This window comes from Athene cunicularia, assembly GCF_003259725.1.
Source record: "Athene cunicularia isolate RWA chromosome 9 unlocalized genomic scaffold, athCun1 chr9_part1, whole genome shotgun sequence".
In the NCBI taxonomy this organism is placed as follows: Eukaryota; Metazoa; Chordata; class Aves; order Strigiformes; family Strigidae; genus Athene; species Athene cunicularia.
In genome coordinates this window covers 13,971,172-14,034,881 of record NW_020799110.1, presented here as the reverse complement: position 1 = coordinate 14,034,881, position 63,710 = coordinate 13,971,172, and the positions used below count along the sequence as shown (strand labels likewise).

Here is a 63,710-nt window from a genome sequence, read left to right as displayed (position 1 = left end):
GATGGCCGCTCCACGGCCGGGCCTCGAGTTCCCCTCGTACCCCCGCGGCGCCAAGCCTCAGCGCCCCGGCCAGGGGCACCCCCGAGGCGGCCTGGGCTCCGGTGGTGAGACCCAGCCCTGGGTGGAGGCCTGGGCTTGTACCAGGGTCTTCCCCACCGCTTAAATCAGTTTCCCAGATGAGTTCTCAGCTGTTGCGCTGAAGTGCGTGAAAGGGGTGTCCGTGCTGCCTTGAAAGCTGGAAAACACAAGGTGCGTCCCAATAGGCTTCTGTGAGTTCTTGGGGGCTTTTTGCCGGCAGGACGCCGTGGAAGCGAAGGGCAGAGAAGGAACCAGGGGAGTTCAGCAGATCTGTCCGTCCGCCCTCAGACAGGATCACCTCTAGTTCTGTCATTTCAGAGAGGTGCATGCCTCACCTGTCCATACGGACCACCGGCGTTGGAGCGTTCACCTGGCACTGCCACTGCTTGCTGACATTAAAAGTTCTCCCTCGTGCCCACTTCGAATCTTTCTTGCAGCCAGTTAACTCTATCCACACTGGACATGGAGAATATTATTTTCTCCATTTATGAGTTCAAAATCTGTCGTCATGACTCCTCTCAGTCTTCTTTTCTTTAGATTAAACAACTCAAAGTCCATCTTCCATGTTTTCTGACTCCTTTGTCATTCTCTGTGCCGTCCTGTGGACTGTCACCAGTGGGTTCACAGCTTCTTTTCTGTAATATGCCCCGAACTGGGTATTGTGCTGAGCTGAAGAGATTTGGGGTGTTTTTTAGGTCTGGCTTCTGTTTATACAGTGGGATTTTTCAAAGAAAATGAGTTGCACAAGGATCACATAATCCATACATGTATTTTTCAGGACTGAGAAGTAGGGCTGAGGTGAGGCACGTTTTGTGTCTTGCTTGCTTGCTTTTAGATTTATTTATTTCCAATTTTAAGGGACTATATTTTAAATCGTACCTTTGATTTTGTATTTTAACTTTTCCAGTTATTTTTATGTTTGTTTTTTTTTTTTAGGTAAATTATACAAGGAACTATAATATGTAATTCTTACTTTGAACAGTAGAGGGCATCATATAACTGAAGCTTCTACGTTAGGGCGCTTTAGAGGTGTTTTCTCCAGAAGAAAGTGAACGTGCTTGAGAAAATGAACAAATTCCACCATCCTCATTGCTTCTGGATTACCAGATTTTGCTGGAATATTATGACAGGTTGCCAAACTATGGAAATGATGAATGTTTTACACCTTTAATCTGTTTTTTTGTTTGTGTTTTCAGTTGTGAAGATATAAATCTCCCTTATAAGGGTATTCTGTAGGAGCAGAAATTGTCAATGGGAGCTGGACTAAGCCAAGTGAATAGATTGGAAGAACTTTGATTCTTCCCTGGAGACCCAAGTTTGATGAGATACTCTGTATGCAGCTCATCTCTCTTCTCTGTGAAAGGGCAGCCAAAGACCTACTGCACCCTAGTCTTCTACAGACACTAGAAAGAGCAAGGCTGACATTAGGGGAAGCAGCAAAAGCTGACCAGGCAGAAAATGCATGTGTGGCACTCCTGTTTTCCACCCCTGGTGCCTCCCAAAATAATGAATCATTTCCCAAAATCATCAGCCTGCTTTGGAAAAGGTACCTTTGCAGCTGTTTCCTGTCTTTTATAGCTTCTAGATAGCAATGCTCAGTTTTTCCATATAATCAGGTTTATCAGAATGGACTTTGCTGCATTATTTCTTTTTAATTTTTAATTGAAAATTGTGACTCTCATGTAATAACTGGAGTTCTTGTTGCTGGGTCTCAGAAGAACAACCTAAAAAGTTGAGAGTCTCAAAGCTAGCTTCAGAGTTGCAGTAGGGGGAAGGAAGGGGTAACACTGAAGCTGAGGTATGGAGAGCACCTTGTTCTCCCTTGATCTTGTCACAGCAAATCACCCTTAGCACAACTTAGTACAGTTACATCCTTTTCTGTCCAGCCTCTGTTATGGTTTCCTTTGAAAGTGTGCTAGGTGTCAAGACCAAACAACTTGGCTCCAAAGCAATCTGCTCATCACCAGCATTTTACATACATACCTGTCCCTGTGCTGTGCATACGTGCACACTTGGTTTTCACGTCTGTGCCTGACTCACATTATTAGCAATGGACAACTTTTATTGTATTAATGGACCTAGCTACCTCATTTTCTCTTCTTTGTTCCCTGCATCTCTCCCATTTCCGTTTTTCTGAACCTGCTCACTACAGGATAGGCAGTGATCTTTCCTGGTGCTTGAGATGTCTGGGATTTGTACAAGTCCATGCCACGTGTAAGTAAAATGCTAATGAATAGGAACTAACTTGTCACCTCTTGATTTGTTTCAGTCACCCTAGAAATAATTTTTTAGTTTCCTTAACATATTTGCTGGAAGAACAGGTTTGCCTTTCCTGACCTCATTCCTGAAATATTTGTTGTGTTAACTTCTAAAAAAGTAACAAAGGACAAGGAAATAGTAATGAGAATGAAAATTAATCACAAGACTAATAAACAAATGCAGCCTGACAGTATCAAATAAAGGTGATAAACCCCTCAGTGCTGTTTTTTATGCCAGCTTCCTTTCAGCCCAAATTTTAAGGTCAGAGACATTTGTATCCAGCTCACTGATATCAGTGAGGAACTTCAGTTTCTCCCAGAAGTGAGTAAATAAACTCAGTGATGTTTCCCAAAGCTGTGATGGTGAGGTCAGAAGACATTCTGTGATGATATTCTTAATAATGAATAAAAATACTCATCGCACATCCTACGTGGCTGGATCCTGACATGCAGTCAGTGCACAAATCCACCAGCACAAATTGGGGCCCCTGTTTACAATGCCAGAGCTTGAATTTTTCTCTAAGGCATATGTGGGGAATCACAGCTGGACACTTAGTTCAGGCTTGTTGCTAAGAGTGTTAACAACAGCAATGCCTATTTTCCTTCTCATTTGGACACACTCCTGGTCTCCAGTGATTGTGTAGTCTCTTGAAGAAAAACTATTCTCCTCTTTCCCTCCCCTGAAAGTTACATGCCAACAGTGCTTGCTCGCACCTATCCAAGTTATGACCCAGAATCATATTGTGTAAAACACTTGTGAGATCGAACTTTTTCTTTCTTGCAGTGTCTTTGAGTGAATTTTGCATGTACCCTTGCAGTCTCAAAACTCACAGAATGAAGGGAGGAGGGATGAATGTTACCTGCTAACGCCACAGAGAGGGAGGAGCTCCGTTCTTCAAACATCAGCGAATTTATAAGGAAGGTGTGTACTTAGAGCACTTCCTCAATGTGGAAGTTCAGGCACACAACGCTGAAGACCTATCCTGAGGGTGCTCTAGAACATCTCCACAGGATCATTTCATGGGGGAAAATCCTGCTAAGAACCATTATGCACAGCTTAACCAGGGAGAAGAGAATGAGATGGTGAGTCTTATCTCTGTCTAGGTCTTTCTCAACTAGAAGCAGTAGATGGCACATATTCTGCAATAAAATGCTACAGTCTGTAACTTAGTTATGGATGGTGAGGGTGTTCCCATAGCAGAAACATACAGTTAGAAAGGAATGTAATTTTTTTTTAGCAGAAAGACAATAAAGCTGTATGTGTCCACTGTATTTAATTGGTTATCCCCTCCAACAAAGGATGGCTCAACAGATTATTGATGTGGCATTATAAATCTAGATGGAGGTGGTCTTATATGAGCTTGAGGGATGGGCCAGAGTGGTGTTCCTAACTTTTTGACAGCAGAATGTCTAGGATCACCTCCAGTAAGATGAGGATTGTGAACCTTGGCTTTCTCTGGAACATAAAACCACGTTATGTTTGCATAAATTATTTTCAAATGCAGTCTGTTGAATTGGCAAGCCTATTCCAGCTTGAGCGCCTGTATAAAGATGAATTTTAAAATACAGATCTACCATATTTCTTTCCAGAGTTTCCCAGGGAGGAGTATGCATTCTGTAACATGTGGAAATAAGTCCTACGTTTACATGAAATATCTGATCTACATGGTACTTCTCTTAAATAGTAAGCACGATTGTAGTACATTCAGTGCTTCTTAGCTTCTTTGGCATTACTGTGTGTTAGAGATCAGCTAGTCATCATATATGCATTCTGTCCGTCTTAACAGATTCTGCTGGAGATGTCAGACCCATGATGCAGCTGTGCAGCCACAATTGTCATGCATGTCTGGTAGATGAAGTGCTTCTCAAAATTCCTGTGCTACAGAGCCACTGTAGCTCTGCTATGAGTGTGTGTAGGATTTCTGGGTGTACAACAGCCTCAGCAAAGCTTGTGAGACACAGTCACTTACAAGCTGACGTGACTGTTCACTTCCAGGAATCTTGGAGAAATCTTCAAAATCTACTCACTGAGAATTCTGGTTTAGTGAAAAAGATACTAGATCGTGAAAAAACACAGACATTTGTTATCCTGAGATACAAATGTAGATTTTCAGACAGCTCTCTGCTATCCAGGGTACGGGAGATGTTATATTTTGCGTAATGTAAACCTGGGCAATCTGAGATGTGCTGGAGAATGTAGCACAGAGTCATCTGACAGCATGAACTGAGCGCTGCAGAAGCGCAAGGCACTGGCTCTGAGGGTGGGGACTAATTAGCTCAGTGCAATGCAGAACCCAACTGGCTCTGCCACCAAGTTACTAAACCTGCTCACAGCACCCCGCTCCTGGCTCTAGCCCTGGTGCTGATGTGCCACTGCTCCCCAGCTCCAAACGGCTGCTGATTTTGTGTCTGTGCTCCACCCTGCCGCTGTCCTTCTAGGACTATAAACACCCTGTCATTCTCACCCCACTGCTGGCACTGTCACTAGCAATGCCAGAACTGAGCCTGAGTTAATTAGGTTTAAGTGGACTGTTTGGTGCTGTGCAGAGCCATGCTATTGCACCTTGCAGGTCCAATTCCAGCTGTGCACTACGGGGACACCCAAGCTGTGCTCACATGGAGCCAGCTATCCCAGTGATGTTGTTGTTTCTCACCAATATCATACTAAGCACATGTACTGTTAGTCCAGTGCTTGGGGATCTGCACTCTGAATCTGAGGTTTTCCATGCACAGTTGGTGTGTGTGCACTGCGTTGAGTCAATCTGCACTGTGAATCCAGGGTGTCTAGCAGTTGCCATTCTCTCTGTGCCTGAAATGAGCATGAGTAGTGCTCATTCACCTGGGATTCCCAAATGAAAATCAAAGAAAAAAGTTTGATAGTTGAGTAGTAGGTGCAATTGAAACCATAATCAAATTGTATTAGATTTAGCAGGTATGTGTCTTTGTTACATATATGTAAGAGAGAGAGAAAAAAGTTGAGTATGAGAGGAAGATATCTGTGAAGGTGTCTGAGATACTGTAAGAGGACAAGTTAAAAAACAATGTGTCTAGAAAGAGAGAACAGCTAGTGTGCATATTTATGTGAAAGAGAAAAAGAAAGTAATATGTACGTGAGGTAAGTTGTGAAGAAAGAGACAAAGGTTGTCTTTAAGCGGAGGAGAGAAGGAAAGTACATGGGGTAAAAGATTATGCACAGACATTCTTTCTTTGTTTAAATTGTATATTTTAAATTATTGGACATGCAATGCTTTCCTGTGTTGAACAAGCTGTACATTTTGCTGAGGAAAGTTGGGGAGCTCTATTGAGAAGAAATACTTTTAAGTTTTCTTCAGTGTTTCCATTTCTTGGTACAGCTGAGATGCTAGATAGTATTGTATTTAAGAGTAATCACTCTGATTAGGAAATCTACCCTGTATGTCCTTGTGTACATCTTTGGGATTACTTTATGTGTCTGGAGCACATTTGCTTGAGCAAGAGTTCACTCTGCTGGTACCAAGCTAAAACTTAGCAATGGGTATTCAGAGCATGAGATACTGCCTCTCACTCTTTATAACCATTGGTAGCACTGGAAAGATCTCGGTAGTGTGAGAGTCCTCTGGACACAGCAGCTTGCCTGAGAGAGGGCTAATAGGTGTGGTGACAGGAAAGGATTTATTTTTGGAATTAGCTGCTTGTTATTTGTTTTTCCTTCCCTTCAGAAAGATCTGCTTGAAGGTGTTTTTAGAAGTAATTGTTGGTGGAACAGGAAGAGGGAGGAAAAAATGCAGCTTTATATCCTCTGCCAATTTGATGCTCCTCTCTGTACAGCTTGGGAATAATCATTCCTTTGCACAAACCCTAAAGTGCATAGCGTAAGTCTTGCACTGCAAAAGACAGTGATAGACTTTGACAGGCTGCTGCTTCAGGAGGGATTTGCCAGAAGCCTGCCTTAAGCAGGTGTTCCCTAGTTGTATATGTCTGAAGGAAGGGGACAACTGCAGTCAATCAGCTGGTGAACTCCAGTTTGCTGCTGCATATTGGCAGCTGTCTGCTTCCTTTAGGATGCCTAAATTCTGAAGGGAATCTTATCCAGGAATTTTATATTCTTTGAGTTTGAAAAATTTAACTCTTAAAATTAAGATAGAATCTGAAAGGCATAACCTTGTTCCTAATGGAACAATAGTGAATGTTGCTAGTGGCTTGAGAGGGAGCAGAAACAAACCTCTGATGAAACAGGTTCTGGTTGGTAAGAATGAGATTCAGTTATTAAATTCCTTGTGAATCTTAACCAGTCTTTCAAGTCTAATCCTATTATCTGTTGTTATAGCAACAGATTGTTCGTAATAGAGTACTTGCTGATTGGGTTGCCCGAAATATGATAGTTTGCAGCCACTGTTTAGCTGGTAGCTACAGACCTTGTTTTCTCCAAAGAAAAGGGTGGCTGAACTTGTTTGACTTTAGCATTTAAATTCTGCTGTGCAGATGACCTGGCATTTACAAGCAATTTTTCTTTTAAACATAAGTAACAAAGACTTGCTGGACACTAGAGTGGTAAGCCCTTGAATGCTGGCTTTGTATGATTGTAAAAGCAACTAAGAATCTTTCTTGGAATAAGCACATTTTCTGCCAACTGAGCAGGTCTGGCAGCTTTTTCTGTCTAATAATCCATAGCCCCTCCCCAGACCCTTCACTCACAAATTAAACCATTTTGGTTTAGTCACTTTTCTGACTGTTGGGAGTCTCAAGAGAAAGGGAATGTTACCAGATGAGGAAACAAAGTTTTACAATACATTACAATTTATTAAAAATTATCTACAGAGATTAGATGAGCCCTGCATACCAGCCTCTTTTGTAGATAACACTACCTCCTGTGAGATAATGAAAAGCCCTTTGGAGTCTTACAGATAGCTAATCTTAGCTTTGTTTTCCACCATCGCTTAGTCTGGTGCCCTCAAGAACCCATGTTATTTGGCTGTGTAATGTTATATTTGTCAGATGCACACACTGAGCCCCAAAAACCTGTTCTCACAGTAGAAAATTTGTCAAGGTGCAAATCTGTATTCATTAGACCCGTCTTCAAAGAAGCATGTCTGCATCAGCACAACCTCTTTGTGCAATGAAATACAACCCAGCAAAAGTTGTTCTTTAACAACATAAAACCAACCTGACAGACATGTTCCTACTGGTGACATCAACACCAGGATTTCTGCCAGCCCTGGAAGTATTGTTTGCTATAGTGGACATGCATTTGCTTGGAGATCTTTGTAGTATAGGCCTAGTGAATCCTGAATAAGCTTGAAGAATTTCCAAACCCTAATTACTGTAAGGCATTTACGTGGCTAGAGAAACCTGCTGAGAAACCTGCATCATGTGTGTTCCTGTTTCCCTCTTCTTCATGCACTTGTGGATACTCTGTTGTGGGTCTAATAATCACCTTTGTTTTTTGAGAAGATAATGGCTTTGAGAATTCTTCTAAAGAATTCCACTGTTGACTTATTTGACAAGTGAGAAGTGTTTGTACTAATACTTTTTTTCTTTCAACAAGAAGTTATTTACATACTAAATGTTTTTTTATGAATGCAGCATTCATTGCTATAGTCCTTCCAGCTGAAGGCTCAGGGTCAGGAAAAACACTTCAACCCAACAGAACATTTTATTCTGAAGTTAAGTATTGAAAAGTTCCAGCCCAGGGAATTTTGGCACAAGTTACGTTTGGACCTCAGCCTGCTTCCCTGCCTAGCTTTACTTCTGAATTTTGTGGCCCAGGTAACCTGCTCCAGACATTTCCAAACCATGGGAAATGCTTTGCTTTGGCTTTACATTCCTGCAGGGACATCCAGATTCAAAACAGCTGTTAACATCTGATATTTATTCCTTCCCAGCTTAGTCCTTATAGAGCTCCTGAACACCTACATTCTGAAATGTCACATTCATCAAGACACAAAACAGCGAACCTGAACCAACACCTGTGTTCATAGGGCAAAATGTGTTCTGGGTCAGAACAGCTCAAGGGTATCTATCTCAGGAAAGTCCCTTGTGAGAAGCAGCAGGATCCAGCAGACAGCACAGTGGATGTCTTAAGATCATGTCTTTTTTTCCAGCTTGAGCTGCTTTTCTTGTCTTCTTCTCTCCTAGTTTTCAAGGTGAGGAATACTGATGCATGCTTGGTTTTGGGAAGCAGTCTTGAGATCTAAGGAATCAAACCATTCTTTGAGAGGATACTATTCTGGAAAACAAAGGCCTAGAAACATATGCAGGCATAGGAAGACTCAGATACATATTTTGATCTATAGGTGCATGGTTTCCTAGGCAGAGAAAGACAGAGTTTGCTCTAGCTCTGTGGTTATGTTGTTGTATTAGGCTTGGGGAATCATTCAGTATTTCAGCAGAGAAGAACACTGCCAACAGAAGATGATCCCAAATGACTGCCAATCACATGCTGAATGCCCACCCTCTCCTTTCTTAACTGCATTAACTACAGCCTTATTGACTTCTCAGACTTTGGATGTAAGTCACAAAAGCTGGAAATTAAAGGAATGATTCACTGGCAGAGGCAAGATGCACATGTTAGCAATCTCATTCTTTCCCACCCTGATATTCACACCCATCCCAATTTGAAAATATTATTCCAGTTATTCCAGGTCCAGCCATTTACTGGAGGAAGTCTGAAGGCACGTTCTTTTAACAGTTCTTCCCTTGGGCATCTCTGTGTCCTTGGGAGTTCCTTTGCCTTGCTGACAAGCTGTAATGTCTGGATCCAAACATCTGGATTGTGCTAGTAAGCCATCGCTGTGAACAGTAAGTTCACATCATTCTATGTACTATTCTGTTGGTGCTGACACTAATTTTGTAATCTTTTTGTTAAGGATACAACTGGACAGAGGTGAATGGAGAGCCCTTTACCTGTTTATCAGATCATGTGAATATTAATAGCACATGACTGCTAACGCCAACTACCTTCTAGCAGCCTTCCCTATCTGCTATCCTCCATGAGCTTCCTTCTATCTGCTTCAGAGTTGCCTTATTCACTTGGGCTGCTCAGAGATTATATAAGCCTTTGAAAATGCTGAGTGTGTGTAGCTCAAGGTGGTATAACCAGGTCCTGTGCAATGCAGGCCACTTCCCTGTGTAGTTTACCATACTTTTTCCCCACAGTTGCCAATTTCTTCCCTTTAGAAACCCCGTGGAGATTACCTAGGAAGATAGAGTCTGTCTTCTGGAGAATGACATAGAGCAGGTAGGCTGAGGCAGCATTTGGAACCACTGGGTAGGGCCTGCGTTTCACATAACAAGCAAAGACACCAGCACAGAACCAGGAATTATGCATTACTCATCCTTCCAATTACATTTTCTTTTCTTCTCACCTTATGAATGGATCTTGCAATATCTGTGGCTGTGGATATCTGATCTTCAGAAGCAGATTGCACAAATGCTAGGAAGAAAGAAATTGAGGAATCTTAACCCTTATGTTAGCAAATTCTCCTGGTCACTCAGTGTAATTGCAGCCATGCAATCTCCCATCTTAGATCAAGGCTGGGTCTCCTCTATAAATTCACTGTATATGTTTCATTTCACCTTTACCAAGCCCCTCCTAGCACTACTGAGGGGGAATTTGGCTGTGGTACCAAGACCTGGCAGCTTTTAAACTGTAATGCTGACAGTCATCCCTTTGAAGTTTTGGGCAAGTCACCTTGCCTCACTGTAACAATTTCCCCAGCTTTAAAAATGGAATAATAATACCTACTCATACAACTACAGTGAGTACCTTCCTTTGGACCTCTGAACATCTAAAGCACGTGTTAGTTGTTCTTACTAATAGTTATTATTTTTGGATGTTAGGATGGCACATTGGCAAGGTCCAAAATCCCATAGGGAGCTATGAAGGAAGATGGTAACAGTCCTGCAAAGGCTGTGTCTGTGCTGAGTTGTGCAAGGCAGCTCCAGCTGGTGCAGCCACACAGTGTCATTTGGCACCATGCAGAGACACTATCTGAGTCTCTAAAGTGTAGGTGCATTAATGCAGACTCTGCTATGGCAGGACAGCAGTAGTGCTTCTGGTTCTGAGGGAGGCACTGTCCCAGCTGCTGCAGTGTCGGCACCACTCCATCCCCTAGCGCAGATGTACTCAAGTTCTTCAGCTGCCTCCAGAGACCTTAAAAAGCTGACCAGGCAAATCTGTGTTCCTGACCTGGGGCCTAAAGGTTAGGGTCTCTGTATTTTGATACCATTCCAACCCATGCACATGCATAACAGTGTCTCATGCTGAGTTTCACAACTACATAAATCTATTTTAGAGGTTTGGTCAGACTACAACAATCCAGATTTTGTGAAGGTGGATGAAAACTGTTGTGGAACATGCAAAATTTTTTTCTGGTCTTGTTTAGGACACATAAAGAAGCCACATACAAGTTCTGTGACTTGTTTATTCACAGTTCCATACCAAAAAGTACCTATGTGAGGGCAGTGGATGATAGGAAAGCGTAGTATTTCAGGTGTTTCTTTAAGAAAAATAGTAATGATTTTTCCTTTGTCTTTGCTGTACAGGAGATATTTGGCTACAAAACCCAAGGCTGGCGGAGGGTCTTCTGCACTGCTGGTTACATCTTGTCCTGTGGGGCTCTGCTGCTGCTCTTTTACTGGAAGCCAGAGTGGGATGTGTGGGCAAACTGCATCCGCTGCAGCTTGGAAGAAGCAGACGTTGTTCTGCTTAGAACAACAGTAGGTGCCTACTTTAATCTTTAAATTAGTCCCTAGTATGTAGTTAATTGGAAGATGATTTAATCGGAAAGAATCTAGTTAGCTGAAATGTCTTACATAGCTGATTTCCTGTAATAATATGCTTACCATCATTGATCTAAAGAACTCTCTAGTATTCCACAAATTATGTGTAAAATGATGATAGGAATGGAGGGCAACTGCTGATCAGACAATAAGCTGAAAGAAATTGGGGTGAAAAAAACAGTAATATCTGTGGTTTCAAGACTGGTATTTGCTCTCAAACCTTTCTCCTCCCTTCCATCATCCCTGTGCTTTTTACACTGCAAATCTGTGCTTCATATTCTAAAGCATCTGTTTGATTGGCAGTGTCCAGTACATGCTTTTTCCCTCACTTAGCTGTCCTGGGGAAGCTGCCCCTCTCTGCCAAAATTTACCCAGTGAGCCAAAACCAAAGTTTTGTCTAGCTCCATCCCCAGCAGTGTCCAACAGTGCATGGTGAGGGGTCAGTATAAGCAAGAGGACAAGCTTAGACTGCTTTCTTGTTTGTATGTTTCCATTTTCCATCAGCCCTTCCCCATGTCCAGTAAGCCTGCAATCCTGCAGTTAATGCTTTCAGGGTTGTTATGTTTTGATAGTAGTTTCCTAATACAGATTTCTATCTGTTGAGGACTGTACTGAACCTCTGCAACGTACACAAATCCTGATTTTATTTCATGGAAGCTACTGCAACACTAAAAGAAGCAAACTGAGACTTGGCTCTGAATCCCAGCTGAGCCTGAATTATCCAGGAGCTGGCAGGGTTGGTTTACTTTCAGAAGTTTGATTTGTTCTGCTTCAAAGATTCCTGAACAATGGTGTTTGCAAAACGTGCAATTGCAAAATGAATCACTCACTACTACTGTATTTGAGCTGCCTTCTTAAATGAGCAGATCAGCATGCAGTTAAAATCTTGGGGTTTGAAAATCACAAATCTGCCTGTTGAATATTCTATATTGAAACAATCTGCATCCTAATAGGCTGGGGGTATGTTGTTTTGTTTTGTTTTTTTTTTTAATAAAGAAGCCTATTAGGTTTAATCTCCCTTTTTAATTTTTAGTTCAGTTTGAATTTTTAATTACCTATTCTTGTGTTTCATTTTAAATGGATTTGCCATGCCAAACACTTTTCAGATAAACAAGTTTTCAAATGATCTTTTATGTAATTAAATAAGAATTGAATCATATTGTACATTCTTGTTATTAGGAAGCTCTCTCAAAGAATCCTCTGGGCATTTGACTATTTCAGATTTCCTTTGTGGTTCTTTGTATTAAAATGGCAGTTTTGTTTTTTCCCTACATTCTGATTATGTCAGTTCTCAAACATGATGGCTGTTGCTAATGAGGATACAAGTAATCCCATCAGCTTGATCCTTGGAATTCTCTTTTGCTTCACATAAAACCTTCATTCATAATTCATCATCATCTCTGCAATTGCAATATAAGAGCCTGTTAACTCACTTTTGTTATTGAATTTTGACTCACTTTAGTTCAAATAATGAGCACCTGTGTTATTCACTGCTTCCCATCTCAATCTGTATCACAACATCTACTAATTCTGAAATTTGAATTAAAGATAAATATCATAAAATAAATGTTACTCTACTAAAAATACCCATTTAAGAAGAAAAGTGCAGAAATAAATAATCATACAATCATAGAGTGGTTTGGGTTGGAAGGGACCTTAAAGATCATCTAGTTCCAACCCCCTGCCATGGGCAGGGACACCTTCCACTAGATCAGATCGCTCAAAGCCCCATCCAGCCTGGCCTTGAACGCTTCCAGAGAGGCAGCCCCAACTTCTCTGAGCAACCTGTTCCAAATATAAGATATTATTTATATGTATATAAATAATATATGTTTATAAATATAATGTATGTAACAAATATAAACATTATTAAAGTTCTTTTTTGAACACGAATTATTCAAAAGGACTCATATTTGGTACAGAATCTTTTTTTTCTGTTGTCATTTCCAAATGAAGTTTAATAGCTGTGCTTTCAGAACCTGGGTGGCTGAGGTAATCAGCTTTTTCCATCTGCCAAACTGCTTGCACATTGAATACGTAATATGTCAGTCTCATAGTTGGCTTTAATGCATGTGGTTCAGTGTTCAGGACTGAAACTTGACATGTGGGTACTTATTACTGTAGTTGCTCTAATCTCTAAGACCGTACTACCAACACTAGTTATTAGGCAGTTCTGATGTTGAACTTATTTTATAAAAAATGGCAAGATCATGAACTCAGTTTATGGGTCTAAGGTACCATAAGAGAGTCATGGTGCTAACACACTTGTTCCAATGAAGTGTTAACACAGGAATGACTGTGAAAAGGTATTGGCACTAAACATCCATTTTGCAATACAGAGCTATGTTCCTTTTGATCTTCCCTTTACAGTAAGGTCAGTGCATCTCAGATTGTCCTGTACTGTTTGCCTATCCTAGATCATGACCTGAGTGTTCACATTCCATTCCTTATCAGCCAATCATCAGACCTGTGGTCAGTGAATTATTTACATTTTGACAGGACCATGGTTCTGCTCCCATTCTGCTGATTTATCTATCAGTCACAGGAGCTTGGAGGCCCCTGTTCATTAGTTCTTTAGAAAAGCTGGAACAATGCTCTGGAAAGGTCTACTGTAATCATTCACTCCAAGGTGACAGTGGGTTTGATCTGATTCTGAGGGAAATTGTAACAGTGCTCTTTTATATTAATTTAGGATGAATTTCGGATTTATTCTCGTAAGAATGTGTCATGGATCTCTGTGTCTGCACTTATCAAAAGCAGATCGGATTATCCAGCCACTGCTGAGGAAGACTCAGTCTTCAGCAAAGCCATAATGAAGCCAAGTTTGCAAGTAAGTAAAGTATTCCATGCTGCAAATCTCAGCCACGCTTCGTGGACTGGAAGTGAGCTGTGAAACATATCCACTAAGAAACTTGCAGCTTGATGAACACAGTGAGCTGTGGAAAAACAAGCTAGAGATTTTGGAGAACTGTACTCACCTCTAAAAATCTTCTCTTACTCCGAGGTGAGTTATGAAAAAAGAATCCTCATTACTCCTGAGAAAAGACCCTTATTATAAGTAGGAAAGCTTCAAGACACTGGAGTTGGCAGTGAAGAATCAGAATTTGAAATCAAAACCTCATTCCTAGCATAGGAATCGAGGAATTTAGGGGTGGCTGTATGTCTGAAGGGAAGCCGTGAGGAACCAAGCATCACAGCTCCCACAATTAACATGAAAACATGGATGAGTGCATCTTGAGGGGGAATAGAACAGAAAAGTGCCTAGGCAGAGCTGCATCAGTATTTCCAGAAATGTTTCATCAAAGAGGGTCTGAAACACATTTTGCTTTATTGCCTTTGTATGCACTAACTTGTGCTTTAAAGTACATTTGCTGGAATCAGGTCTTGCACTGTTGACTATTCCTGCAGAAATGTATCCTGGTGTCTGCTGGTTCCATAGCTTTGAGATCCCAGTGAGACACCAGGGAGAAGGTAAAACATTAATTGATCCAAGCAATCACAAGGTCCCGTATGAGTTGAGTAAATATAATTGCCTCCATTTTAGGACAAGTACCAGACAGTTCAGTTATATGTCTTGCTTAGCATTACACATTAAATTGGTGTGAACAATAGGAATGCAATGGTACATTTGCTAATATCTGGCTCTTGATTATAGATACTAGATCATTGCACTGGACAACCCATAAAAGAGCTATTTTCACTTCCAGGAAATAGGTTTCTAACTTGTTAGTATCTATTTTTATACCTACAGCAATTTTAGGAGATATTTTCATTATAAACCTACCTGTAGCTGAGCAAAGCTGTTGCTATTACTGCTGTTCTGTGTGTTCATATATTAATGTACGTAAGGAAGTTTAGTGCCAGCTAGTTTAATCAACTGGCACAGTATGAAAGTGAAGACTGATTTGTAACATTCTTCAGAGGATTGAATTAGTAACATGAAAAAAGCCCAATATATCCTCAAATAATAGGCCCTTTGAACACCACTTTTGTATCAGTCAAAACATCTAGATAGAAAAGAACAGATTTCAAAGCAGCAAAGAGCAAACAGTTTAATCCTTCATAGAAATTTAAAAGCCCCTACTTATAAGCCAATTATAAAACCTTTTTGCCATTTAAGCTACCTAAGTCCACAGAGTAATGTCGTGCCCAAGAGCTGTCCAAAGACCTGTTCTGGCAGCAAGTTGAGTCACTCATCTCCCACTCCAGTTTTTAGCATTGCAAATGTTGCAGGTCCTATTGCATGAAATCCTAACTACAGACCTCTTGTTAAGTTAATGACTGTGGTTATAGCTCCATTTTGAGTCAGTGTATGAGTTGAGTATAGATTTCATTGGCCTATAATAATGCTTATTGCGCTCGGTAGGGAGAGTTCTCTAGAGCCGATTTCTTTATTACTTACATGTATAGGTGTATAGTCTTGCCTTCTTCCAGCTGATACGAAGCACCATTATCTCTAATAGACTTTGTTATTGTTGCGCAGGACAGGACAGACTCCTTTTGCAAGTTATAAATGGCAGCGTGTGTTCCTAATGGATAACTGCTCTGCAAGGGCTTAGAATTAGCAGTGACTCAGGAAGTATCCTGGGGTGGCCTTTCTTGTCTGTTAGCATATCTGTTAAGCTGAAGGTTTGCACCAGGCCTGCAAACTGCTCAAAGTCAGACAGAAGGTAAGGGAGTTGTTGACTGAATACAGGCTGTAACAACTGCGTGCATACCCTTCATTCTGTGAAATGAAAGTGAGGGCTGTATTCCTTACTTCACAAAATGGGGAGAGAAGAATGCTGCTTTGTACTTGCTTGACCTAAAGATCTGTTAAACTTACTGAAACCTGCACTGGGGTTGGGATTTCACTCTATAACATAACTAGAGAGTTAGTATATGCAATCCTATCTTCTCTCCCTCCCTGCCCAGCATATAATTTGCTTTATTTGTGCTTGACCCCAGTGAAGATGCTGAGCTGAGATCTGTGAGCAGACCTGGGAGTATTTTTGTTTGCTGTGTTGCATATAGTTGTCCCTGTTTTGTTTTGCAGGTAAAAAGTATCCAAGTACAAAAAATCCGCTATGTCTGGAATATCTATGCAAAACAGTTCCAGAAGGTTGGGTGAGTTCAGTGTGAGACTGGTTACACAAGTCTGAGGAAGTCAAGCTTCTTTGTGAATAATGTTCTAAGGAAAACACTTCCTTTATTTTTTAGAGCCCTAGAAGACCACCACACTTGCTCAGCTATACATGCCAAATTTGGTTCTGGTCTCACCTGCAATGAACAGAATGTCAGGTACGCATTTTAAAACACAAGTACTCAACATACGGATTTCAGAGAGATGTAAATGCACTGCTGTTAGTTCACTTTCCTTGAGGTTCTTGTGTATCCAGTAATGCACATAATTTTAGATAAAATGGCCAGGCATGAAAAGTTGAATGAAAAGGGCTAGAGAATGTTGCGTATTCCGTGTAAAAGTTTTTGAAATGTCTCAGTATTCACTGTTATTCCTCTCAATCAGGAAATAACTATGTTCTGTAGCTAACTCTAAGCAGTTTTTATTTAAGACAAAGTCTTCATGAGATGGTGCAGATAAGTTGTGTGTGTGCTTCTTCAGTGGAGCTCCATGTAGTTGTATTGAACTTCTAAATCAATTAGTTCTTGTATTTGAATTTATTCTCACAAACTACTGTATCATTAGACAATTTACAGAACAGGTATTCCTGAAACTGCTAAATAAAGAAATGATCTTCTGTTGATTTAATACTGAAAATTCAGCTCCTAACCTTAGGTCATGTTGACTCTTACATTCAAATCACCCTTAAGTTTATGCAAAATTATTTGTGTTTAGATCATTTAGTTTTAGGTGCAGAAATCCTTGTTTATGATGCTTCAAAGGAATTTTTGTGTGATGGAAACGTTTGCTTAAAAGGCTGTGTTACACCTCTTGTCTAAGTAGATTTTACTGGTAGTCATCTTTTCTGACATAAGCACTGTAGGGGCATTTAATTTTTATGTTTTCTTGGAGAAAGATCCTCACAGCCTTTAAACTGGGATTGATAAAAGCTCTTAGGACTATAGAAAGCTGCAGCTTCCTGAGTGAGGTACATTGTCATTGTTTTATCTGTAAGTGATGTATCTTTATCCCATACAGGAGAATCATATGTGGGCCAAACACTATTGATGTTCCAGTGATTCCTATATGGAAACTACTCATCAAAGAGGTTAAGCATTTCTGTTGCTTTTATTCTAGGCTACTTGGGGAGACAGAATGTGCATATAGAATATAATGGATTCTGTGTCTTAATTAGCTACCCAGTACTCACTCATCAAGCACGGTCCTTTTTCAAATCCTGCTTAAAGCTGTTCCATGAAATCTCCATAAATTCATTTATTCCCCATCCCCATTGCCTGTATGGCTGCTTGGCATTTGTCTGTATCAATGTCCTGGGAGCGCATTCAATTGGCCTTACAAGGAACAGTGAATGTTTACAAGCTGCACTGGAAATCAAACCTTCCCAGCAAAGGCTGTGTCTTAATCAGTAGAAATTAAGTGAACAGCAGTAGCTGGTTTATGCCTACAGATGCAGAGAGATCCAGTGAGCTCATGACTCTGGGCACAGCACCATGTAAAGCACTAGTATCTTTTTCAGACACTAACTGGCTGTATGTGGCCTAAACAGAGTGTTTGTGAAGATAACACCTATGGTATGTGAGCTCCATCCTCACGGCACAACCTCTCACCTTTGTTACATTTCTTGTAAAGAAGCAAGCAAAACAAGGCTTGGGCTTGAGCTATTCAGATCCCAAATAACATCCTATTGGTCCAGATTATTTAGCCCTTCTGTCAGATGGAGATGGTCCAATCTGATTAGATTGAAGCCACTGCTAACAAAATTAGAAAGGGGGTTGGGAGGCACAACACTTAATAGCTTTTATTCCAGCCTAATTCTAACAGGGTGGACTGGCTGGGTATACTGAAGCCATTTAAATGTGGCCAGCTCTTGAGTATTGCTCTCTCTCCAAACAGGTCTTAAATCCATTTTACGTGTTCCAGCTGTTCAGTGTGTGTCTGTGGTTTGCTGAAGATTACATGGAGTATGCCACTGCCATCATAGTCATGTCTCTCCTCTCAATTTTTTTGACTGTATATGATCTTAGACAGGTGAGACACCTCACCTTTTTCCACAAGGAGGATTTATTTCTAATGTCTGGGAGAGGCCAGGATGTTACAACATGCACATGTATAGTGCTGTGAGAGTTACTCAGAGGTTTAGTCTCGTGACACTGTGTAGTAGCAGGTGCTGTCCTCCTAGTCATTATAATCTCTGTGTGTTTCTCTACCCACATCCGCCCTTCCCCATTCCAGTGCTTCGCTTTGTAACCTTTTGTTACACCTTCTCCATAATTAGGGTGGAGAATTTCTTTCTCTGTATGATTGTATAGTTCCTGGCAGGGCCAGACCCCAGTTCATGAGGGCTCTCATAACCGCAAATAACAAAAGGGAATAATTGTTAGTGGATGAATTGCATCATGTAAGTAAGATGTAACACTTTTGTGTGTTCTCCTTTAATTTATAGCAATCGGTTAAACTGCACAGACTGGTTGAGTCTCATAACAACATCATGGTCACTGTCTGCAGAAATAAGGAAGGTGACTCCTGTACACTTCTTTCTTCAATGTGTTTAATTTCTATAGCAATGTATATCAAACTCAAGAATGTATGGTATCAAATTCCTTCTAGAGCAGTTTTGTCTTCTGTCTCTCAGTTCAATTAACTGGCTTCTGCAGATTGGGTTAATTTGACTTAGAATTATGTTGTGGCACATCAGTCATATTCATAACTCTTCGAGCACAGCCTTAGCAAAAATTTATTAGGAAAACTGTCATTTTTCTTAAAGCAGTGCTGACATCCAACCACATAGTCATGAAATGGCTGTGAGTCTACATAATTGCTCCATTCAAAGTCTGTTCATTGCTATGGTATTTCAAGCACAATCCAAAAAGACAGAGTGAAACTAAGAAATGTAGATCCAAGCTTCTTCAGTTAGGTCAGTGTATTGGAACAATAATCATTGGTTGTGCTCCTGGGGAGATAAGAAGGAATTCTGCAGTTTGAACTGATGCCTAGGCTTTTCTAAATTCTGGAGGTTGTATTCTTAGGTGCTGCTTATGGCCCTTTGCTTAACAGTCATTATAAAGACATAACAATATATTCAGCAGGTAGTTCCTTGTATTTTTTCCCCTTACCACAGAGAAATATTTGTAGTACAAAATTTGCATTACATGTCACCTACAGGTTTCCGAGAGCTGGAATCACACCATCTTGTTCCTGGAGATATGCTGGTTCTAAAAGAGGGCAAAACCCTTTTGCCTTGTGATGCCATCCTGATCAGCGGGCAGTGCATTGTAAATGAAAGCATGCTGACAGGTACAGCTTATCCCTCCTAGATTTACCGTCAAAACATTATGATAGCCCTGCGGCTTCAGCCAGTGACAGAATATAGTGTTATCATATATCACCCTTATTATGAGATAGTGCATAGCTAGCCTAGAAGGGCATTCTTTCAGGTGTTTGCTGTATTAAAGACTGAACTGTAGTTAGCTCCAGCTTATCTCAATAGACAAGATGGACTTTAGGAAGAGCAGTTCATCCTTTTCTTCCTTTCTGGGGTGTAAAATTTAGGAAGGGATCCTCTGATTAGAAAGGAAAGAGCTGACAGTGAAGAGGAGTGAACAGGACAGGAGAAGAAACAGTAGATATGGAGGAAAGCTGTTCCCACAGAGGGCCCACAGCCAGCTCAGGCTGTAGGGGTTTCTCTCAATCACTCTGAATGTCTCATCACTCCTCACTGCAACATCTCCAGCCTGCTGGAGTGTCTGTCTAGCCCTCCAGACAGTTAGCTCCATGTTCCTGTGATAGCAGTGGAGGACACACCAGGTGGGAGAGTTCACTGCAAAGCAGGATTTTTGGTGCAGATGTTCACAGTTCTATTTATTGTCTTTAAATTTGGTCTTGATCTGAATTGAACTGAAACCCAGTTCTGAAATTTCATGTAAGTGAGAAATTCCAGAAACCCCTTTATGTTAGAAAGCTTCAGCTGTCAGAAAATATTTCTCCTTCTTCACCTTAGTATCTGCTCTGACATAAATAGGATATTTGTCAGCTGTCAAGCATTGAGCTAAAGTGTCTCCTTTTTACTAGGAAGAGGAAATGGGGAATGTCATGTTTAATCTGCCCAAGGGAACAGTATAGTGACCTGCACGTGAAGTTCAAACTAGGTAATCAACTTGTGGCCATCCAGTGGAGTCATGCAAGTCTGTATATCTAGTCAGAGTTTGGAACCCTTGGACTGCTTTCAGTTCTCAGAGTTAAACTGTTGTACTGATGCAAAGGAGAGCTCTTCTGTTGCAGAGTCTGCTTGCAAGTCTTCAAACTCTTATTCACTCTGAAGATTTCACAATATAAAAGTAGCATTTCTCTAAACTGGTTTCTCTAGTAAATAACTTTAATTTATCATCTAGATGTGTAGATACTGTACTTATTTGAAAGTCAGCAGGCTGATTTTAAGGTGTACTGCAGTTTTCCTCATCTGAGCTAATCTTCCCTAGGGGAAAGTATTCCAGTAACAAAGACTCACTTACCCCAAGCTGATAACTTCAAGCCCTGGAGAATGCACTGTGCAGAGGATTACAAAAAACATGTCCTATTCTGTGGAACGGAGGTCATACAGACCAAGGCAGATGACAGAGGAGTAGTGAAAGCTGTGGTGCTGCGGACTGGTCAGTCAACACTTCAATTTGCTTTTCATTTCATGCTTTTTCTTACTGGAACAGTCGGACTTAATGTGCCTAGTCACATTAAGTTGAAGGCGTTAACCCAAATTCACAACAGTCTGATGAAGAATCGATATCCTGGACTGGGCTAAACTATGATATTATGCATTGTTTCTGTTTGCTTGTCATAGCTTTTACAAAAAGCACTAGCATATGATTACAAGGAGGAATTTTGCTTTGCTTCTAAGACATTGAAAAAATCCTCCTCCTTAAGACAAAAATAACTTCTGTGTTCCACAGAGTAGGTCACATACACTGAAATGAAAGGTCTGGGCCTTCTTTTCTTAAGTTACAGAAATTATGAGTCATTTTAAAGCCCTCCTTTTTTTTTTAAGAGAACTTCTGTAAATGTTTTCCCCTTGGAATGATTTTAGTTTTTCTTTCCAGGTTTCAGTACAGCCAAAGGGGATCTGGTGAGGTCCATTCTCTACCCTAAACCCATGAACTTCAAGCTGTACAGAGATGCCCTCCGGTTCTTGATGTGCCTCATAGCATTTGCAGCCATTGGAATGATATATGCAGTGTGTGTGTTTGCAATTAGTGGGGTGAGTTTGTAAATGCAGGAGAAATGGTCACACCTAGTTTCAAGAGACTTGACACTTGAGTGGCTTCATATACATTTATATATAAAAATATGGTCCTTGTCACTCTCCTTTTTGCCTTATCATATGAGGCCATTTTACAGTGTAATTGAATTTGTGACAGTACACAAGCTCTCATACATTCAATTCCAAGGTATTAAAACCCACTGTTTCCCAGCAGTCATTTCTTTGAGGTCTTAGCAAATCCTGTGCAAGCACTGCATGGCTTACCAGCAACCTTCTGTATGCTCACTGCCCCTGCTTGTATGTCGCCTGTGCTGTGCTTGTTGATACATGTAATTACCGATGCATATAATTAGCATAATGCTTTCTAGAGCTCTGAAAATGGGAGATTCCAAGACTTTAGCACTCTGCAAGTAGTTTTTACAGAGTTTTTGTGGCATTTTTTTGTACATTCCTAGAAAAATCACAAGTGAGTCGTGGGTTAAATGGGACATGGACTGATGTGTCATTGTGAAAAGAGAGCTTTCCAAAAATGTCAGTTTAGATCAAAGACCCATCTATCCCTGTTCACTGTCTGAGAGTAACTGGCATCAAATGCTTATGGAAACTGGTTAGGAAGTACTGAAAGTGTCGAACAATTTTTCCCTGGTATAGTCTTCTTGAAGAGAAAGGTTTAACTGTTCAGTAAGCTGTCTTTTGTATCTAGGTCATCTAGCTGTAATAGCCACTGAAAATCTCCCAGAGTGTTGTTTAATGTGTCTCTGAATTCATTTATTCCTTGGACTTGACAGCATCTGTGGCAATGATTCCCACAGTTTCATTATGTACTGCGTAAAAATGTTCTTAAAGCTGCTGTCTAAATCACTGAAGGCACTGTAGGTTTTTGTTTTAGAGAAGTAGCAAATAGCTGCTTTCTATTGGATGTTTCCTGTACTATTCATGATTTAGAGATCATTTGTCACCCTTTCAGCCACCTTTCTTTCATGTTACAAAGCCCTGAACAGTACAGGTGTAAACACAGATCCCTGAAATTTACTGATGTTACAAAGAACTCCGTTTTCTTCTGCCCTTTTTTCATATATCTGTAGTCATTTGGTGGTAGGGGTGGGGGTGGAAGGGAGATAACCTTCCCTTAGTTATCACTCAGTTTAATATCCTTGAGAGCTCTTGGGAAATAACTTTTGCAAAGCCAACTATCCTGTATCAGTTGAGTCACCCGCATCTCTACTGTTTTTTTCCCAGAGTTCTCCAGGAAGTTTATGGGGTATTAATTCCCTCTGTGAAGATTGTGTTATCTCTTATCTAATGTGCCATATACATCAAGGGTCGATTAATTCTGTATTACAATTTTAATCAAGTTTCTCAGTGTAGAACTAAGACTTACTGTGTCAGGAAGGAGTAAATGCCAGCTGTTCGCTAGGGGAAGGCAAGCCAGGAGTTGAGGGTGAGAAGAGCACAGGTAGTGCCCTCACCGACCAGGGCACAGTCACACGGTATCTGAACATGACAGGGAGAGCTGGGTGCTGGCAACAGCCCATCAGTAGTCCCAGGCAAGACAAAGTAGTAAATAATCCAGGCAGACCAGTCAGGAGCAGAAGGAGATGAGGACAAGAGACAAGGCTGCAACACATGTCTAAAGGTATCCATCCAGGAGGCAATGCTGGTGGCAGGTACACCTACAACATGGCTCAGACAGGGACTGAAGGCTCAGGCCTGAGCTTAAATGGAGCTCCTGAACCCATGAGCAGAGGGTGTGGGTGGACCCTGATTGCTTTAGAACTTCTTCAGAAACTCTGAAGAAATCATTTCATGCCTTGGTAATTATCTGCCAGTGTGAGTCCAAGTCCAAGTCCTGAATTGCAAGGTTGACTCTGCAATTCTGCTTTTGAATAATTTTTCTCCTTTGGGATTCTGCAACCAGTTGGCTCAGAAAATTAATTCCCCTTGAGATATCAAAGAAAGTGTGTTTAAGAATATATCCTGGTGTCTGCTTTGCAATTTTTCCCCTTTTTTTGTGTTTAACTTCCCCCTTATAATATGTAAAATACACGCTGATGTTATCACAACAGCTGAAACTGTCTTGTCAGACTGGTGTAAGATTCAGTCATATGATATACTAAATGCTTTCTCTTCTATGAGTGTGTTTATCTCATGGTGGTAAGTGCTTTATTCTATCATAGATACAAAATATTATCAAACTGTTGCCTTCTGTGGTCTGAAACAGTATCAATTAAGGGAGAATAAGAACATCAAAATGCTACATGATTTATGGTCAAAGTCCCTAGCTCAGAAGAAGTAATAATAGAACTCTGTGATGGTTTGTAGATCCTTCTGAAATGCAAATTGATTTTAATTTGCAGCGTCTCAGTTCTGGGACCCCAGTTTGAAATGCATTCAATCCTTTAGCAATGATATCAACTGCCAAGAATAACAGTGCCAACATTCCGCATACTGGCAGTCAGTTTTACAGCAACTTCTAAGCTCCCAAATTAGAGTGCTTTTAGAAACATAACTTTTACTTCCATGTCTCTTCCTGCAAGTAAAAGCAATTTCCTTTCACAGCTCCTAGAAAATAAGGTCAGAAGAAATCATTAGCTCATGCATTCTTCCCTCCTTTCCAGCACCATCCATGTCTCACCTGTCACCCTAACATGGAGTCCAGAGCTATGCCTGTAGGCAGTTGGATGAATGCCCATATAAATGGCAGATTCTTATGTGCTGTGTCATGGGAAACTGGGCTTGACTGAGGGTGTAATAACCTAGCTGGCATGTTTGAACTCATGTGCTTTGGAGGAGACTGTGAGCTCTACCTGGCAGGTTTGTGGCATAGAGAATGAAGAAAGGCCTGGAGGCTGCTCATTAGCAGTGGCGTATCCTTAAAGCCTTTGGTTAAATAAAAGCAATTAATTTATTAGGGAGATGAATACATGATGGACTGTGGGTAGAAAACAGCAGTGGAGGGGACGAGGGATGAAGAGGTCTATACTCAGATGATCCAAGGAGCACTCCTTGCCACCACCCTCTTGCTGATAACTAACTTTGTTTTTATGTCAGGAGGAGGCAGGAGAAGTGGTGAAGAAGGCTTTGGATGTTATCACTATTGCTGTCCCCCCAGCTCTGCCAGCTGCCTTGACAACAGGGATCATTTATACCCAGAGGAGGCTGAAGAAAAAGGGCATCTTCTGCATCAGCCCACAGAGGATCAACATGTGTGGACAGCTAAACCTCATCTGCTTTGACAAAGTAACTGCTATGTGATGGTTACTCTCTTACTACTCCTGGGAACCATGCTGGGGGTGGGAGAGTACGGGTTTTGATCAAGCATTTCCATTGTATTTAGAAACACACTGACCAGTCTTGCATACTTTTGTGTGTTGTCTGAACAGACACTGTTGTGAATTGTTGTTTTTCTTGGAATCTAGGAATTGGCTGGTAGCACTTTTGCTCTGTACTGTGCTGGCATTTTCTGGACAGTAACCTCTTAAAATAAGTCTTTCTTTTTATTCCTCTTGGAGCTCTCATGTGGGAAGTTAATTTAAATGTACATTTTAACTTAGACTGGCACCTTAACAGAAGATGGCCTGGATCTTTGGGGCTTGCTGCCCTCTGAAAGAAACTGGTAAGGCTCCTTGACACACCAGTGGCATTTAGATTTGGTGGGATAGTGACTGGAGTCTTCTCCTAGATGTACAAACTTGAAAGACAATGTCAAACGGCAGTTTGATTTTCTCCATGTTTAGATTTCCAATATTATTTCTATAGTCTCTGGAAAATGCGTTGTTTGCCTCATCCCAGGGGTCCTGCTCCACATAAAAAGATGCAGCCACTGTTGTCAGCATTTGGCACAGCATGCCCAGGCAGGGTAGTCTGCAGTAGACTTGATAGGTTAGAGCTCAAAGCTGCAGCAGTGCCCCAACCCTTTATTACAGGAAGTCACTATTACCCACGAGATTGTCACTCATTTCCTTCAGTGCCCATGTTTTTGCCCATTTACATTTCCAGCAATGTGCATGCATAAAGAAAACTTGTATCAGCCTCACAGCTCAAGAGTCCTTGCACAAATCTCAAGGAATGTATTTTATAATAATCTGTTCTGCTGTCCATCCCAGTGGACTCCTTAACTATGCAGAATACACCTATTCTGAGCATGTGTATCCCAGCCTTTAACAGGTGCATGAGAAATAGCTCATGGGGGAGGAAAAGTCCTGAGAAACATGCTTGTGGTCTGACCACAGGATAAGATTTTAATAGCCCCTGACTTAGGATTTTTTTCTCTGTTAGTCATACATTGTTTGGAGTTTTCTGATGGTAATTTTTATATTCTCTTTTGTGTTAGCTTCCAGGACATTCACAGCTTCCCTTCGGACTGCAGCCTCCCTTGGGGCCCAGTGTTCAGAGCAATGGTGGTTTGTCATTCACTAATTATTTGGGAGGGCAAGATCCAAGGAGACCCACTGGATGTGAAAATGTTTGAGGCCACTAACTGGGTAAAGCTGTGCTTTGTTGTTATGGAAATAGTGATAGGCAGTTTTGGTGTTCTTGCAAAGGAGAAATGTCCCAAGCCCTCCCACGCAAATAGCCACTTCCCACATAGAAGTAAAACAGCTAAAACCCAGAAGAGTTACCACACAATCAGGCTTTTGGAGAAATGTTCCTGGTTTTACCTTGAGCTTTCACCTAGAGGTACTTTGAGTACTTAGCTCATTTGACTGGAAGTCAAATCAAACAAACCCCACTGGGGTATCAATTCTGACTGTGGCTGCTGCCAGATAACAGGAAGTCCTGGATGTGATTTATACACAGATTAGGAATTACAGAGCATGTAAAAGACTTCTGCCAGTTTTGAACTAGATACAAGATTTTGACATTTGTTAGAGCTCTGTCAGTGTGGAGATATTTCTACCATATTCAGGTTTGAAATCCCATGCCCCTGTGAAAGGGGCAGTCTCTGTCCCACTACTCATAAATAGCCATCAGGGTTGCTGTTTACTTTCTGATGAGTTGAGGAGGGGAATGAGCATTTATGAAAATGAAAAGGCTGCAAATCTGAGGTGGATAAGAGGAAAACAGCCCTTAATTACTTGGTGGAAGGTATAGCTACAAGACATTGCTGATGCAGGATAAGAGATCCAGGGCAGTGGGTGACAGCATACAAAACACTTAACTGTTTTGTATCTGAAAAATATGTAAACCAACCAAGTTTCAAGGAATAAACTGTCCAGTAATGATGGGAGTTAGATGGTGTTTTTCCCCAGGGGGACCACCTTGCCATCTCAGCCTGAGTCAGACACCCATCAAAGTTGTAAATTAAACAGGAATAATCCTGTTAAATAATTCGTGTGAAACAGGAATAACTGTGTGCCCTTTGACACCATAAAATATTTTTGTTCCTCACAGTCATGTTGTGATGATTAAAAAGTGCAGCTGATCTGTGGAATCCTTCAAGAGCAGAAAGTGGTGCTTTCTACATTAATACAAACTCTTATTTGTTATTCTCCCATTGGATTTTTGTTATATCTAAAGATTTTTTCATATTTAAGTGGGTTGTAATTAATAAAGGATTTATTGTTAGTGAGAGGACGTGATCTATTTGCTGTGTAAGAGTACAGCAGTATCCTAGTAAAGCTGGTGAAGCTCTGGATTTGATTGCCAAGGGAGGCAGTGAGTTTTCCATTATTGGAGCTTTTCAGTGTGAGATCAGGCAGACCCTCCCATCAAGAATGAATAAGATGCCTTGTGTGTGAGCTGGCACAAGCAGGACACAGGAAGAACCACAAAACCATGGATGAAATGCCAATTTACTCTCATTACCTCATGACCTGGGGGATCACAGCAGCAGCACCCAGACAGAGGCAATTGGTGATGCAGGCACTGTGGAGCTTGGTCCTTGCTAGCCAGAAAGAGGAGAAGAAAGAAAAGTTCTTGAACCTGCTGCTTTCGCCTGTATATATCAGGGATTTTCACAGGCATAGTTTGCCACTGTGTTTTGATCTTTCCCACAGCAGGGCAGAAATCTTAAGGATGTTCAACAGGGTGACTCTGAGTCTCTCACAGGCCTGTGTTATCTAAGCACAGACATTCTACCCATAAAGCACACAAAGCTAAACAACAATTAGTGAGATATATGTGTTTTTTGGCATCCCAGCTGCAAGTCACTTGAGCATGTTTACAGTCCTCCTTGCCAATCTTCCGCTGTTTTCCCACACCTTGTTTTGAGGGAAGGAAAAGCTCTGATTCTTTGAAGTTCCTTTCAGCTCTACTGGTGCTGCAATCTGAAAGATTTTTTCTTTGAATGTACAGGTGATAGATGATTCCAGTGGACACCAGACTGAAGGTCAAGGATCCACGCATGCCACAGTTGTTAGACCTGGGCCTAAGGCCAGCAGGGTAAGCCATATGCAAGATCCACATTCATGATCAAGTTAAACTGTCAGTGTAAGAGTTACCTTTCAGTAGAGAAATGCTTGGTTGTCCTAGCCCAAAATGGCTCTTCCACACTTTGTCTTTCATGTGCTGCCTGCACAGAGAGTGCCTTGCTCTTTCTGATTAAAAAGAGATGCTTGAGGGAGCTTGCTGCTCACACCAGAAGCAGGGAGATGACAGATTGTCTAGCTGAGGAATTTGCCTGTCCTGGTGGTTCGAGACCCAATCCAAACGCAGCTGAGTGGTGAAGATCTGTAAAAGCATTTGAGACTTCAGTGGAGTCTGGTAGCTGATGTCAGACATCACTGGTGATATACACCAAAGAGGACACTTGCATGCATTTTCCCTTTGCAAGACCAGGGTAAGACCTAGCAGAATCTTGTTAAAGAAGCAGGATTAGCAAGTTCCTTTCGGAACATCTAATAGTCTGCTAAAATTGTCAGTGAAATTTTCTTACTGCTTAAACTAAATATTTCTGTACAAATTTCACCTCCTCTCTATATACCAGTCCTTTCTGTCCCACTGTGACAAATCAGCCCATTATACATGTTCTTACCATAGCACAAAGAACAGACCTAGAATCCTCTGGCCTGAGTTTAAAAATCCTCGATACAGTATCTAATCTACTTGCTTTTCTCCTAGGCCCCAGTGAAAGGAGTTATCATTATACATCAGTTTCCGTTTTCTTCAGCCTTGCAAAGAATGTCTGTCATTGCTCAGGAAATTGATGGGGAACATCAGGTCTTCACAAAAGGGGCTCCAGAAGTTATAGCCATGCTATGTAGACCAGAAACAGGTAACTAACATTTATAAATGCTTCCTAAAAACACATACATGTAAGTGACTTTTAATGGTTCAATGAAGTGGAAGGTCCAAATGAGATTTCTGGGTCTAAGACCTTTTTCTTCAGCCTGAAAAGTTAGAGTCTCTCTGTTGTGCTTCAGGTCTAAGGCTAAGCTCTCATACAGCCCTTCTCATCAAAGAAAGACTGCTAAGAGATAAAAGCAAGTACCAACTCTTGTACAAGGTGTACAGTCTCTGCCAGAATAGATATTTGGAAAAGTTGTCTACTGATCTAGTATACACCAGAAAAAGTTCTTTTTTCTCCAAGCCTTGGGATGGCAGATAGAAGAGCACAGCTCCTTCATGATTCACGGGAAGAAGGTAAGTCTTTGCCAGCATAGTTTAGGATCCTAAGTGCAAAGTGACAGAGGAGAGTCAATGATTTTCTTATTGGGCAAAGTTCAGTTCAGAAGCTTTCCTTGATGTCCTTGGCCTATTGGTAGACTCTAGGTGTGCCTGCCCTCTGGAACAGGAACCTTCCCTGCTCCAAGGCTTCCTTATATATTAGAAGGCAGTCAAATGCCCTGATGAACTGTCTTTTCCTCTTTTGCACAGTCCCAACGAACTTTGAAAGCAAGCTTCTGCTCTACACAGCGCAGGGCTTTAGGGTCATCGGACTGGCATGTAAATCTTTACAGCCAGGGAAGCAATCTACTAATCTAACAAGGTAAGCCATAGACTGCTGCTTATCAGCCACATTCAGCCATGGGCTAGTGGTGCCTCACATAGTTGTACCAGTATCATAACACCCCTGCCAAGAGCAGGGCTGTAGTAGAGTTTTTTTAGATTCAGGCCAGAGAGAATCTGATTTAATATCTGGATATAGGTCTGTCTGAGTAGAGGGCACTTCACGCTTATAGCATATCCCAGAATCCTTACACATTTCTTAACTTTGGATCAACATAGAAAGTATAACTCTACTACACTCTGAAGTCTGGTACACCTCTTACTCAGTGCACCCTTTCTACCAATATCCTTGCAAAGTTATCCATGCTTTCAGCTGAAGACTTTTCTAGTTGTTGTTGTTATCCTGGCTCCTTGATTAAGCAAAGGGAGCAGATGACCCCATTACGCTGCCTGTTCTCCAGCCCAGTCAAAGTCAGCAGACTATCTTCTGCTGCTATCTTGATCCAATCCTTTAGCTTTCTAGCTTTAGCTCTCTTTAGTTTCTAGAGAAGCCAGCAAACCCTTCTGCTGCATTCATGGTATTAGTCTTCCACAAGCCTCATACAAAACACCTACACGTGAATCCATATGCTTTTACCCAAATCCCTCTAGCTTTTGCCTGTGATACTCCAGAAACATCCCTTATGAAACATTTGTGGTTACTTAGCATCTGCTGTCCTCTCTATTTACTAGCTGCAGGTACTAATCCAAATGGGGCTCACTTGTTCTTTCATAGGCCTTTTTGCTTTGCTGAAAGGGCCAGTGACGGTGAGGCAAAGTGCAAGTGGTTTGTTTAGTTCTTGTGACAGGTGTAGTGACAGACCTATTCAACCCAGTGAGCAAACATGAGTGATATGGCCCAGAGTTTGCAGTTGTGTGTGAAGTTATAGCATACATGATATGCATACTGCCAGGAGAAAAAAGAAAATTGGAGGTTGAACACAACGTCCACTGTGAAAGCAGTAACTACTCAGGCACCACCTGACTTAGCTTCTGTGCCTGCCATGCAGGTGTTTGGCATCACCTCCCCAAGAGACCTCTAGTTTATGACTCAGGGATGGCATTGCTTACCAAACTCTGTTCTCTACTGCATGTGTTCAGCTGTAAAGGAAGCAATAGCACAGGTGTAAAGAAAAGAGTAGGAGACAACGCAACTGGAATTCCCACATGCTGTTTGCTCAGGTCCTACTGTCAAGATTAGCAGATACTAAGGTGTGTTTCTTTGTTGTACGGTCCTCAAATGAGAAGGACTAGTGTGTATGAACTTTCCAAATCAGACCACCCCAGTTTGGGAATCCTGCAGGAAATTCAGGGTGAGTTTTCATGCTGGCTAAGGATGGTGCATGAATGGAAACAGTCCAACTTACCCATCAGGCTTCATGTTGCTTGTGGAGCAGGGAGGTGAAATTGGCTCTTATTTTGATTTGGTAATGAAGCAAACACGAGCTGGAAGCTGGCTGTGTACTGCACTCATTCTTTAGAATAAGGAAAGAAGAGAACAGAAGGATGAAAAATCAAGTGAAGGTCCTCCATACTTCTGCCAGTGGGAAGCAAACCCTGCTGGTGTTGAAACAGCATCACAAAAGACAGACAGCCTGGGACTGCTGAAAACTAACAAGTTATTTTAATTCTTTTGAGTTAGGTGGGGTGGTTAACAGTTATAACTGGTTATCAGCAAATTCAATACAAAAACAAGCCAAAGGCAAAAAGAAGAATGAAATCTGTTTGTGTTCTTCACTGTTAGGGAAGAGGTAGAATCTGATCTGACATTCCTGGGTCTGCTGATAATGGAGAATCGATTAAAGAGGGAGACAAGACCTGTCCTGGAAGAGCTCAGTGCTGCTCGCATCAGAAGTGTTATGGTCACAGGTGTGTAAAAAGGGGGGATTATTTATGTGGCCACTGGCCCAGCCAGGGAGTTCAACGATGTCCAAGTGAACAGTCTGCTGCTTTGTTACCACCACTGCGAGGAAGGCACAGACATTTATATCTTTCAGACAATTATAGTCCAAGATGCACCTGTGTTGTAGTAATGACATAAGCTGAATCATGCAGGCTTATGTCCCTGACAACATCAGCTTGTGTCAGATATCTAACTCTTGGTCTGTCCCTGTTTCACCACAGATCAGAGCCTTCCCGTTCCTCTGATGCTTTCCAGTGAGTCCATTTTTTCTCCCTGGTAAGGTTATCAGATGACATGCACCATGACATGTCATGCAAGATCCTTTCTTTATAGGGACTCATGAAATCCTTTTGTCATGAATGAGCAGAGATGGAGCATGGATGCCAGGACAAATCACTGAACCTTATGACATATGGTAACTCATGCCTACCGGTCCCTACTTATCCCATTTTTTTTCTTGAAGAGGCTGGTTTGGATTTGGGTAGGAGAACCCCCAGTTTTTCCATGGTCCAGAGACATTTTTCAAGGAGTCACACAGATCTTGTCTTCTTGGGCTTCACCCCTTCCAGCACACATCCTACGCCAAAGCCATCTAAGGCCCATTGATGACAATCAGTGATAACAACAGCAACATAGCAGTGAATCACTTACTGTTTTTTATCTAAAATACATAATCTAGGAGCACATTCCCCATCTGTATTTCTTCAAGCTGAATATGAATATACTTCATCTCCAGATGAAAATACATTAAATTATTGAAACAGACCTCATCTGCAAAGTTTTGATCTTTACCAAAAACTTTGTTAGGCACATACACTGAAATCTTACTGATTCTTGCAGATATATTTGAAAACTTGGAAATCAGGAAAAGGCTAATGTTTTCTCCATATAAACAATTGCTGATTGCAGAAATTTTTAGATAACACTCCTCTTGATTTTTCTAGGTGACAACATTCAGACAGCTGTAACTGTTGCCAAAAACGCTGGGATGATTTCTCCAACAAACAGAGTGATTCTTGTGGAAGCAAACAAAATACCTGGATCTTTTTCAGCATCTATAACCTGGAAACCACTAGAAGAAAACAAAACTGAAGATAATGGAAGCTTGGTGAGCATATAAGAAGCAGGAAAACAAACTAAACTGGAATGCTTTAAATAATGCAGTGGCATTATGCTAGTATGAGAGAGACCCATCTTTCACCATCGTCTGCATGTCAGAATGTTATGTGCTAGAAAAGTGTTTAAAAAGAAGGGATGTTTATAAAAATGTACTCCCCTGGAGCTTTCTTACTAGGGTATTATCTTATGAATACATTTTTGCTAACTGCCTAGCTAGGTTTGAGAACAGCTTTGCAGAAACCCAGGAAAGATTTGTCTCTAGCCCTTATGCTTAGCTGATGCCAGTTTAAAGGGTGTTTCCTTTCCATGCAAGGTAAATTTGATAGCGTAGATGTGGACTTAAAATCTGTGAAACTTCACTAAATGAACCAGCCCTGTGCAAACAGGTAGAGAATTAGCACTTCCCCATACCTACAGAATTAAAACACAGATTAACTGTTGAGAAATTGCACGTACACAGTAAAACATAGGCTAGCTATGCTAAGGAATCATATTTCTTCAAACATCTTCACAAAGAAACAGAGACAAAGACCAGTTACTCTCTCCCTGAAGAGTATGTCTGAAGGTGCTGACTGTTCTCTGAGAAATATTAGTCAGGTCGATGGTAGGACATCTCTGCAGGGGCTGTTGAGGGGCTCCTTTCTACCAAAGCTTATCCTGGACAGCATCTTCACTGTCTTTCACTGAAAAAAAGCATGCCTAGCTAGCGTGCCCGTATTCTCTCCCTAGCCGCTCCCACTCACAGTGCAGTCCACCAGATTGGCACTGTTGCGTAAATTCTGACAAATGTGGCAATGCTGAGGGCCAGCTTTTAAGACATACGAAGCACCCAGTTCACACTGAAATGAATGGCATTATATGTCTAAACCCCTTTACAAATCCAGGCAGAGGCAATGGGCCTTGAACCCAGGTCTTGACAAGTGCCCTCCCCACGGTATGTCCTTTTCTTTGTCTGTAGTAGTGCTTGTGTAAATGCATGTAATAGCTTTTGAGGGCCAGGGAGCAGCACTCATTCTTTCTTATTTTATAGGAGGATGACAGTCAGGCTGAACGAAGAATCAGGCTGGCACTAGGATCAGGCCAGTATCATTTTGCCATGTGTGGAAAATCTTACCAAATTGTAGCACAGCATTTCAGGCACTTACTTCCAAAGGTACGATCTGGATTATTTAACTGGAGTAGGCTTGTTGTTCAGTAGATTCAGATTGTCCTGATATAATTTGCTGAAGAGATCTGTACCAGGACATATTTTGGGAACAATTCTAATACTAAAATACTTAATGGGCTGGATGAATCTCTAATATTAATGTATGGGGAAGGATCTGAAAATCTCTGGATTTTTCTCTGCATGTGAGAGAAGCAGACCTGCTTCATGGTGTGAGGATTTGCCTTAAAACATTTGTGCCCACATGCCTGGCCCTTGCACAGCACTGATTCTGTCATGTTTTGAAGAACAGGAGAAAACTTGGTGTTACACAGCATGCAATTCAGCATGGCTTGTCGGTTTTATGGAAACAATAGTCTGCTAGTAAATCCCTGCCTGGTAATCTGAGTTCATTCGGTAACTCAAACAACACACCAGGCCAATTGTCCTTATTGCGACTGTTATATTTTCAAAATGTTAATTAAGGTACCTTTCACCTTTGATCATCAGCCTTTCCTGCTTTGGAATCTAGGATCAGTTGTTTGGAAATGTGAAATCACTGTGACTTTTACCTCAAATTCCTAAAAATCACTTCCTTTTTTTCTCCTTACAGATCCTGCTGAATGGAACAGTTTTTGCTAGAATGTCTCCTGGACAGAAATCCAGCCTTGTAGAAGAGTTTCAAAAGCTGGAGTAAGTTCATAATGAGCACTAAGAGTTAAAACGCTTTGATGAATTTCCAGGCTTGGAAAGAGTCTAGTAAAAGCTTGTCTAACATAGCTTTTCCTAGAAAAAAAAAAAAGAGCATTTTCTAGTAAAATCTTTTGTCTAACATAGCGTTTCCTTCTGGAAGTGCACAAACCTGAAACTTCTACAGACAGACATCTTGGCAATTAAATTCCAAAAGCCTGTTGAAGAAGAGACACTGAAGTCCATGTTGGTTTGGCAACCCATCAAGGTCCTGACAGTCCCATGATTCTGGGTTTAATTTGTTCACATCATCCATCATTCTTACTTATCTTTCTGGGCTTGAAGGAGTGGCACTTGTCTACCCAAGGATTTTTAGGAATATGTCCCAGCACTGCAGTTTTTCTGATGCTAGCAGTCTTTACTGCCCTATTGCTGACTCTATGATGGGTTAGAAAACATGGCAGGTCAGTCTGGATTGGTGTGCCCTGTGCTGCTCACAGTCACAGAGGTGTATATATATTCCTGAGTCCCAGGTGTCTGGTTGCCTGTTATTCAGTTGTTTCCCAAGTATTTTGAAGACCCCCACTTGACTATCTAGCCCCTGGCCTTGCCTCATAACAGGGTAAATTTTAGGTTGTTTCAGATTTTCAGCCTGGTGTGAGCAGCTGTGAGCATCCCAACCACTGTTTGGCCTCCCTGGACCACCATCAATGCCTCCCAGTGAGAACTTCCCCTGCACTGATCTTCTCCCAGGCCTCAGCAATAAAAGACACAAACGAGCCAGCTCCTGAAGCACTAGGCTGATTTTACTTGGATGCTGCAGATATAAGGGTTTACTTTTAGGACTCATCATTTCACAAGGTTATTTCAGCCTCAGGGTGGGGAGCTCTCTCCAGATATCCTGTTCAGCCCATGTTTTCCTTCTTTACTCCAACTGCTTCTGCCACAGGACTGGACCCCAAAGTACAATCCCCATTCATGTCTATTCCCAGTGAACATGAGGTACCAGTGCCTGCAGTCCTTCCTTTCTGAACAGGGCTTCACCATTAGCCCTTTCCTCTGTTATGACTGACCTTAAACCCAGTGAGGGTGAGAAACTGAGTTCACTGTAGTGAACATAAAACTTCATCACAGCAGAAACTTTTTACTGTAGGCACATCTGAGCTGCAAGCCCAAGGCCCATGCACAGTCCAGAGTCCTGGGCTTGTATTTCAGTCTTTCAGCTTTCTAGAAGGGTTTTTAAAAAATACTCACACAACTTGCATAAATGATTTACATGGATGAGGCTCTGATTCCCTCCTGTTTATATGTCTCACTTTCCCCAGAACTGAACTGTAGGTCACTTTATTTTTCAGTTACTTTGTGGGCATGTGTGGAGATGGAGCCAATGACTGTGGGGTAAGTGAAAATTCTTTACAATATATTTATTTAAAAAATTAATGCAATGCCAGTAGAATATCCCAAACTGAGCACATGCTGGCAATGGGAGTGCACTGCTTATTCAGAGAGCAGCTGTACTGGCACCAGTACTGATTCAGGCCTGATCCCACAGTGTGGTCTTTACCACGCAAGAACTGTCCTAGGCAGAGATTTTTGCAGTTTGTGGTCTCAAGGACTGTTAAATTCCTTTGCAAAAACCCCAGAGAATTCTCCAAGTCCTCCACTGGGGTATCTGTCATCTTCAGTGTCTGGGGGTGAAGAAGACTAGGATGAGGAGGTTCCATGGGGAACAGCTGTAACCCTACAAGGTTTTTGTAAATGCACATTTTAGAAGTGCAAGGAAGTTTTTTTTTCCCAAAAGGAAGGGTCCATGTTCAGGAGGGACCCGTAACTCCAATCTGGGCAGGTTCAGTTCACTCGATGACTTCACACATCCTTGTGGCAGTGAGACAAATGCCACCTAGGCAGTGAAGCACTCACTTCCCTAACATAAAATCCCAAGGATTCTCCCAAGGGAAGCAAGCAGAGGACCTAGTCTGACTACATAAGGTGTGACTGCAAGTAAGTGCTGACAAAGGAGGCAGAGCCAAACCTGTCTTCTGCAGCTGGTAGCGGATGGCTTTGGGGTCTGTGGAAAATGAACTTTACCATCCTGTCACCCCATTCCTCTGGACCCAATGTCTCAACCACATCCCACTAGAGGAACCTTTCAGGTGGAGCACACTCAGAGAGCGAAGAGGGACTGCTGTTCACAGAACACATCCTGTAATAAGGGATAACTTCTTGGCTGACATGTCAGTGGCCGTGTCTTCCTGGTTTGTAAGTCCTGAAGAAGATTGTGACTTTCAGGCTTTGAAGGTGGCGCATGCAGGGATATCACTGTCAGAGCAGGAAGCGTCTGTGGCCTCACCTTTCACATCGCGAACCTCCAGCATCGCATGTGTGCCAGAGCTAATCAGGTAAGCATGGATTTTTTTTCCCTATTTCACAAAGGAGACAGTTCCTATGCCTCTCAAATATTAGTGTTGGGTATTCCCACCAGACCAGAATGTACATATCTTTGACCTTGAAATTACCATTTGCTTAGTTGCCTTCTGAAATTCCTTTAAGATATATTAATTCCCTCAAAACTACAGGAGGAGGGTCATCTACAGCTGAGCTGTATGTCAGTATTATGGCAGTATTTTAAATGCAAAAGAAATATCAAAATGAACAATGCTTCATAAAGCTGAATCAAATGTCCACAAATCAACTTGTATGCTACTGTTATGCCCTGCCTCTGATACCCTATGCAAGCAAAACTTTAGCATCTGTTATGCCAGGATCCTGATTTTGCTTTCTGGGGTAGATGAATGACCAGGGAGAGTGTGTGGCCCTCATTGGATACTCTTATGTTCACTGCAGGAGGAGAGGTCTTGTCAGTTTGAACTCACTGCGCAGCTGCTTGGCTTTGTACTTCCTTATATGGAGTTGTTACTTGCACTATTAATGTCAGCAGGAAAACTCGCTGGGGTAAATTGTAGTGTTGGGAAGGTAGATGACTGGAATCAAGCCCTTTTGCTTGCAGCAAATTTTTATAAGTGAAGATTTTGCTTTAATTCAGGCCAGATTTTATTTATTTCACCTCCTAGCAAGATAATGACAGAGGCTTCTCTACTTGTGACACCTGCATAGTTTTTCAACAGCGTTTTAAGAGGACTGGCGACAGGAGCAGACCCATCATCCAATTGCTGCCTTTTATTCATGTCTTCACACAGGGAAGGCCGTGCTGCCCTCGTCACTTCCTTCTGCATGTTCAAGTACATGGCACTGTACAGCACCATTCAGTACCTTGGCGTTCTCCTACTGTACTGGGTATGTCTTGGGAACATGTTGAAGCTGAATATGGATGAGCTACTATGCCCCTGTAGGAGAAACATGGTATAAAAGCCATAATAAAAGTAGGGTATGGAGCTTTACCTTTAGCTGAGCTGCAAACTTCTGTGGCGTGATCATATGGTCCTCCTGTACCCTCAGCTGAAAACTGGAAGGATTCTTCCTATTAACTTGAGCCAGTGGGCTCAAGATCCAAGCTAGGCAAAAAGAAGGCTGAGATACTGAAAAATGTTCTGGATGAGGGCATATGTCTGTGGAAAGGGAGAATCTGGTATAAGCATATGCTGTTGCAATTTATTCAGAATTTAAAGCATGAATTAACTTGACAGTAAGCAAAATCCCCTGCAGTGTCTTAAATCACTTCTGCATGGCTTCTTCCCAGAAGTCACCCAGCACTGAGAAAGCACATCTCTTCAAATGGCCTTCTTTTTTATTGCATTTAGTGGACTGCAAGTGTTGTTATTCTGAACAATGTACAAAATGAGAGTATTCACTAAAGGCCCAGTGATGATGAATCTATTGGCAGGGTGGTGGATTGTGTGGTCCCCTTATCTGCTAAGTAGCATTTGAGAACAAACAGCAGAGCATTAAATAATATGGCTTTCTGGAGATGATATAAACAAGCCCACGGCAAATGTCTGATTTGTGATTTTCTTCTCTGTGTTCCTCTTTTCAGCAGCTAAACTCCTTTGGGAATTACCAGTTTTTGTTCCAAGATCTGGCTATTACCACTGTAATTGGTGTGACAAGTAAGCCCCTTAGTCATCCTATCTATTAATGAGAGAAATGATCTCAAATATTTTTCACCTTCTTAGAAATGTACAGAAAGGAAGAGAGACTACATAGAGTACAGGATGTTTGGATTAAGGAGGCGTCTTGTTTGAGAAAAGCTCTGAAATAAGATGGGCAATTCTTAGTGGTGCATTTGCTGAGCTTGTAGGTTGTTGATAACTGGGATGTTATCTCTAGAAGGAGTGAAAACAGTCCTAATGCAGTGAAAAGTCTATTCAGGCTTTTTCCTGTTGGTTTAGAGAGACAGGGTTGTTGAGATAGGGTGAATGCAGGGAGAGGTTTAGAAGCAGGAATGTCAAGGGCAGGGGCCTGAAAAGCATAGAGCAAAACCACAGCTGTCTTCCACCCCTGCTGGAACACAGACAACTGGAAAAGGCCTTGATTAAATCAAGCCTAAAAGGGGCAGCCACAATACCAGGTGCCAAAAGCTACCTTGCTGTAAGTAGCCCATTTGGAACACTGCATCAAGGCTTTCTGTATAGCTCTTTTACTCAAAGTCTGGATAATTTTGTTAAACATAAGAACAGAGGAAAACCTGCTGGGTCAGCTAATGCAGTCCTCTACCAGCTCAAATAACTGGGCAATAGCTGCTTAGTCTAGGAGAAGCATAGAACATGGGCAAGCCATATTTGACAAGTGACAGAAAGAGAACAGGAGAGCTTGATCATATCCTTATAATCCTTGGGCCTGACAGTAGCCAAATAAAATCCAACATTTTATTTTCCAAAAATGCCTCAAGATAGTCAGATGCCATTAATTAACCTCTCCTGTGACCAATAAGAATTTGTAAGAAAACAACTCAGTATTTTGTACTTGATATAATATTCGTATGTATTATAAAGAATGTTATAGACTTTAAATGTGCTGGCTGTTGATAACAGTAATATACAGCAGCACTGCTTGTATCTTGGACACGCTAGTAAAACATGTCTGTGCATGTTTCAGTGAGTTTCACAGGTGCCTATCCAAAGCTGGTTCCCTACAGGCCTCCTAGCCAACTCATCTCACCCCCGTTGCTGCTCTCTGTTGCACTTAACATCCTCTTCAGCCTCAGCATGCAGATTTTTGGGTTTGTGGTGGTCCAGGAGCAGCCCTGGTATTCCAAGAGTGATATACACAGGTATGTCCCCTTCTTGGGACTCTGGGTGACACAGAACAGTCCTAGTGGGACAGTCTGAATCATATTATTGATTAGCTTAACTACAGGGCTGATCAGCAGCTGCAGGCTGTTTTCCCCACAGGGTGCAAACACATTAACCAGTGTTGTCTGCAGGTCCCTAAGCTCTTCAGCAAGTCTGATGTGCAGCACAGCGCATGTGGTGAGAATGCTGCTGAGCACAAGGAGTATTTGATTGCAGGGAAGACCAGGGTATCCAAGTAGATTTGAGCCCAGGCTCTGCCAAGTTCAGAAAACTCAACCCAGTGGTTAAGACTGAGGACATTGCCAATAACCTACATCCCTGTGACATTAGGAGCAAATCATGACTGTGAGGGAGGATTCCTGGTAGTGGTAGTGGAAGCTGGTGGAAATAAACAGGACAGTGATCATTCACTGACCAGTGTGACACTCTTTTTCAGCGCCTGCCCCTCAGTGAACAACCACATGGAGAATTCTTCCTCTATATCCAGCCTGGTGCTCCATGGGATGAGAGATGGAGCCGATGGGCAAACAGACAATGGCTACAAGAGCTATGAAAACACCACAGTGTGGCTGCTAAGTACCATCAACTGCCTCATCGTAGCACTAGTATTTTCTAAGGGAAAGCCTTTCAGGCAACCCATCTACACAAACTGTTAAGTATGGGGAGAGAGGGAGGGATCTGTGAGTACAGGAGGTCGTTAACTAGGGAAAATTAAAACTTGTCCAAAGTGATGCCAGCCAACAAAGCAGGAGCCCAATATTACATTTATCAATGACTAAAAGACACATATTCAGAAGTTTAGTGCCAGCGGCATCCTGTGACCAGCCGCTCTCTGAGCTGGGCCCACACTTTGTGCTGCTTTGTACTGCTGAAAACCTGGCATTTGGATTTCTGAAACAGACAAATGGAATTTGATAAGAACTTTCAAGGAGTAGTAGCAAGGTGGTGTTGGCTGGCAGAAGCATCATGTTGCTTAAGGCAGCCTGAATAAGGCATCTCAAGAAGAGATAGGTGGTCTCACTTTGCTTTAGTCTTTAGAATAATTCTGGAAGAGCCCTATGGCTGTCTCCTCAAAGCATGCTGGTTGAGCAGTATTTGAGAGAACTTGTGTTCAGGGCATACTTTTGGGTTCGTCTCAGAAGAAAACATACAGTGAAGCGTGTGCATTTGTAGAGGCCCTGTTTCCTATTCCAGAACCAGAGATGTTTAGCATTTGCTAATTCCACGACCAGTAACTTTTTTAAAGAGGAAGCATCAAAGGAGGCAATAGCTTGAAAGGGTTGTAGTGAAGTGTGGTAGGTCTGTTCTGTCTCTGAAAGACTGTCGTATGAAGGGAACATGAGCACATGTGATTGTTCTGGAAGTTGCAGTGAGGCAAAGGAGAGCTGTTCTTTGTGGCACAAATCCTGCAGCTGTCTCTCAGGCAAAGCTCTGTTCAGTTCTTTGTTCGCTGAAGAGTTAAATGCAGGTTTCATGGCTTTGCTGTTTTTGTATAGTTATAGGGAGGAGGGGACATTCGTCCCAGATAGCAAAAGTGTGGGTCATCAGTCTCCCAGAATCAGGCAAAACCAGAGTGAGTAGCTAAGGGATGAAGTTTGGTGCATGGCAGCTGAAGAGAAAATTAATTTATTCATCAGTGGAACCTTTGCCTACATGTAGGGAGGGCAATAGATTCTCCATTACTTAGACTTTTGGTATCTTGGTATCACTGAAAATCTTGATCAAAATCTTGATATCACTGTAATTGGGAACAGAGTTCCTAATCATATCAACAAAAGCAAGACTACATCCTGGACATTTTTCTAAATGACAGGAGACACTGAGCTCAGAGTGAGACTCACTGGAAGACTTTGAGGCTTCTGAGATTAGAGAGGTCAGATCAAATGTTCAAAATACTCATTTGGCTTTTTAAATCTGTGACTACAAGGCTTGTACCAGCCTCACATATATCTACTTGACTGAGTAAAGCTGGGAATTTAGTCTGTTCATTTTTATTTTGCTAAAAGTTCCTCCCTATCCCATGTTTATTTTTTTGACTGTTTGACACTGAAAATGATTACAATTTTCTGTAGTAAAAGCAAGCAGCTGAGGTTGCTCATAAACCTGTGGTTTTTATTTGCTTGTTCTTGTCCCTTCAGATATGTTCATACTGGTGCTCATAGGGCAGCTGGGCGTTTGCCTCTTCTTGGTGTTTGCTGATATTGATGACCTCTACTCTAAGATGGATGTGAGTATTGTTCCCAGGTGGGTTTTCTTCCTATTGCCAGTCCCATTATAAGTGCACTGGAATTGTTTTTAACAGAAGGCACAGACTTTTGCAGGGGTGCATATCACCTCTAAAGACAAATCAAATTTAGAGATGGATTTTAGATGATGGGATTGAAGAACCTTCCAGAGATACAGTAGCTCCAAACTAAGACCTGTGCATTCTGATTCCCGGACAGCTAGCTACACATGCACCTTTGATTGTTTCAGTGCATTGTCCATGCAACAGAAGATGACATGACTGGGCTTACTTTGCTTGGTATGTTGGTGGCTTGATAGTTGTGAAGCCAGGAGAATAAAGGGGCTAGGCCCTGAAAGTTTAAAGCACCATGCTTGTGTTTCTCAGGCTGTGCTACTCTGCACACAGATCCCCTTGCAAAGATCTGCCAATCGGCACTCACAGCAGCTCTCAGTTCTCAGTCCCCAATATTTTCAGGCTCCCTGTTAAAATTTCAGACAGCCTGCATTTTCCTAAAGCAACATTTGCGTTTAGAACAATTGTAGAGAAAGACTAGTTGGGGCTGTCATGGCCATAAATGATCTATCTTGATCCTTGATTAATAAATACAATACGGCTTGGCTTATTTAGTCTGGCAGAATGCAAGTTGGGAGTTGCCTTGTGCAAATCCATCTTAGGGAAAATGCAAGGGAAGGATAAGATCTACAGTGGCTGTAGGACAGGGTTGTGGACCTGGCAATTAGTATGTTGAGGCTGGGAGATGTTAACCTCCTCCACTGTGACACTCTCACAGCCCTATAGGAGTCACAGGAACAAACACATCTGGTTTTTTTTAGTACATTTGTAATCAGAATGATGAAGTTTGGTGGCTTTGAATAACAAGTACTGAGCCTGATGGTGCTTCCAGTCCTGTACGTTTGCATGACAGTTAGCAGATGGATTTAGAACTGGAAATAATGAAACATGAAAAGAGAACCATAGACAAGGGTTATGGGCCTGGAGTTTGGATGTCAAGCAGCCTAGCTAAAGCTGCCTCATGGTGTTACTGTTTCCAGAGCAGCGGCTCATGGGCAGACCCTGTTAAAGAATCTGCCACGAGATGGCACTTTAAAGCAAGTCTTAGTCCTGTTGTGGACTGTGGTGACACAGGGCATTGTCAGCACTGCAGCTGTGAGGGGCTAAAATGCCTTTGGGGAGAACTGCAAAACTCGCAGGCTGTCTGGAGGAAATACACTGGTTTTGCTGAGAAGAGAAAAGCAGGGAGTGGCAATAAGAAACTGCAATAGCCTTGCCCCAGAGAAACTGCTGATCCAAATTTTGGATTTGAGCTGCATCTCCAAAATAAGTTGAGCGACAGCCAGAAAGCTGGTGCTGCCAGCTGTGGGAAGCTGGAGCTGAAATATTCAGATTTCAAATTATTCCCTGTATTAGAAAGAAACTAAGCATTTATATTTCCTGTTGAAGTTCTGGAGTACAGGTGTCTCTGCTGCATCATAGGTTTAAAAGCATCTATCAATAATTCCTCAAGACAAGTAGCAATATTGGCTTATCAGCAGTGTACAGCCAGTGTGGGATTCAGGCTTTTGATGATGTGAAGCTGGTGAAGGGTCTAGAGAACAAGTCCTGTGAAAAGTGACTGAGGGAAATGGGGTTGTAGAAAAGGAGGCTGAGGGGAGAGAGACCTTATTGCTCTCTACAGCTACCTGAAAGGAGGTTATAGTGAGGTGGGTGTCTGTCTCTTTTTCCCAGGTAACAAGTGATAGGACAAGAAGAAATGGCCTCAAGTTGCACCAGGGGAAGTTTAGATTGGATATTAGGAAAAAATTCTTCACCAAAAGGGTTGTCAAGCATTGGAACAGGCTGCTGAGGGGTTGATTCACCACCCTTGGAAGTATTTAAAAGACATGTAGATGTGGTGCTTGGGGATGTGGTTTAGTGGTGGACTTGGCCGTGTTAGGTTTACAGATGGACTCAATGATCTTAAGGGTCTTTTCCAACGTAAATGATTCTAAGATTCTATGACACAAGCTCCCACCAGTGTCTAGTGCACACACATGTTGTTGAACAGCTTCTCCTGCTTTTTTCATAGCTTGTTTGCACCCCTACCACGTGGCGGATCTCCATGGTGATAATGCTTGCAGTCACACTTGCTGTGTCCTTCTTTGTTGAGGTGAGCATCCTTCAGTGAATGTACCTGTCAGCACTAATTGGAGAGATGAAAGGGTCAGGTCACACTCCTTCTCCCTCCTTGTCAGCTTAGCTTGAGAATACCTAGTAAAATAGGAGCCATTGCTGCTACCTCACCTGTACTGTCTTTTCTCAAAGCCCAATATCTAAATGATCAGATAGATATAAGGCAATGCAAGGCCCAACCACCTTTTCTTTCCTCGGGTGAGTGGGATGTATCAGGCCCTGCCCCAGGCTAGAGCAATATGGGCAGTCTTTGGTGTTCTACTCAGATCCTGAAGACTGTCAGGAGGAGCTGGTCCTGGTTTTCTAGTGGAGCTGGTATGAGAAGTGGTCAGTAAAAGACTATTTAAGGGTTGTGGATGAGCAAGACAGGGTGAGAGATCTGGGTCTCCGCTCCTTGACCCGTGTGTGTCCTGTGGATGAAGAGGGAATACTGCTGTCCATATCCTCCAGAATCTTCCTTTTGCTTTTGCTTTTACAGGAGGCTGTCATCGAGAACAGACCCTTATGGCTGCTTCTGAAAAAGACCTTTCGGTACCACTCAAAGAGCCATTACAAGAGGCTGCAGCGGGCATTAGAGCAGGACTCAGCTTGGCCACCTCTGAATGAAACCTTCTTCTCAGATTCTGTGGCAATATCAGTAGAGGGAAATATGGAAGGCCATAGCAATCCGACATTTGACAGCAGTGAGGATGCACTCTGAAGGAAACTGCAGAGGATGCATATCCAGGACAGCTGTAGTTGGCTGTAGAAGGAGTCTCTCAAGATACAAGAAAAGAGGAAGGACCAACTCATCATTGCCCCCCGACCCCACCACCATTCTGAGACTAACCAGCTCTGGCTTATTTTTAAATTAACTGGAAGCAGAAAAGCTGGCTTCCGTAGCATAAAGCCACAACAGCGTTTCTCCTGTCCCCTTGCCAATGTATGAATGGCTGCCAGCTGTAAATGGAACAGGATGCTGAATATTGGCAAAGCATTCATGGTTGAAACACCCCATTGCTGCATCCCTCTCTTGAATTGTATTATGCAGTCCATAAAGGTGGGGGCTCCTCCAGATGAGAAGTAGCTAATTCAGATACCAGCACTCCTCTGGGGAGATCCCCTTCAAGAAAACAAGTAGAACTTACTCCTAATAAAGGCTGCTGAACATAGGCAGGTTCTGGGATTCCTGCAGCTCTTGGGGTTTCAGATACTGCTACCTGGTGTCTGACCTTTGTTGGGTTGTTTTTCCTTTCTGGCAATCTGGCAATCCTTGGCTTTCCAGAGCTGGAAGGAGCTGCAAATAGCCAAAGGCTTCTAGAAGCATCATCTCCCAGCACCATTATGCTCTTCCCATGATGGGAACAATGGAGAGCTCTATTGCTAGCTCACTGCTACCAGGCAACCTGTGTGCCCTCTTCTCAGTTGAAAACCTATGGTACTTGCATTTTCGAGGTGATAAATCTACTGACCTACAGAGCAGATTTCATTATTTAATAGCACTTTCTTTGAGACAGGTGTTTGTCTGGGATATCCACATTAAAAAATGAGAATGAAACACATGATAATTGCAAATTGTGATCTCATCCTGTGGGTCTACAAGGACATGCTATTCCTTGTGGTGTGGGCTTGCTCTACTAGAACTGATGCTGCACAGCTGGGCTGTCACCTGGCATCAGCTCCTGGTTTACCAGTGCCAAAAGAAGCAGATATTGAAGGGGTTACTACCCCCAAGGGAATGAAAAGATATGGAGCCAGTTAGGTCTCAGAATAATGTTATTGAATTCCATGTCATGCTCTTAAATGCATCTGAGGTTTTGGCTCTGAGGAACCACCTGAGGTTTTGGCTCTGGTTTCCAACATAACTGCACATGCTACGTACTGTGTGTCATTCATCAGCTCATATCCCTCACCTGTTAACCTTTGCTGGTGACTTTTAATCACTCTGCTGTGCTGATTCTGTCATACATAAATGCAATAGCACTGCACATTTCTGCAGATTTTACCTACTCGAAAAAAAGCAGCTTCTACCAGTGCGTATTCTCTTAGCCTTTTGACTCTAGGCTGACTTCCTCCTCACTGTATTTTGCATTCTCAGTCCCCAGCTGGGTAAAACAACAAGGTATCCTGGAGGCTTTGGACCAAGAGGAACACTTCCTTCTTTGGATAAGGTCTGCAGGGGAGTTGTCCCCTCTGAACTGACTGCACAATATGGTTTTCACAGCTGGAGCTTGCCCCTGCTTTTCCTGGGTGGGGCTGAGGAGAACTTTGGGAGCATTTCAGTGCTGGGGACTGTATTATCCCCCTGTCTGATGTTAGAGCACTCTTGCATTGCCACAGAAACCCAGAGGATTGGGCAAGTTGTGAGCCACGGTAAAGATTCCTTTCCTCTTTTAGAGTAAAAAATAGCTCTAGAAAACCAAGTGCCAATCAGAAGAGATCATGGATTGTTTTGATTCAACATGTCTGTACCAGAACAGTGTTTGAAAAGAATTTAGTTTCAGTCAAAAAATAACTATTTTTCTAAAAAGAAAAGGAAGAAGTTTCAACTCGAATAAAACATTTATTTGACTCAAAGCTCTTTTTCCCCCATTTTAGATAAATCTGACATAAGCAAATGGAGTAAATACTTTCCTACCTACTGCAGTTTACCCAACAGGAAATATCTGCCACAAAGGCACACAACTTGACACAAACCAGAAACAGTTCCCATTTGTTCATAAAAGTGTCTCCAAAGCTAGCATGAGTTCCCAGTTTGCAGCAAAATCCATTGGAAAGTGAAGACTAGATGGTCTATGCACTCCTTGCAGCTTAAGGAGACACCAAAGAGCAGGTTGGTGGAGTTATTCCTGCCATCCTCCATTTGAGAGAGTAACATTTTCCTTGGAGACAAAATTAACTGTCCTATTTACGAACTCCTGCACACAAGAAATATGTCACTGCATGTGATAAACTGGCAGCTGCAGTAGCATTGCAGACTAAGCATGTAATTTATGTTTATGTCACAACCAACGGTATAAAAGTCAACTTGTGGCAGACCCCTGGCACTTTCAGGGTCAACAAGATAAAGACCTTGTCTGCTGCTGAAATACAGCCTTACCTGCAAGAGAATGGAATTCAGATGCTAGGTGACATTTAACCTCTGCCACTCTTTAGGAGGTCAGTCATGTGTTCCATCTTCCTATGCAAGGCCAATGTCTCCAGCCATACTGGGACACGTTTTATCACCTTCCCTCAATGGCATTACCCACAGTTCGGTCAGCAGAGCTATGCAGTGTGTCCCAGCTGCACAGAAGTGCTTATACAGTGTAATTCAGTGGCCATCAGGAGACAAGGGATGTGTTAGGCACATCCTTGTAGGAGAAACCAGCTCATAAACACATGAAAGCCCCTGTGTTTTGCTCCCTCACCTCTGGTGAAACATCAGAGGTCCCAGTCCACGTCCCAGTGCTGGGCTGGTCCTCTCAGACTTGGGCTGGGAATGTATTTGGAGTCAGGATGAGGAATAAGCAAAAAAAGCTTCAAGTGTGTTTAGGATTCATGTCTGCATTTTGCATTTTGAGGGGCTGTCTAATTTGAAAGGACCTTATACTTCTGGAAACCAGGATGGCAAGCAGCAGCTTCCTGCCTGCGAGCCTCTCTACCAGGCGCCTGCCATGCTCCATCTGCCCATCCTCACTGGTGCGTGCAAGAGACACCGCTACAGTGACACCGCCCAGTTCTGTGTGAGCAGTGAAACTTGCTGCTTGGCACTCCCAGCTTGTAACACTGACAGAACAGTAGAGAAACAGAAATAAAACAGCCATGTAATGAAAAGAGTTGTTCTGTAGTGGTATTATAGGGGTGCTTCGCAAATTCCAAGGCTGCGTAAGGGCAGAGACACACTGATAGCCCTGAGCATGGCTTCCACAGTCCCTGTCAGCAGTCCGGGCTGTCTGAACACAGCTGAAGAACCCTCTAGATGACCGACGCTCCAGGCCTCCTTTCTCCTTTTGTGACTGGCAGTGGATACTGGTTGGAAAGACCCCCAGAGATCTTTGCCAGCAGACACTGTCCATCCTAGTTAGCTTTTACAACTAAATCAAAGGGGCAGACGCCCTGGAGCACTGCCAATCCACTGAGCCATTCAGCCACTCGGAACAGCTAATTTAAAAATGTGATTTTCCTTTTGAAGTACACTTGTGCTAGTTAATAAAAGTAGAAAATAACTTTTATTTTTGTCTTCCCATTTTTTAATGACTCGTTTCTCTTGATACAGTCATCCCAGTTTTTGTCTATTCATCAGCACTGTGGAGCTTAGCCTGCTTGGCAGCACACACTCCAAACGGAGGAAGAAAACTCCATTAAAAAAATGCAGATCCTCACCAATAATAGCTGTAGGTGTACAACTTGTACTAACAAGCCAGAAACTTTTACAAGACATATCAGCTTTCCACTCACATAAAACCTTTTGTCTAAGGATCTTGATGCACAAAACAGCTCTTCAGCAGAAGTACACAGGATGCTGCGGAGACCAAGTACCTGCTAAGGACCAACCAGGAAAGGAAAGCACAAACATCTGGTACCTACACCACCCAGTTCCAGGAAAGGAAACAGAGAATTCAGTTATCATATATTGCAGGTGTCTGGTGCCAACAACTGAATTTGGAGGACTCATTAATCGTTCTAACATCTTCTAAAGTCTTCATGATGGAAAAATAGTCCTGCAGCAGTCTGCACTGACATCCTCCACCAGACAATGCTTAACTCCTCTACAGCCTTTGTCTAGTTTGTGGGCAGACAGCATGCAGCCCCCGAGCTAGGAGGGTTATACTGTGCTGCATGAGGGTTCAGTGCACCACAGGCTAATTGTCAAATGCATACAAGGGATGGCAGCACTCAAACACCCCGTCAGCCAAGCCAGGCTCTGCAGATTTGCTTCCTGGTTGGCTGTGGCAATGGGGACCTACTTCCTCTTCTAAGAAAGTAACTAGATGTCCTGTGTGTCTGAAATACTAAGCATGTTTGTCCCTACATAGGAGTGTCCTGTTTTGACAGTGTCCCCTGTGGCTGATGACCACAGGAGGTGCTTGTCACTGACATAGCTTTGATTACTTGGTATAGGTCACTGTAGGTAAAAGGGTGTCAAGAAACATCAATCTGTATGTTTAAATCTAATTAATCTAATTAATAAATCTCTTCAGTACTTTCTAGATGATTAGAAGACAGGATTAGAATACAAGACTCTCACTTTATTGTGTAATTGTCCCAGCACATATCCTAGGCCACATGATAAATTGCTCCAGGTAAAGAACCATCCTATTTCAAGAAGAGAGTGAGGCTGGACAGAGAAAGAGGACATCAGGAGATCATAACAGGCTCTTTCTCCTGAACCTACAATTACTTGTGAGGTGTTGTAAGAAGTGCTTTTGGACCTGGGAAGAGATTCAGAGAACAGAAGACACGTTTCATTTATGACTTACTCTTCTCTTGCACCCCACCAAGGCCAGGTAAATCTCAATTTGATAGCTCTAAGCCATGAAAACCAGCAATGCTCCCTCAGCCATTCTCCAATGAACGAAGTTTTACTGCTGTGTGCAATCACCGCACACATGCCAGCCAGTGTCTAGTAGCTACTCTGAGCAGAACTGCCTGTTGCTGTAAAGCAGCAGAGCTCTGCAGAGGTCACTGGAACTGCAGCCTGGGCCCTGCCAGCTGCCCTCTGTGGCTTACACTGAACCTGCATTCTGTTGCCCCTTGTGATCACCCTTACACTGCCCACTCACTGCTGACTTACAGGAGAGCCTCACGCTGCTTCTCATGATGCTCTGTTACTGCTCCTGTTAAATCTCTACAGCCTTTAAGAGCACAAGTCATGAAGGAACGTCCCATCCTTTCGATATAGATTGTAGAACAGGAATGTGGACGTGCCTGCCTATGGCTTGAGTCCAAGGCTCTAAGCAAGACAGACATTCATCAACCGGACCAGCCTTTCTGTCCCAGTGACTGGGTTGTTGTGAGGTCAGGCAATCACACAATTCAGGGAAGAACATGAGGACATGTGGAACTACCCATGCAAGGCTTGGTGGCCATGTCCTGGTGACAGAGCATACCTCTGGAGGGCGGAAGGCACCATGGTACTGTCTCCAAAGTTTGGGGGCATTGGTATAGCACATGCCGTGGGCTGATGGTTGTCTTCCTCTGCCTGGAAGTTGTGCCACAGGGAAAGAGTCCTGAACACTGACAGATTCCTCAGGAGAAATGGAGAACACTACAGGAACAGAACAGAAATGAGGGATGTCACATACTGTAATGCTAGGACCTAAATAATAGGCCTGAAATGAAGTTGACCTCTAGAAGTACCTCACAGCTAAACCTTATCTATTATTAGTATCTGTTAATTAGTAAAATCTGTATTGCCATTAGCATTATTAGTATCTGATCATTAATGAAATATGTATGCTCACTAGTGAAAGATGTAACTTAGACAAAATGTAGTCAGTAGTGAGGATGAAATGCTGTGAGAACATGGATCCAACTTCCCTTGTTCAAGGCTGAGAACCCAAGTGTTTGCCCTTGTTAGAAACTCCCTTGGTTCTCCCCCCCGATCCCTGGCCAGGCTTTGGGTGGAATCCAACAGCAGGATGAAACCAGATGTTTCTGCTCAAAGCAAAGGTGCAAGTTATTCCGGTTTGCTAATTTTTGGTATGTAAGGCTGGACCCACTTGCTGCGACTTTGGAAGCCTCACCTACGGATGGACACACCGCGTAGGACTTCCCACTTGCAGGGAAAGGGACTCCAAGTCCTCGCTGCAACCGGGGCTCCCCAGTGACTGCGGATCTGGATGTTGGTAACGTGTGCAGGTGGTGATGGATCTTTCTTAATCACCACTCTCTCCATCGTGTAGTAATGATGAGGTGCATTGTTTTGCTTAACTGTATATAGTATTAAGTGTACTATTCTGTAATTTTCCTACTGCTTATTTTCTGTAATAGTTATATCCTTTGATTATTAACAGTAAAATCAGCCTACTCTTTTCACTCTGGTGTCCGAGTTTAATTGGCATCCTCGATCAGTGGAACACATATGCCCCCATATGCCCTGGAGGGCAGCTGGAACAAGTGAGGAGTTACCAGCATGTGCTCTGTGGTGTGGGCTGTGAACACTGGAGAACATGTTGTGTTGTTACATACCAATGATATTAAATGCTTGTTGTAGCTGCCTTTTAAACTTCTAGGGAGAGGAGATTTCTCATTTGTATGGATCACATTGTGTCTGATTAACTGTATACATTACACTGAATACAGCCTGACTTACTTGCTGAAATAAGTATAAATTTAATTATAAATCTCTTTTTGCTTCTTTAGGGACAGAGGGTGCTATTTTACTGCTCTCTGTAAATTACCTGCTAGCTTCCTTATACTTCAAAATAACATCTTGGCATGGCTACAGCTTCACATTTCCTCACTGCTGAATAGACACCTGATACTTGGGCAAACACAGTTTTATTAAGTGCACAAAGAAGTAAAAGGACCCGAAGAGCAGTAAGGTGGGACTTGCAGTGCAGCAATAAAGGAGGAGAGTTCAGATTGTGAAAAGTGAGAGGATGAAAAAGACAGGCGGCCCCAGCGTGTCCCTTTCCTGTCTCTGTGCCTCTTCCTGCTGTGGCTCTGGGCAGAGAGCTCTTTGCCCTCCAGATTTGCCCTGCTCAGAATCTGCCAAGATCCCCCATTCCTGACCAAGCAGTTGAAGAGGAACTGGAGCCATGTGTCTCCAGCAGCTATGAAAAACTGGAGTTGAACTGAAGAGGTTTGGATTGCCCTATGGAAGGGTTTCCAGCAAAGCTCAGGACACAGCCTTCTGGTCTGACTCATCAGCTGGGAAGGCTACAAATGCCTCTTGGCATAACCCCTTGCGCAAAATTAGGGGCCTTGCTTGGCATCTCAGGGAAACTGTGGCAAAGGCAGAGCTCTGAACAAGCTCCCCAGGGCTCTCACCTTACCCTCGCTGCCCTCCTCTTGCTCTCTGAAATATCTGCCTTTGCAATGCATCTTCAGTGCCTGCAAAAGCCAAGGCAGAGATCCAAGAGGCCCAAGTTGTCTCCCCCACACTACACTGCAGCCTCTTCTCCACCTGAGTCAGTGAGGCAGCCAAGTGAGGTACATAGCAAAGATAACAGAAATACACAGCCAAGGCAGAATGTGTTTTGGCTCCAGCTACAGGAATGACACACAAAATGCCCAGATCTCCTTTAAGAACCCCTCAGTGAAGTTATCTTGGGCGTGTCCTACTGTGTTCCCCTGGATAATACAGAGCCCTGCAGGTGCACGCTGATGCTGAGGGCTTCCCCTGGGCTGAGCTCTGCAGCACTACCTGCCAGCCCTCTCCCTTCAACCAGCATCACCCCAGCAGCAGCTCAGGCTCCTGTGTTTATCTGGGAGCGTGATGATGGGGACAGCAGGATCTTCCTGGGAAGCAAGTCTCCCCATCACTGCCCTTGGCAGTGCTACGGAAAGGAGAAGGGGAAGGATTTCAGGCAGGCTGTGATTCAAGTTTCTCGTGATTGTTCTTTTGTGGAGAGTGCCAAAACAGTCTGTCCTGGTAAGCCAGGACACTCAGAGCAGCAGGTGCTTGTGCTGGGTGAACAGACTTGAGGGAAGGGACCAGGAGCCAACAGTGATTCTGAGATGCCTTTTTCCATCCATTTTCCTCAAGACAAAGCACCATGCCATTGCCCCTGTCAACTTTCAACCCATCTGCATGAAGGTCCTAATGTTTTGTTTGCTTTGCTGGTGGGTGGCATGTTTTAGAGCAATTCTCCAGCTCTCTCTTCCCTGTGTGTGCACAGCTGAAGCTGCACAGAGCAGTCTGCTTCTCCACAGCACAGAGCAGCACGCTTCCCCCGAGTTTGCTGGGGATGAGTTAGCCCACTGCTGGGGGCATCTGGCCCTGTAAGGGCAGTGTCCTGTGTGGACTGACCCACTGTCCTCTTCAGGATGCTGGATTAGTGCACAGGGCATGTTGTGGTGGAGCTACACCACCTCTGATACCGGAACCATGCACAGGGCCCGTAGATACCCAGCAAGTGTCTGAGTCATTCTGGCTGCTACTAGAAAGTTCACTGTGCTTACCAACAACAGGTCTCATCCATGCTCCTCAAGAGATCGAGGCAAACCTGGATGACTTTTAAGTAAACTTACCTTCTTGGCTCCCCCTGCCTGCTGATGAGCTGAAGAATGAAGTCATTAAGCCTCTGATCTGTTTACAAGCTCTAAAAAACTTCAGTCTCAGATAACGGATAGGTCTGCCCTCAGGTAACCTAACCTGTGAGATGGCTGGGGCACAGAGGTAGAGCAAGGGCACGCGGGGTGAGAGATCCAGGTGGTAACTGATAGCAGTTGGACACTGGGACAAAGGGTTTGAAATCAAGCATGGTTTTGCTTTTCAATAGCTTTGCTCAGCTGTTCAATACAGGTAAGGTTTTTTAATAACTTGGTATCAGATGCTTACTAGTGCTGGGAATAAACCTGATCAGAGCACAGGGAAGGAGAAAGAGGAGGGCAGAATGATGGGAACATCAGGAGAAATACAAAACCAGAAGAAAGTACACAAGAAAAAATACAGGTGAGACTGGAGAAATGCAAGTCCTGATGAACCCTGCTGTGTGGGTATCTCATTGCAGACTGGTTGGTCCCAGAAATAAATGTCATGGTCCCACTAAAAAAGGTTACCTGAATCTGAATTCACAAAGAACCTTTGCCCCAATGCAGTGAAGGTCTGGGCTGTGCTTTACTGAGCTTGGACAGGGATTCCTGCAGAAATCACGGGAGTGTGAGGCTGGTGGGGGCATGACGTTGTTATTTTATCTATCTCCCTGCTCTGAGGCAAGATCTACCAATCCTTATATCATCCTTGGCAAATTATGTCCTGCTTTTCCTTAAAATCTTCAATTGTACAAGACTTCCCCTGCCCTAGGTAGCCTGCTTGAGTATTTTGCTATCCTTTAAGATAGAAAATCTTCCTGAATATCTAAATGAACTCTTAAAATCTAACTGCTTATTCTAACAAGAAATTAATCTGATTTCTCCTTGTCTCTAATAAGAATAGGAGAAAAAAAAATAGTTGACTGTCTTCTTTCATGTATTACAAGAGTTGTTATGTTTCCCTTTAGCCTTCTCTTTTCTAGTTTAAACAAACTCAGTTACTCAACTTTTCCTCAAGGGTCATGTTTTCCAAACATCTCATCTCTTGCTATTAGGTCACACCTTCCTAGAGCTTGAACTCCATCTGAGGACTTGCTAACAGTGAGTCGAGTGGAATAAATTTTCTCCCATTTTACAGATCTCTCCAGCCTCCTGCTACTGTGGCTTAGAATGACAGTCACGTTTTTGGCAAGAGGAAACCCAGCCTGCAGTTAGCTATGTCTCCTTCTCTGTCATACACCTGCTTGGCCTCCATCTCCCCATTTTGTACTTGTTTCCTCCAGCTACTAAGTGCAACATTTCAGTGAATTTCATATGGTCAATTCAGACTATCTGGCCAGCATCCCAAAATCATGCTACATTGTTTTTTTCTTCTGAAGCAGGCACTTCCATGAGCTCAGTGTCATAAACACCTTTCAGTTGCCTGCCCCATCCTGCTATCCAAGCTGCTAACAAAAAACAAATATTTTGGGTCCCCTGGGATGGACAGTGAACCACTGACACCTTCAGCCCATCATAAAAGAATCCTATTTCTCAGTATCTTCATATCTCACAGGGAGCTCTGTCAAAAGCCTGAATGTGCCACATTACCTGCTTCTCTCTTGTTCCCTGGAGCATCTTCCTGTCAGGGAGGAAATGAGATTGGTTTGATAGGATCTTCCTGTGACAGATCCATGTTAGTTGCTCCTTATCACTTTATTATCCCCTAGGTACTTATAAACTGACTACTTAAGAATTTTCTCTCTCATTTGTCTGTGTATTCCAGTTGGGTTGACTGGCCTGTAATTCCCTGAGTTCTTTTTTGCCTTTTCAGGTGCTGGCTCCACAGCTTGTTGGGCTGTGGCTGGAGGTGTCCCACGCAGCTTGGGGAGCTCTTTGCGAGTGTGGGCTGCGGCGGCAGTGGTGGGCATCCTGCTGCCCCACACAGGGAAACTGCTGAGACTCCAGTCCAGAGACTGGAGGTCATATTGTTATAAACGAAATGCAACTCAGCCTGGATGATCAAAATAGAGAGAACTAGTAACACCACCCAGCTAATGATACCTCTCTTGAGTTTCCTTCTGGAGAGTTACAGGAGGCGTTGGCTTGTAGGAGGCAATCACCTTCTTACAGTGGGTTGCACTTTATCTCTGTGTACAAGCCTTTTGCCACAGGAATGTCCACAAAGGACACAGCTGGACTTTGTGTAAGGGCCAGGTACAAGACCTGTAGAAATGGGCACTGCTTCTGAAAACCAGGTTGTGGATTGCAAGTGTATCATGTCCAGGTACCTACATGACAGTGGCTGATGTGCAGAATAGGTTGACAAGCTTACCAATGCCCTCTCAGAGGATAACGAGGGACAAGGGGGGACTGTTTACTTATGCTGAAATCTGATTCAATTCATGCTTTAGACAGTTCAAAATGATAATGTCTATGAAAAAAGAAAAACATGTATTTTTTCCATCATACCTTGATTTTTCTTCAGGATTCTTCAGTGTTTGGTCCATCTTTGCTGTTTCATGGACACAACTGCAGCTGGAAGAACCCCTCAAAGATGGATCTGGTTGGACTATGCAGAAGAGACAGCCCCAGGTAGATTCAGGGCGCAGCAAAGTGGAAATTGCTCTTTGGTCATCCTAGGGCCAGACAGCCTGGCCTCTCCTTGTTCTGTTTCAAAGAGAAGAAACATGGATAAATGCTTTTATTTCCTTAGCAGTCTGCCTAGTGAAAGGTGCTTCTCTCAGCTGTTAGAGCTCTTTCCAGGGTGGAGCTTCAGACTGAGGAAGACTTAGAGGACTCCAGACATGATGCACTGCAGTCCCTGGGCATCATTCTTTCTCCCAACTGGGGAAAGGAGAATTTAGAAGAATTCCTGATTTGCCATCACTGGGGAATAACACTGTATGCAAAACTGTGTCTCTTTATGGAGTTTAAATACCCTGGTCTCAGCAATAGAGAATTACTTCTTTGTGGCTGGGCCAAAAAGGGTCTGAGCCATTGTGTCTATTCACACAGACATGTACTTTATTCCAGGAAAATAATGCAGCCCATTTTCCCTGCCTAGATAAATGGTTGTTTTCAGAATTTGTGACAGAAGGAGAATGGGGTGAGACAGAGCAATTTCAGGTTAATGCTTGAAAAATGTCTCTGACAGCTCTGAGAGATGGGATATGAGAGACTGGAAGATGCACAGTGGGGGTCCCAAGCCTGTCTGCTGCTGCTGCCTCTGCCAGGGGGACTGGTTGGAGACCCCTTCTCTCCCTGGCTCACAGGGGTTCACACTGCAAGCTGTTCAAGGGTCCTGTGTCACCCAGCTGGGCTTCTCCAGGAGTCATCCAGCCCTATTGCTCTTTCCTTGTAACTCAGGCAGCATTTGAACCAAAGTTCCTATTTGAGGCAATGCCCAGAGCTAGTGGGGAAGTTCAGACTGAATTCATACCTGAAAAGCACTGCTCCAGCATGTGCCTCCACTGCACTGAAACCAAGCTCAGGCCCAGACACTTGATCTCGCCAGAGCAGATGCTTCTCTCTGACATGCTGGAGGTGGTTCCTGGTGCTAGGGTGGCTGTTCTGGGGTCAGCTCTGTGTGGGGATTCCAACCCTTCTCCTTGCCATGTGCCTCGATGTCCCTCCGAGCGCTGCGCAGAGCCGTCTCCCCAGCACAGGGTCACGGGTGCCCTCCCTCCCTTGGCCACCAGAGCTCTGCCCCAGCCAGTCCCACCCCAGTGAATGCAGCAAAGCCAGGAGGCGGAAAAACACACGTCTTACATAAGCCAGGCATTTAAGGGCTTTACACGTGAGGGTGGATTTTCCTCCCTCTCCTGGGAGCCTAATAAGAAGCGTGTGCACTGTGAGACTTTCAAAGGCAGCAGACAGGACCATGGTGAGAGTGACTTTAACACTGGCCTGAGTTCAAGTCAGTAACTGCATTCAACATTGCTTGACCCCACCAACAAGGACATCCAGGACAGAAAACAACGTGGTCAGATGGAGAAAAAGCTTTGGAAGGATCATTGTGTGCTCCTCAACAAGGATGAAGAAAATGAGCTGGTAAGGAGTGGGGGACCGCGCTGGGTTTTGTTTTCCTTGTGCGCCTCTTTTCCCACATGCCCATTTTGGATATGCCTCCTCTGCTTCTTCACCTTCACTCCCCATCCAGGTGCTGTCTCTTCAACGCTCCTTGATGACTTTGGCAAATTAAGGGTTAAGTGAGAAACATATGACTTCAGTTCAGAAGCACAAAACATGGAAGAGACCTCTTTGCCCACCAGAAGTCATCTGGCCAGGGAGCAGTGTCCCTTTTCCCGCTGTTTCATTGTTTTTTCCATCCTAATTGTGAGGATCTCTAATAATGGGTACACTTTCCCTTACTGGGTCACCATGTATCAGAAAGCAAGACATAGGAAAGGGGCTTACAAATGAGTTTCATCTTGGACAGTTGTTTGAAGTAGTGATTAAATCACTTCTGAAAAGTAAGGATCTTTGCTGCTTTCCAGGTCTAGGAAGATTGGGCAAATGACCAAAATCTACTGCAGCTCTCATGGTAGGAATCCCTTATTTCTCACTCTTTTACAGCAGCTTTTATGGAGCTACTCTGTCCTTACAAGGGGTTTTTATAAATGTTAATTGAATCTTTCTGTCTTTGATTGTGATTGATTACTGATTATGTGCAGCAGCCTGGAACGGCTGCACTAAGTTAGTGCTTTGCAACACAGTGAGTTGGAAACCCTTCCTGCTAACATGGAGTGATTACACAGAAACTGATGAGGGTGGGAGTAAGACTTTCTCCATTAGCTTTCTGTGCAAGGAACAACTGGGATCCAGATATCTCCCATGCACAGAGTGGGCATGGAAGTAGATGCCTCTGCACAGGTGTAAAATACAGTCCTGTCACTCCTGCATTTGCAGGAGATATATATGTGCTGTGTGTACGGGAAGCACAGCGGCACACACCCCCAGGACAGGACTTTCTGTCCTCTGCAAGCAGAGGCTCCTGGCAGGTGCTTCCCAGCTTCTTCAGTGTCACTCTTTGCCAAACCCTGGGGACAGAGAAGGTGCCTCTGTCATGGGAATGCAGGTGCTCAGGGCATGCACAGGTGGGAGAGATCCTGCCCTGCAGAGCACACCTTGCACCTCTGGATTGCTTGCAAGGCTACTAATAGCAGTGGGGCTTCAGCTTTCCTGGTTGCCTTCACTAAATTCCTGCTGTGATTTGACTGCTGCCCGTGTGAACTTGTTTCAGGCCAGGGAGCTCAGGCCAGTTGCAGCAGCCTGGGTTCAGCACAAAATAAAAAATCTGCTGTGGGAGGCAGGTAAGAAGTCAGCTAGGGATCACCTATGTCCTGCTGATTGCTACAGACAGTGTTGTTCTGTGGATCACTGGTGTGTGGATGTGGCCCTCAATGCCCGCCTCTGCTTGCCTAAGAAGCAGTGGGGATGCCAAGTCCCTGATGAGGATGGAGGGCTTGGGTGGCTGGGTGGAGTGATGCTGTTGCCGCAAGCAGCCTTTTAGCTGGGAGTCTGTGTACCTCAGATGAGCTGCACCCACTTCCAGGAGACACCTCCCTTGCTCCATCCAGCCTGAGGCTGTAACCTTGCTGGCAGAGAAGGGCCCTGACTCTGCCCTGGATGCTGCTGACAGTCTGCCTTGTGCAAGGTAGTCTGCGTCAGGCCAAGGGATGTTTTTCATAATATAGATTCCTGTGGTCCTGTTTGCTGGAGCAGCCTTGCTTCCAGCTGCTGCACTTCTTGGAGAACTCTTCTTACTGCAGGCAGGCTCAGTGGGGTACATCAGCCACGAACACAGGTTCCCTCAGCTCTGGCCTTCAGTACTTCCTCCTAGGTCCTGTGTGAATGCCCAGTGTGTATCCTCTGAGAACAGGCTGGGTACTAGTCTTTTTGATTCAGAATGGGACTTGGTATGAGAGGAATGTTGATAATTATACTGATGTTTTTAGTTGCTAAGAAATCAAGGACTTTTCAACTTCCCATGTTCTGCTAGTGTGCAGGTACACAAGAATCTGGGAGGGAGCATAGCCAGAGCAACGGACCCAAATTGCCTAATGAAATATATCATATCATACAACATTGTGCTCAGTATATAGATGCGTGTGGGCCGGGAAGCTCATGCTCTCACTTCCAGGACTGTGGTTTTGGGATTCTCTGTCCTGTGCCATTGCTTGCCAGGAACACGCTGGGCATCAGTCGGTGAGTGGTGAGCAATCACATTGTGCATCACTCGTTTGTATATTCTGTTATTATTGTTATTTGTATTTTATTTCAATTATTTAATTGTTTTTTATATCAACCTGTGAGTCTCCTTACCCCTCCAATTCCCTCCCCATTCCCTGTGCAGTGGAGGGCGAGCAAGTGGCTGCGTGGTGCTTGGCTGCCAGCTGGGTTTAAAGCATGGCACATGTCTAATGCATGTCTGGGTTCCTCAGTTGCAGTGCTTAGCATATAGCTGTGTGGTAGAACCCCACTTGCTGGCAGCAGCCCATGTTCGGCTCATGCTAGAAATCCCCAAATGCTCTCACTGGGTGACTCCCAGTTTTGCCCTCGTCCAGACCTAATGCCACAGCTCTTCCTCAGCCTTTTCCCCACCTTTGGCTGCAGACTGATCCTCTCCAGTCCCTTGTGGGTGATGGATGAGTTGTGGTCCCACACACATTTGTCATTCCAGACGCCCCTGTAACAGGCTCCTTGGTTTGCAAGCTGGCATTTGGAGTGTTTTTATAAAAATCCTGCTATGAAAAGGCAAGCAGATGAAAATCGCCTTGAATTTCCTTAGTTGTGGACACTGTGGTTTGTCCTCCCACCCTGAAAACACCATCGTAGTTATTGATTTAAACTTCTGTGGCCTCTGAAGTAATAATATTTTGTATACAGCAGGGCTACACATCTAAAGGCTAGAGAGCTGGTTTGGAATGGATTTTGCTAACCTGGTATAAGGCCTGCATGATTATCTTTATTTCAGTTGAGCTGCATTGATTTCAGCTTAGTTTATGTTGATTATGATCAGAGTTCAGATAAATCAAGTTAACTCCTCTCTTAAACCTCAATAGGTGCTTATTACATTGCCTCTAAATCACTTGAAAATTATATTTGAAGTTGAACCAGTAAAATTGTTTGTACAAGCCCTCTTGAAGGAGTCTGCTTTGTTGCAAGCTCTGTCCTGCAAAGCACCAGTCGTCCTTCTACCACAGCATGGGTGGCACGAAGTGAGTCCCGTTGTGGGGGCTGCCTGGGTTCCTTCCCGTCTTGGTGCCTGTGGGGAAGCAGAAAGGGACAGACACACAGCTGCTGAGGGGGTGGGTGTGGGCTGCAGGGCCAGCGTGGCACCTACCACCTACTGTCGTGAGAGCTGTGGCCACATGGATGTGGGTGATGTGTTCAAAGGGTTGGCGTCTCTGGGTGCTGTGAGCCACCAGCTGTGGATTGAGCATCTCCCCGCTTCACTCATGCCCTGCAGGGTGCTGAGAGGGCTGGGAAAGCATCTGCTGTGAAGAGAAGGATCGAGTTATGCCAAGTCCTTAAAGTTATTTTTAGCCTCATGGGCAGGTTTAAAGTGAATCAAAGGGTACAAAAATCCAAAGTTCTTCTTAAGGGAAAAACTAAAGCTATAGATTTAGCAATCATAGACAATGGAGCATCACTGGATAGATGACTATTGGGCTATCAAAATGAAAGGGCAAGTGGGGAAGATGACAGATGACCTGGGGAATAAATTGGAGGAAGAGAGTCTACAGAGCAAAAAAGCCCTTCCATATTTGTTTTCAAGATAAGGTGTGCCTGGTGGAAGATAACATACCAGTAGGTATGGTACCTGATACCCCAGAGGAGTTGCTCCGGGCTTGGCAGTTTTCTTTCCCTGAGACAGATTCTGTGCCCCTGCTGCAAGGTACATTTCAGCAGTCAGCACTAAGTTTGCGTGGAGACATCCTCCTCAGTGGCAGGCAGGGCTATTCGGTGCTAGCACTGCAGGTAGAGAAGTGTTACCGTGATGGGTCAGCTGCAGTCTTGATGGAAAAAGGTCCAGACTGGAGTTAACTCTTCATTAATCCTGGGAGAGCTGATGTGAGAACGTTCCTCTGTCGGCAGCATCCCAGCAGCATCCTCCTTACAGCAGCTCTGCTGTATTCTTAACTATGTTGTATCAATCAGCAAACTCCCATTTCCAAAAATGAGCTTGAGCGGCTATGAGGGAGGACTTCAGTCACCAGCCTTTCTTTTCAATTAGCTTGGGCTTCCTGATGAACAAATGCCAAGGTCAAACTTGTTAACAAAGGATGGTTTCTCTTTGCTGTACAGGAGATATTTGGCTACAAAACCCAAGGCTGGCGGAGGGTCTTCTGCACTGCTGGATACATCTTGTCCTGTGGGGCTCTGCTGCTGCTCTTTTACTGGAAGCCAGAGTGGGATGTGTGGGCAAACTGCATCTGCTGCAGCTTGGAAGAAGCAGACGTTGTTCTGCTTAGAACAACAGTAGGTGAACCCTCTTAACTCTTTGTTATTTGCAGAACCTATTGTTTTCAGAGATAGGTCAGCCTGTCTGTCTTTGCATGATGGTAGCGGGGTAATGACACTTTCCACATTTGGAAGTGGAGCGACTGGGATGAGCGAAGCTTCAGAAGACCAAGAGTTTTTATTTGCAGAGTTTGAAATACTGCAGAAAAGACCGTTTTTACACTAACAAGAGCGCAGCTACTCTGCCTGAAGGCTGGGCACCAAGCAGACCTCAGGCATTGCTGCTGCTGCACATCCACAGGCCTCAGCAGCTGCCCTCTGCCAGTATCTTCAGTGAAACAGCTCTGCCTCTTCCCTCCATTTATGTGCATGGGCAGCCGGCTGGCCTCAGCAGAGGGATCCTCTTCAGAAGTTGTGGCTGTTAGCAGCCTTTCTGCTTTAAAGTTATTGGAGAGTGCTGAGGAGATGGATTTTAGAGAGCTCAGTTTCAGGCACTAGTTATATTCTACGATTCCATGACTGTAAATTAAATCTCAATGCAATTCTAGCAGAGCAAGTGCTTAAGACACTTAATGCTCAGCGTTCCAATGATATTCCTAAAATAAATTCACTCAAACCACTACATGAATAATCTATTGCTCATTGTAACTAGTTACATTAGACTGACTAAAGGACAATTCAGTCTGACAAATGCATTATAGCAATAAAGCTGAGTTGCTTTTGGCAATGGATGTGCCCAGCACTGCAGGAGTTTTGTAGTGCGAAGCAGCTTGTGTTGAGGACTCAATGTCCACACCAGGAGTATTTCAGAAAGCTTTTACTTCCAAGTAGCTCTAGTATGATTCCGCAGACTGAATATCAATCCAGTAGCTATTGAAGCACTTCTTCTGGTTTAGTTTCATCTTTTCTCAATTTGTTCTGCATCATGAACCAAAGCAAAGGGAGATGACTACGAGACTGACTTTGAAATGCATTACTGATTGGTACTAAAACACTAACACCAGCATCCCTGTTACTATGGTCTTACAGTTGCTGTGATTGCAATAGTGCCATAGTACTGTAGTTCTGTGGGAATCTCATATATACTTCCCAGAGTCAGGAAACATTATATCACAGGCAACATTTTGGGCTTGCCACTGAACTGTGCTCTATTTCTCTAGGATGAGTTCCAGAGATACACCCGGAAGAAGGTGACCTGGATTGATTTGTCCACATTGGCACTACCTGTTGGTAGTAACTCAGATGGTCGTCTGGTAGCTGATAAAGACTCTGTCATAAACAGAGCCGTAATGAAGCCACAGTTAAAGGTAAATCATCTATAAAATGAAAGGTGTCAGGGAGGAGGTGGGTGAACATAGGAGTCACAGCATCCAGAGGCTCCCAAGGGTGCTTTGTCAGCATCTTCCTGCAAATACTGTTTACATAAGCTCAGGTTTTCTCCTAAAACATGGGGAAGCATTTCTGTAGCAGTGAGATGATTTTCCCTTGAATGGCAAATGGAGTTTTTCCTGTTTGGTCTTGCAGATAAGATGTATCCAGGTGCAGAAAATCCGTTATATTTGGGACTTTTCTGTAAAAGAATTCAAGAAAGTTGGGTGAGTGTCAACAGCCTTTTACAGACCTCTTTGGTAGAGGTGGTAGAGGACTCCCTTGTGTGAACTTTCTCCTGTTATCCTAGCTCATTAGAAGACAGCAACACATGTCAGAGCATACACCACAAGTTTGGAGCTGGCCTGACAAGGGAAGAACAGAAGATCAGGTATGGTCTACATATAAGTAGATGTGCGAGCTAATTGTGACAGTGTGACCTATTAGTCCTTCCTTTTGAATTCATGTGAGCTTCATGATACTCAGCAGTAAGGCAGTGCAAACTGCATGGGCGACATTTGGAAAGGTGCAAAATCAATATCCCTTACACCCTTGAGCTCATTATCTTCTCAGTGATGCCAGGCTAAGTCTGGGGAAAATGCCACCAGTTCCACTTGGGGTTCAGGGCACAGCAATCCAGGACTGGCTTCCTTTGCTCTTTTCTCCTTAAAAGCCCTCTGGAAAGCTCATCACAGATCTTAGCAGCAAATTGACAAGTTCTCAGCCAGGAAACAGTAAAATTCTCCCTCTGTGTAAAGTCCTCTCCGATACAGTATCTTCCTGACAGGTTTATTTGTCCAGTTCAGCCACGTGGT

The 63,710-nt window shown here is 43.2% G+C and overlaps 2 protein-coding genes across 9 annotated transcripts in view; both read left to right on the top strand.

Annotated features, from left to right (window-relative positions):
- The first annotated feature begins 3,258 nt into the window (after positions 1-3,258).
- LOC113483485 (probable cation-transporting ATPase 13A4) lies at positions 3,259-48,108 on the top strand. 4 transcript variants are annotated; one of them, XM_026855036.1, is made up of 30 exons: positions 3,259-3,419; positions 10,860-11,033; positions 13,789-13,926; positions 16,132-16,202; positions 16,296-16,376; positions 17,236-17,305; positions 18,112-18,246; positions 18,662-18,734; positions 19,381-19,512; positions 20,694-20,864; positions 21,306-21,463; positions 24,518-24,706; positions 25,021-25,082; positions 25,800-25,950; positions 27,764-27,850; positions 28,529-28,682; positions 29,285-29,396; positions 31,140-31,264; positions 32,243-32,406; positions 33,448-33,570; positions 34,175-34,254; positions 35,607-35,649; positions 36,541-36,650; positions 37,449-37,545; positions 38,243-38,315; positions 39,304-39,478; positions 39,937-40,076; positions 41,639-41,744; positions 43,814-43,894; positions 44,396-44,508. In XM_026855036.1, the coding sequence occupies exons 1-29, from the start codon at positions 3,357-3,359 to the stop codon at positions 43,851-43,853; spliced, it is 3,297 nt and encodes a 1,098-aa protein (XP_026710837.1). In that variant the 5' UTR covers positions 3,259-3,356; the 3' UTR covers positions 43,854-43,894; positions 44,396-44,508. The 4 variants fall into 4 exon arrangements, with proteins under 4 accessions (XP_026710837.1, XP_026710836.1, XP_026710835.1 ...); XM_026855035.1 differs by having other exon boundaries at positions 39,937-40,151; XM_026855034.1 differs by having other exon boundaries at positions 3,260-3,419; positions 41,639-41,727; positions 44,396-48,108.
- Positions 48,109-56,843: 8,735 nt separating this feature from the next.
- The window catches only part of ATP13A5 (ATPase 13A5), a 34,221-nt gene continuing 27,354 nt past the window's right edge, over positions 56,844-63,710 (top strand). For 2 of the 5 annotated variants that reach the window (XM_026855039.1, XM_026855038.1), the window contains exons 1-5: positions 56,846-57,111; positions 61,372-61,545; positions 62,688-62,834; positions 63,052-63,122; positions 63,206-63,286. In XM_026855039.1, the coding sequence (XP_026710840.1) occupies positions 57,049-57,111; positions 61,372-61,545; positions 62,688-62,834; positions 63,052-63,122; positions 63,206-63,286 (536 nt within the window). In that variant the 5' untranslated portion in view covers positions 56,846-57,048. Of the gene's footprint in view, positions 57,112-61,371; positions 61,550-62,687; positions 62,835-63,051; positions 63,123-63,205; positions 63,287-63,710 lie in introns of those variants that run through there. The other 3 variants (XM_026855041.1, XM_026855042.1, XM_026855040.1) reach the window with 3 other exon arrangements.

Excerpts from the sequence above, each read along its gene's own strand:
- LOC113483485 (XM_026855033.1), top strand. The coding sequence starts at position 3,357 with ATGGGGGAAAATCCTGCTAAGAACCATTATGCACAGCTTAACCAGGGA. Across the intron at positions 35,650-36,540 it reads ATGGAGCCAATGACTGTGGG|GCTTTGAAGGTGGCGCATGC; the intron begins GTAAGTGAAAAT and ends TGTGACTTTCAG. Across the intron at positions 40,152-41,638 it reads GCAACCCATCTACACAAACT|ATATGTTCATACTGGTGCTC; the intron begins GTTAAGTATGGG and ends TTGTCCCTTCAG.